General features: G+C 42.3%; 2 long non-coding RNA genes across 2 annotated transcripts; one reads left to right on the top strand and one right to left on the bottom strand.

Moving 5' to 3' along the window:
- Window positions 1-1031: 1031 nt before the first annotated feature.
- LOC141413950 (uncharacterized) lies at window positions 1032-4225 on the top strand. The gene is made up of 2 exons (XR_012439007.1): window positions 1032-1329; window positions 1450-4225. It is a non-coding gene; the product is annotated as an uncharacterized lncRNA (long non-coding RNA).
- Window positions 4226-8925: 4700 nt separating this feature from the next.
- On the bottom strand, window positions 8926-55303 carry LOC141413951 (uncharacterized). The gene is made up of 3 exons (XR_012439008.1): window positions 55171-55303; window positions 41269-41379; window positions 8926-9582 (listed from the first exon to the last, which is right to left on the bottom strand). It is a non-coding gene; the product is annotated as an uncharacterized lncRNA (long non-coding RNA).
- Between the last annotated feature and the right edge of the window lie 5645 nt (window positions 55304-60948).

Here is a 60948-nt window from a genome sequence, read left to right as displayed (position 1 = left end):
GAGGTTCTGCAGGTCAGATTCTCTACTGCCTGCCTTCCCTGAGAATAGAGGACTCTGCTTTCACTGCCTAGCAGGAGTTTTCCTAGAGAACGAACCCTAGGCAGGCCAGGCTCTTTGGCAAAATGTACTACATCTAAGGTTCTAAGGTGATTTCCACGCCCCTTCCTCACCTGGGCTACGCTGGGGAGGGAGAACTCAGGAGAGGGGAAGATGGAGGAGTGGCGGGAAAACTGAAGTGGAGCAGGATGGGGAGGGTAAAACAACCAGTGTCTTATAGACCAACCTCATGGTTTGCTGGTTCCTTCCGCAATTCCTTTTGTCTCTTTCCAGCTTCCTCTCACACAGTGTAGAGGCCCTCCCCTTAAGGAATGGAAGGGAAGCAGCTTGCAAAGCCTCTTGGGTTATTAAAAAAAAAAAAAAAAAACACTTGCTCCTCAGGAGAAAAGCAGCAAAGTCTTTCAGTGCTAAAAGGCAGGATAAGCCACCAGCCAGGCCTGGGCTCTGACCCCCAGGCATCTTTCTATAGTGCCGCCTGGATGGGCTGGCCGACTTCTGCTGTATCCCTGAAGTGCATTGTGACATCGAGTAGAGCTAGGATCCCAGGTCACTGCTAAAAGTTCAAAAGGACATCGATTCCTACTTCTTACATACTTGTGCAAGAACACTCTTGCTTAAGAGCGCACACACACACACACAACACCTTCCTGAGCCAAGATGAGATTGCTGGTTCCCCTTCCCCACTTCCCTTCTTTGGGAGGTCAGCTCCTAGGTGCAAGGCTCAGATAACCTGCAGGTCTCTCCCTCTCAGGAATGACAAAAACCTCGCCTCCCTTTTGCCTCCTCTTCTGGTGTTCACAGAACAATAAGAAAGCAAGGTTTGTGTGCCAAACGGCCTCCCCATTCATGGCCCCCAGAGGTGCAAGCAGGTTCTGGGAGGTGGAGCCAGCAGCCAAGCCCTCACTCCATTGGTTGGGCTGGGCAGGTAACTAGAAGCTTTGCTGAGAGGTGCATAAATAAAGAGTGAAACTAGTACCACCTCCTTGCAATGGGCTGAGTCCCCCTTCACCTTTGCCTTGGAAAAACCAGTTTCTCTCTCTTTCATTGTCTGTGGCCAGCCTCTATTCTAAAAACTCAACTGAATCCCTGACTGCACTCCAAACTCTCTCCTTTCCAGCTACCTTTTATAGTCCCCTCTCCTCCAATCTCACTTTCCTCTTCTTTCTATTCTCTTTTCTTAAAGGGAGAAATGCACTATTCAGGATCGATCCTACCTTTCCCCAGGAACTATTTCTGTTCTGCACAGGTCTGCTGAACTGGGCACTCTGTACAGTAAGTGTTACTGGTTTCTTCTTCCTTTGGGGACAAAAGCCTCTTCCATCACTTGAAATTCATTTTCTTCCTCTCAGCCGCATGACTCGCCAACCATCTTTTTCTTCTGCGTTATTTTAGGACAAAAACTGATTTATTATTTTGCATCAAATGCAAAGCTGGGCCCTGATGTCTGAAGGTACACGCTCTCATACTTACAGGTGAGTCTGAAATCTCTGGATTTGGGGGCTTTGGAAAACCAAAGCTGAGTGGCTAGAGCATGAGGTTCATAGGGCCGGAAGAGAAGAGCGGAAAAGCTGTGTTCACTGGAAGTCAATCATTGACTTCCTCCAAGGCTTAAACAGCTGAACCTGCTGCATTTTAACCAAATCCCTGGGCACTTCTGTGTTTTCGTGAGGATTTCTAGGATCCCAGGCAGAAAATCTTGGTAATAATGAAACTCGTGGAGTATGGTGGTACTGGGCAGCCAAGTACCGAGGTCACAGTTGTGTCTGTCCAGTTTCCTGAATATTTACTCAAAGAGAGGAACAGGGTGGCTGGCTTTTCTGTCCTGGAATGCAGGGTGCAGCCCTCATGGAAAATTCAAGACCTGCTTCCCTTCTGTGGTTCTCATGTCCAAGGTGATTTTTGGAAGACATTTGGGACACAGTCCTGAGGACAATGAGGGGACAGGAGAGCAGTCACTAGCTGAAACTTACCCTATAACCCAACACGTGCATAAGGCATCATTTGTTCTCCAGCCCAACCTGACTCTGAGAGTGGTCAAGTCAGGTGACTATGTTGGCAAAGAGATATTGGGCAGGGGAATCTTGAATTCTAGTTCTGGGGTCCAGAGTGGATCAAGCCTCCTGATACAGGTGCCAGGTCATCTTTTCTTGCCTCTGCCTTGTAGCAGCTGCAGGTCTGTAGAGCAAGAGGTACAAGATAAGCAGTGGGCCCACCTTTTCTGAGTTAATATCGATAGTATCTGTCATTTGCATGGCCGTTCACAGTTAACAAAGCCTTTTTCTGAAGTACACCCTGGAGGGTTAGGACCCACGTGAGGGCAACACTTTCTGCACACTCCAAATTGAGGAATTGGAGAATCTGGTGCACTGTAAATGTTGGGATGGTAAGAGTGGGGATAATGAGGGTCTGAACAGAGAATAATTGACCCCTTTGCTTTCAGAGTTGAGTTGAAATCCAAACAGAAGGCAAAGAATTCTTCCATCCCAGAGTTCTGGAATGGAACAGTCTGGTGTCTTTCTTCCCTTTGCCTGGGAAATGGGTCAATGGCAATGTGAGGGCTTGTGTAGTCTATATAATTTACAAGCGACATACTTCCTTCCCGCTTTTGGGAATTGTGAACATTCCATAGAATGCTGAGCGGGAAAGGATAAACTGAACTTCTCTCAGCAAGCCCTGTGTCCACCAAGAGGAAGATGCTTTACAATTACAACTAAAGACCCCAAGCTTTTGTTCCAGAGTCTTCCTCAGAAAGGTGCAATGCCCAGGAGGGTGGATGTGGAAGGAGGAGCCAGGCTGTTAGATACACCTCCCAACATCAGGTCAGGACAAGCCCCAGGAAGAAAGTATTCCAAACAACAAGGTGCATCTGCCCACACCCACCCAGTCTGCATGTCAGCGCTGAGAGCAGCCTTTTATGGGGCCTAAGCTGAACCGCAGACGTGTCTCAACACAACAGGGAAGAAGCCAGAACACCAAGCAATTGCTTAGTGGTCTTTTCTTTTGAAAGAGGACAGAAAACTTGCAGATAGCTTGCATCCTCCCTGTTTAACTCGACTTCTGAAAGTCAAGTTTAATTCTTCCTCCCTCATGCCCTATTCCCAGCCTCATGGATAAGTAGCTCACCATTTTTAGACAGATCTGGAAAAGGATATAGGGCTGTGGGAGCCTGGCCTTCCTAGATAAGTCTTTGGGGGTGAGACCAAGGAGTTTAACCCTCCTTGGTCTACTTAGCTTCCAGGACTGAGCCTGACTCAAGCCAGGAGTTCTGCACCTTTTGCAGTTCCTTGCCTACCTCTTCCTGATTTCACAAGCAAATGGGCCTGCAAACTGCTGTGCCTGCCTTTCACACTGTGCCTTTGGAGGGGAATGCCCATGCGCCTGCATTCCCTCACTTTGGTAAGCAAGCCCAGTGTAGCTGGATTTTTCTAAAGCAGTTGCAGAACTAGACAGCCCCAACCACTCAGGTCTGACGCACACAGTGGGAAAGGACCGCCAGCATCCCAACTAGGTAAACACAGAGGAGACTCCACAAGGACCTGTCTGGGATGGCTACTGTCTGGGATGGACCTGTCTTGAACAGCAAACAACCTGGAATCCTCAGCCCCTGAGCCTTCTGTACCAGCACTATATCATTTCTTCCTGTGCAAGGTGAGCCAGCTCTCCATAGCCTTCCTGGAGAATGTGAGCTTGGGGTGGGTATGAATAGTCAAGATCTTAGCATCTCCCAAGGCTGTGAATCATGGATCCTGAAAACCTTCAGCCAAGCAACAAGTCTGTGTGCAGAGACCAGGACGGCTTGCAGCCCACCCTCTGAGAGAAAGACCCCACAACAATCCGTGTGTTCTCCCGTCCTTCATTCCACCGGAGTCTGTCTCGTGCCAACCAGATTCCAGTGGAGTGAAGCTCAGGAGGCATGGAGCTGCCACCAATGCCACCACAGCAACAGCAGCACGGTCACGCTGACTGGAAAACAGAAACACCCTGTGAGAAGTGTGGTCACTGAAGGAGATATCCGGAATGCATGTCCTGCTGCACAGAGATGGTGATGGGCAGATCAGAAAAAGCAATGCAGATGGGAACTGCTTAATATTTTCTAAAATTGATGCCGTAGAAATGTGTACTTTCTGTAACTTGCAAAAATTAAAAGTTGCCAGTCTGCTGAAAAGCCTCCCTTGGCGTTTGTGCTTTATGCTGTCAGATGCCATCTTCCCTGCTCCTGAGCCACCTCCCTTTGGGGTTTAAATCAGAGATCAGAGCTTGGAAAGTCCACATTGGCTCCCTCCTTCCATGGGGTCCCCAGGCAGGTGGCTGGGACTCTTTTTTACAATCAGCAAAGACCCTGCGGCCCTCAGGCTCCCCAGGGTCAGCAAGACCTGCAGAATGGGGATAAAAAACTCTATTAAGATTTTTTAAAAACCCATTTATATTGTAATAAAATAAATGTAAATAAGATTTAAGTGAATGCAGATTACAGATCTTTCCAATGCTGTATAAGATATATCTCATAGCATGGGTGTAAATTCTGCAAAGGTTAATGCAGTTAAACATATTTGACACATAAAAATGTCATATCCAACGTGAATCATTCACCAATTGTAATTGCCTTTATATGAGTGTCTGGTCCCCAAGACATATGCTTAAAACACCAGGCTCCACAGAAGTCTGGGAGGAAATAAACAAATAATACTTCTCAGCTGTCAGGGTCTATGATTTAGCACTGATTTCATTGGCTTTACACGCCTGTGGGATTGGTTTTTTGGTTTTTTTAAAACTCTACATCTCTTTTTAGGGGAGGAGAAGGTATGGGACAATAGAGGGTCCCCAAGTCCAAAGGAAGTCAGTCCAGTTATAAAGGGGCTACCCTATTGCAACCTTTATTTGATTGCCCCTTCCTCTGGTAAAGGGGTCTTCTTCAGAGAGCCAGTCTGGCTAAAAAAGCAGACACTGAACAAAGCCTTGCCTGACAGTCTTCAGAAAAACCGGTTTTCACCTCCAGAATGTGCCCCAGGCAGCTAAGCCCAGCAGATCCTCTGGCCCAGTGGCTTTTTGCAGGAGCCCTGAATAAAGGCCACTCTAGCTTTGCAGATGGGTTCCTGTCACTTTGGTATCTAAGCCCTTGTTCCAGTGTTCATTCCTGATCCTCCCTCCTGCTATGTCCTCCCCTGCCCCCCACACACCATCTCTGAGGAGGAATGGGCCTCTCCACCTCAGCCCAGCCCTTCCTTCCCTGATAATCCCTCCCAGGAAATGAAGAGCTCCCAGACTGAGGCAGGAACCAAAAAGAGTAAGAATTTCTCCAAAATGTCTTCCTGTTTCAAGTTAATCTGAATTTAAAACCCAGTGCTTGTCACTCTTGCCCCCATAAAGGGATGAGGAGATCAAGCCAGAGACATTTTTTTGAAAACCCGTTTACTCATAAAAATTATGTAGTGAATCTTGATTGGCAGATTGTGGAGGTTGCAGTATTGAGCTAGTTAACCAGCAAATACCTCCTGTTCAAGGTTCAGAAAGAAGCCTCAGGGTCACCCCAGGCAGACATGATGTGACATTTCTATTTGTGGCTTCGTTTGAGCCCTATGACCTGGAATCTTTCTGAAGAAGGAAGTGTGCTTGTGTATTTCTGCACCACCTGGTTCACGAGGGAGCAGGAAAATGGCCAATAACAGTGACCAGAAGGTAGACTGTCAAACACCAGCTAGGTCATGATGCTGTGATTAGGAAGGGCTGTACCACCATACTCCAAAGCACTGTCTTCTCAGCAAAGACCTAGAGCTCTGTGTTTCTGGCACTGAGATCTGAGCAGCTCATGTCCTCCCACCATGGCACACAGATTGTTGATCCCTTCTTGTGGGAGCACAAACCCTGTGCCTGGTCCAGAGCAGGCTGCCAGGGAAGCCCGTGTGTGCTGAGAGCTGGAGCAACTGCCCATCCATCTTCCCATCCAACCCCCACTCTTTTATGTCTCGTGTCCTCATTGCAAAGCATGGCTTGCCAAAAACACAACAAGAGAAAATGGTTTAATCAAAATTCCCTTGCAACAGCAACAACAAAAAATAATATTACCCTGCTTTCTGTATTCACAATCTTTTATTGACGAGAAAAGCAAATAGCATTGAGTCAACTCTGAATAGACAAATATATACAACCACTGGTAATTTAATATTTTGTGCTAATGGTATACACTGTAGATACAACCCAAGAGGAGTAAATTACAATCCTATCAATAATACATCGCATCCAGGCTCCAGTTTCCCAGTACACAAGGAAATGTGTATTGGCAAAAACTCTCAGAATATTAAAAGCTGTGCATATAATGAGGTAGTGGATACAGAAGCTAGGAACTCCCACAGCACTGTGGTCTTTGTTATCAAGGTCTTTTGTGGGGGCAATAGTCCATGTTGCTGCCTTGCAAATGGTGCTAACTGAAAACATCTCACTCATATTCTCAGCAGATCTCTGGGTGAAGAATAACCCTGCAATCAGGACACAAGTTTACAGAATGCACTGTATCCATTTGGATACCTCAGGCTATGGTAAATGTCCAGAGCCTGCTGGAGTGACCTACAATGCTGGACAAGATACTCCAGAGAGCCCCAGGGCAGATGGCAATAGCTGAGAGAAAGACTGTATGCCTTCCTGATCCTAAGCCTTCCTGATGTGTGAGTGTGTGTGTGACCTTCCAAAAGAAAGAAAGAAGGAAGGGAGGAAGGAAGGTGAACTTGACGACTGAATAGGAGCTCATCACCTTCAAAGAATGGGAGATTCACTTTGGAATTTAAAGTGTTTTTTTGTCAGTGCATTCAAATTCTCTTTCTCCTTCCTCCAGGAGAGGCAAATGACCATCTTGTTTGAGAATGGAGTAGAAGCATTTCTGCAACAGTAATATTAATAACATGGACAAATCAGGTTAACGTTCATAGGAGGGCTAGTTAGTGCCACCGTCACACACTGGTTTTTGACCTCCCCTGATTTGGGGATTATTGAGGGCAGGAGAGGCAGGGACTTCCTTGTCTCCTTTTAATCAGACCCTGGAAAAAGGAGTGCCTAAGGCAGCCAAGGGCTGCAGACAGCAACCTGAGCCTCAGGCTTGGAGAGTTCTTCAGTAGAAACAGAAGCATCCTAAACTGCAGAGAGTGACCTGGCTTTCTGGAGAGCGACACCTATGCATCAAAGAAAAGCAATACGAAAAATTTCTTTTGTCTGGAGACAAGAAGCAGTATCCGGAAGTCTTGACAGACTTTCCTCTTTGCACCCCTTTTCCTCTCTGCACCCCTTTTCCTCTCTGCAATCCCTCCACCTCTCACAAATCCTCTTTCCCCTTTGAAGGGGTAAAAGCTATTTTTCATCGCTACCTGTCAGATAGTAGGGGAGGGTGGGACACCTGGTGGAAAGTAGGGGAATTACACACACATTCAATACCCCCCTACACACACTACCCGCTAAGCATCACTATCCAGAACAGAGAACTGTACATACTCTGAGATGTGAATAACAAGGCAAGCCTCCCCCTTGGGGAGGTGATATTAAAGAGGACTTTTGGGTGGACGCTGACTGCTGTGTTGGCTGTGCTCAATTATATTTGAGAAGAGATTGGAAGCTAAGTATAAATATAGCAAACCCATAGACAAATTCTATGACTTGCAATACAACTTCCTCATTTTTTAAATTTTACTTAGAGTCATATTGAAACATGACCCCATCCAGAGGACTCACCAAACCCAACAGCTGGGAGAAGTCCCCATTGAAAGATAATCCATAAGAGAAAAACTCTCACCAAAGGCAATTGAACATTAACTGCTCAAGGCTAATCCTGAGAATTTCCTTGTTTGCACCAAGTGTTTGCCAGCAGCAGCCTGAAGTTTCTGAGTCAGCTTGTGAGTGGTTAAGAGGGGTCAAATTAGATCTGATGCCAATTTGATCTGGCCATGGGACTTTGGGTCAGCCACTTAACCTCTCCAAGACCCAATTTCCTTATCTGTCAAGTAGAAATAATAATGGCACGTGCTTACTAAATGCCAGACACTGTGTGCTTTGTATATATTAAATCATTTAATGTTTCTAACAATTGTAAGGTGTGATGGATATTTTTGGTTATATGAATGAGAAAGGGAAAGGGACTAGCCCAACATCACACAGCTTGTAAGTGGCAGAGCTGAGATCCACACCTATGCTTTCTCTAGCTCGGGAATTCACACTTTAAGAGTATTTCTCTATCCTGTCACTTAACATTGATGTGAAGATTAGACAAGGCATTATAGTATCCCCCAAAGGTAATATGCTGAAAGCTTAGTCTCCAGCCTGTGGGACTACTAGGAGAGGAACCTTTAGAAGGTGGAGCCTAATGGAAAGAAGTTAGGTCACTGGGGCAGTATGTCCTTGATGGGATGTTGGTACCCTAGTCCTTCATGTTTCTCTCTCTCTTTGCTTTCCAGTTACCATTAGGTGAGCAGCTTGCTCCACCACACATTCCTATCACCATTCTCTGCCTCACCACAGACCCAAAAACAATGGGAGCCAAATAGCATGGACTGAAGCCTCTGAAACCATGAGGCAAAATAAGTCTTCCCTCCTTTTAAGATGATTTTCCCAGGTATTTTGTCACAGAGACGAAAGCTGACACATAAAATAATGCATGCAAAGGAATTAGCAAGTGCCCAGGGAGTCTACACACTCAAGAATATTATTTATTATTGTCATCTTAGTATCAAGAAAAAGCATCTTTGAGGAGCTTGTCTAGTGTCCCCACCTGGAGCATTTAACCAGAAGCACACCTTTGGAAAGCCAGCATCAAGTTCACTGTGCAATTTAGTCACAACTACAATCAGCCTTAGCTTTTAGCGCAATTATCTCCTCCTCCAATCACCTTCGTTTTAGGTGAGTTTTCTTTTCTTTTTTTTTTTTTTGACTTTACATTCAATATATATGTCATCTTGTAGGACCCTGGAGGGTTTTTCTTTTTCTCGAAATAGGCATGGCACAAATCAGAAATAAGTAACAATCTTTCCAGACTAAGTATTAGTTCAAATTTTACTCTATTTCTCCCCCAGGGAAAAGTAAAAAGTACTGGTGAAAAAGAAACTTTTGGTGAGGAGCTAGTTAAAAAATATTAGTTTTGAGCACACAAGAAAAGTTGAATGATTAGGAAATAATAAAGCAAGAAATGAGAAACAGATGACCAAGGAGGAGGTGTAGTGACATTGCTGTGGCACGTCTGACATTGCATCAGCACTGAGCTCAAAGTTGGGGGAACACCTTTGTGTTGAAGCCATATTCTGTAGGTCCCATTAAAGAGATTTCCAGAGAAGGGTGGCTCTGACCAAAGGAGTGTCATGTGCAGCCTGGATCCTCTTCCCCAAGACCTTTCAGAGATGTGAGTAGAGCTGTATGTCACTCAGACTGCTTGCACACCTGGCTTCACATCACCACTCCCTCATACAGGCCTCCAGCTGATTTTAAAGTATGAGGGTTGAGGCTGCAGTACACTGAACACTCTCCTGGCAGTTGCCAGCACCAGGAAGTTCTCACCTAAAAAGGGGCAAAGAGCAGAGTGAAGGAGAAAATAAAAACGTTTCCAGAACAAATTCCTTTTCTTATTATCTTCCCCTTTGACCACCTGCCACTGATCAAGAAAGAATGTCTTGAACGAAGAAAGTGCCTCATTTTATAACAAAACCATATCAATTATATTTCCTTACTGTACCATTATGCCACATTGCATTATAATCCAACTGTTAATGGCCTCCCCTCAAAAACCCACAACACTCCCCTTTGCCCTCTAGAAGGCCTAGCTTAAAGCCCAGTTGCTTTATCTAATACACTTAGATCCAGGCTCCTTCCTTTCTGAGTCAAACCCTGGCCAGAATGGCAACAACTTCTCTATGCCTCATACAAGGGGACTCTATTAACTATGTCTTGCCTTTTGCCACTCTAATGCTAATTTTGAACACCAAGATGCATTAGTTAACTGACAATGCTTTAGCTTTAATGTACTTTCAAGTTACCTGAAAATCTTGTAAAACTAGAGTCTGACTCAGTAGCTGCAGGGCAGGACCTGAAAGTCTGTGTTTTTAAGCATCTCCCAGTGATGTCTCTAAGGTGTTTGGACTAAACTTTGAGCAGCAAAGAATTAGAGCAATCAAGATGCAAAGGCCAGCCTCTCCCCCACACTTCTTAGCATAATGGAAGGCCACAGTATTCGACCCCAAATAGGCCAATTTGGCATAGTAATTATTTTAAATTGAAGACAACTGAGAAACAGCAGATGCAGGAAAAGCTTCCCCCCCCCCTCTCTTTATTTGCCCAAAACCAGGGCCTAAATTTCTCTTCCTAGATGTAATAGACATTTCCATTTCTGAAGGCATTCTCCACTTCTCCTACACCAGAAAGAAAACCATTCCAGAAATAACATTTACCAGCTGAGATGACTCATCTGTATGGGAAACCTCACTGATCAACCTTTATAAAACAATTCCTTCCTGGTCACCTCCCCCTAGACCTCCTTTCCTTTGCCTAGCCTCTTCTCCATACTTCATCACTCTGTGTAAGATTGTATATAAGCCCCAAATTCAAATCTGTGGTTTGAGTCACATTTCTTTGGAAACTTCTGTGCATACCTATTTGTTTAAGTCTGTTTTTTTTTCTCCTGCTAATTTGCCCTTCATCACTTTGATGTTTCAGTCCCACCCACTGAACTTGAGAGGTTAGATGAAGAAAGTTTGCTTTTTATTTGCTTGTTTTGTTTTGTTTTCTATTGCTACCACACAGAGAAAATGAAAGACAGCAGGGCAGCTGAGCTCAGGCAAGACTGTGAAGTTAGAGCCATGAGACTACAAGGCCCCAAAGAACCAGGGCTCCACAAAGTAGAGTTCTCAAACCAAATGGTCAGGCAGGCATCTGTGGATTCAGAATCAAGCAGCAGAATCATCCATGAGTCCCAATTGTTGTTGGAAGTATAGGTATGAAAGGAAAGACACCCTGTGACCAAAAGTCAGAATAAAGTAGTGACTTAACAGACTAAGCACATACAAGATAGACGTTCAGGAAGATGCATTTCCCAGAATCAAGGGAGGCAATGAGTCAGAAAGCCAAGCACGCTGGTGGAGCAGGAAAGGCATCTGTGACAAGAAACAGCAATAGGAGGTTTAGACTCAATCTTGCTAGAGGCAAAGTGCCTGCCTCAGTCAAGACTCCCTCAGTTCTTCCCACCAGGGCATGGGTGACTCAAAGCCTACAGATAAGGGGAGGGAGGTAACTGCATCTGGATGGACTGGAAGGACCATCCTGTCACAGGGCAGCAAATGACAGCAGATTCTGACACAGTGCCATTAGTGTATTCCTGACCCACACTCTTTTTGTCAAAAGATGCTTCCTGAAAGTGAGACTTTATTAAGAAGACATGCACCTAACTCTGATTCACACAGGCAACATAGCTGCATGCCAAACAGGAGGTTAGAAAATACCTGTTTTATGCCATCCTTTTATGTCTCCAAGCAAAACACCCTATTTTGCATTCACATTCTGTGTTCCAGATTAACTGTCAGGTCCCTCTGCCAGATTTTTATGGATAATTAGAAGGTTGCAAGAAGCAGATGTTATGAAACTATCTGTGACTAGTTCTTAATGGTGGATGACAAGAACTCAGCACCATTTCTTAATTACATGAGACATAGTGAGAGGGGTAAAAAAAATAGAAGGAGGGCTTGTCAAAGCCTGACAAGGTATCAAATGGTTAATCACCCACATTGAACCCGAACATTTCTTTACTATGTAATTCAAAATACAGATCCCACCTCCCTTTAATGGAATAATTTTATAAGTTGCATGTTCTCTTGAATTGCTTTATTTCAGGTTTTAATAATTGAAATATGAGCTCTTGTATAAAATAGGTGGCTTTTCCTTCTAAAAGCTCCCCCAACAAGACAATTTGCATCTTATTAAATGTAAGAACAGTTTTGCTCCATCAGAATCTACTCCGTCATACAAAAGAAAGAACCAGTGCCTTGGAAAAATGAATTTTTATGCCATGAAGATGATGACCACAACCAGTTCTTGTTGAGATCTTGCTCTGTGCCAGGCAACACATTGGCTCTTCACAATTCATCCAATGCATGATCATATGTAGCACATATGCAGGGGGGCATTTCTACTAATCTCATCCTACAGGAGAGGAAGCTAGTTAGAATAACAAGGACAACAAACAAAAAAGCTCTACTACTACTGACAGTTATTTGTACTTTGCATCTATCATCTCATTAAGCAGGGCTGTTATAATTATTTTTATTTCCACTTAACAAAAGAGGAAACTCAGATACCAAGAGATTAAAGAATTCACCTAAGCGGTTTTAGTTTGTAAAGTCAGAATTCCAAATCTGGACTGACTCATTTTATTTATTTATTTATTTATTTATTTATTTATCTTTTATTATCATATTATTGTACTGGGGATACACTGTGACATTTACAAAAGCACTTACAATATATCTTAGTTAAATTCACCCCCTCCATCACTCCCCTTTATTCCCCCCCCATTCTTAGAATAGTTTCAACAGGTCTCATTTTTCCATTTTCATGCATGTGTACATAATATATCCACCATATTTCACCTTCCTACACCCTTTACTTACATCTTTCCCCTCCCACTGGTACCAACCCCAAGACAGGATCTGTTTTACCTTCCTGTCCTCTTTAGGTATCTATATGGAAAGGTATCTACATGGAAAGTTTTATTGTGACATTTCCACATGTATATGTATTATAACCCAAACTGGCTCATTCCTCCATTTTTCTCCTTTCTACCTTAATCCTCTTCTTATGGTGATTTCAACAGGTTTAAAACTTCTATATTCATTCTTATATAGAAAGCACAGCAACCATATTCACCTTCTTCACTTCCTTCTTTTACCTTTCCCCTCCCATTAGTGCCTTCCCCTTAGCCTGACCTGTTTTTGATTCTTGTCCTTCATCATTTGGGTGTCTGTTTGTTATTCAGTGGGATTTTTGCCTTGGTATTATACCTGTACATGCATTGTGCTTAAGTCAGTGTAATCCCCTTCTACTGTACTTTCTAACCCTTTTCCCCCATCCTGTGCTGTTTAACAGTTTTAGACTGACTCATTTTAAATAGAGTTTAACTTCTGAGCTATCTATACTACCTGTTTATCTGGACAACAGTTATGGGCTGAATTATGTTCCCCCAAATTTGACATGTTGATGTCTTATACTCCTAATAGCTCAGAATGTGACTATATTTGGAGATCAGACCTTTAGAGAGATAATTAAACTTTAATGAGGTCATATGGGTGGGTCCTAATCCACCCAGGATTAGTAATCTTATTAAAAAAAAAAGATTAGAACACAGACACATACAGAGAGAAGACCATGTGAAGGCAGAGAGAAGACAGTCATCTAAAGCTGAGAAGAGAGGCCTCAGAAGAAACCAAAGCCAGCAACACCTGACCTCAGACTTCTAGGCTCCAGGACTGTGAAAAAAGAAATTTCTGTCTCAGTTCCATGAGCTAGAAGATGTCTAAGGCACTCCCCAGGTGCAGCACTCCACATGTCTGTTTTTCTAACATTCTTTACCCCACTAGACATTCCCAGTAGATGCCTCCTTCCCGTGGCCAATGGATTAGCAACACTCCTTGTGCTCAGTCCCTCCTAGTCTTCTCACTCCTGCTTTTATCCTTCCTCAAGAAACATGGGAAGCCCAGGTCAGAAATGGGAGAGAGGCAGATGTGAGGGGTGAGGATCAGATGATGTAAACTCAGTGGGAAGTTATGGGGTGAAACTGTTTCTCTCACCCCTAAAACACATTCCCAGCTGTTCAACAATTATTTCTAAACTTACTTATATTTACAGGTATGTAGTGATATATAAATTTATACTCATTACTGCTTATAAATTACTACACACAAGATTGGATGATGAGATATCATGCTGGATATAAAAGCCCTACTCTCTTTACAGGGGAAACAGTAATCAAATAGTCATGCTATTTATTGAATTTGTAATTTGAAACAAAAATAAATGCTTGAAGTGGAGAAACAGAGTTCCCTGGACCTTCTATAGACTCTTTTTTTTTTTATCCAAACAAACAAACAAATCCTGCAAATAATTTGGGAAGAGAGAACATACTGACTTGGTCACACCATGCTGTGAATGACTAAATCAGCTTTTTCCCAGAGCTAAGTTTTATGAAGAGAGTGAAATAGCGAGGTAATGGGGTGCTGGAGGTAGGAAAGACTATAGAGAATAGATGGTAAAAACTAAAGACAAATGTTTGCTGCTTCTCAATTTTGCCTAAGGCCAAGCCCAGCTATTCCACATGTGTGTTGCAGTGAGTTTACCAAGTTCCTACTGAAGGGAGAGATTGTTCACTTACGCTCCTTCAAATATGTGCCCAGGAGTGGTATAGCATGATCACTTGGCAGTTCTATTTTTAGCTTTTTAAGGGACCTCCATACTGATCTCCATTGTGACTACACTAATTTACATTCTAACCAACAGTGTAATAAGGGCTTCTTCCCCCTCACCCCATCCTCACCAGCGTTTGTTGTTGTAAGTTTTCTTGATGATAGCCATTCTGACTGAGGTGAGAAGGAATCTCAATGATATTTTTATTTGTATTTCCTTTATGGTTAAGATGGTGAAAAATTTTTCATGTATTTATTAGCCATTTGTACTTCTGTTTAAAAACTTTCTGTTAAGCTAAATAAGCCAGACTGAAAAAGACAAATATTGCAGGTTTTCTCTCATATGAGAAATTTAGTCCATAAGAATGAATGACAAGAATGTAAAACAGATTCTATTTGGGGGTGGGTACTATCAAAGGGGGGCAGAAAGAAGGGGGTAGTCTGATTGAAATACTTTATGTACATATATGAATATAGAAAAATGAAACCCGTTAAAATTGTTTTAAGAAGAGAGGAAGGAGATGGAATGATTCAGGGGGTGAATTTGATAGGGATGCATTATATTCATGTGTGGAAATATCACAGTGAAACCCCTTTGGACAACCAATAGATGCTAATAAAAATTTAAAAAAATAAAAGAAAGAAAGATCATTACAGCAACAGTATCTATAGGAAGAAAGAGTCCCTCCTCTGCAAAGTCCTTCCTCTGCAATATCAGGAAGCTTTCTCTTAAATCCAATAAACAGGTGCACACCCAAGAATAATTAACAATGACAACAACTGTGCTCAGACTACCTATCCTGATTTTCCCAGCAGTAAAAACCAATTATATGTTTCATTCTGCAATAAACAGAGTTCAGAGCCTATGCTGAACCAGGAATGGCATTAGGTACTACAGCTAGAAAAAAAATGGCATGATTCCATCCCCATCACCTAGGAGTCACCTCATCACAGAGGGAGAGTGTCAGACTCACAAATAGTCTCTGCCTTGCAATGCAACAAACACAGGGACAGAGAATGCAGACTAGTAGAAGAAGGGGGCTTGGAACCCACAGTTAAAGATGGATCAGAGCCAAGAACTGTGTACTCAGGGAAATTTCCTGGGTGATGGCATTTTGGTCAAAGCCTGAAAACACAGGGTAAGACATACAACAAATTATAAGATTAAAGAACATGTTAACCTATTAACTAGTATAGGCAGCAAGGAATGTGGATTGGTGGAGTGGGGGTATTCCAATTATGGTGGAATTTGCAAAATAGATATTGAATAGAGTTTCTCAGCAAGCCATGAGTCTTAGATATCATTTAAGGTTTGCTCATGCGCTCAATGCCTGCAGAAGAAAGAGGGGGGGGGGGGGGAAACAGACTTGGGCAGAAAGAGAAACTGAAATATGATGCAGTCCTAATGAAAGCCTCAACACGCCCACAGAATGTTCTGGAGTTCAGATGTCCTTCAGAGTTATGCTGAATTGGGGGTGAATAAGCTGAGCCTTATTCACCTCAGTATGGTAAATCATCATATGTAGGCTGCCCCCAGAAGAGGACATTACCTTGGCCAAGGAAGTGTTCCCAAGCTGAAACCATCCCCCCAAAGAACAAACAGCTGAAGGTCACCTTTTGGCAGTGTTCTCCACAATAGCTGCAGGGAACTAGTCCTCCATTCCTGAGAGGGTTTCCGGATGTAGCATCACAGCATACTCCACCCCTCACCTCTCAGACTACTTGGATTCACTTCTTCACCCAAGATCTAGGAACAGCTCCTCCAGGATCCTAGTGAGCCCTTCTGTTTTTTGGAGAGAGAGGACTTGAAAGAAGAAGGTTCATGGAATGAATGAACTGCATTACCACCGTTGTAGCTGTCTTTGTTCTTTTATTATTATTATTATTACTATATTATTTTTGTACTGGGAGTACATTGTGATATTTACAAAAGTGCTTACAATAATATTTTAGCTAAATTCACCCCCTCCATCATTCTCCTTTATCCCCCTGCCCCATTCTTAGAATAGTTTCAACAAGTCTCATTGTTCCATTTTCATACATAAGCACAGAACATTTCTACCATATTCACCTTCCTGTAGCCAGCCTTAGAAGGACAACTGTTAACATTAGCTCCCTCCTATGTTACTCACTATAGATCCCTCAACCTCAGCTACTAACTGTACTGCTCTTGACATCTTTCTTCCTTGATGACATGAGCCAGGCCATTATTCCTGAGGTCACCGTACCATCCTTGGGTCAGAGTTACCAAACCTGTCCACTTCCTACTAAAACCAGTCAAGAGAGCAAAGTATCAAGAGGAGCACATGTAGACCACCTAAATGTCAAACGTAGTCCTCACTCCCACAGAGTAGCAGCAGTTCTCCCTCCTTCTGCTGACCAGGGTAAATTACCCCAAGTAAAACAGCAACTACTCTTTTTTGCCTGCTGATTTATAGGCACAAGGAACCTGAAGTACCAAAGTAGAATAGTTTACAATCAACGGGACTCCCGCTGTGTCCCATGGCAGCAGTGTTTCCCCTTTGGAAACTAAAGCTTCTACAGAGCCCAGAGTTGTGGGAGTGAGAAACATATGTTCCTCAAGTGGTTCAGGAAAAGCAGGGCTCTGGTTTCCACCATTTGGTTCCTATGCTTTTGAATTCTACTTACTAGACGGGTAACATTGTATAAAATTTTTATTTAAAGTATACACTGTTTCCTGAGCAATAGCGCCTCCTCTCTTGAGAGGGTACTACTGCTGGTTGTACCTTGAGTAGATCATTTCACTCTAACAGGTCAATAACTTCTAAGTGGTTTAATATGTGACATGACCAGTAGATCCCTTGGTCAGGGGCTCACTAGCTCACCCCTTTCGCTGTAAATTTTTTCCTTGACTAGATGCCATGTTATATAGGATCCTGCACCAGTGGATTAGATATTCTGCAAGCTCCTAATAGTGATTCTGGCTGCAATCCTGTTGGAAAGAAAGGCAAATCCATATCTGGAATATGAGTCTATTTCTGTTAAAGTGCTTCCTCCTCCAAAGTGGAAGAGATCCTACGTATTCAACTTGCCACCAAGGAGCCAGTTGGTCTCCTTGAGGAATGATGTTGAATTGTGAGCCTAATATTATTCTCTATTGCTAGCAGGTTGCTCATTTGACAGTGGTACTAGATAAACCAGTCTTGGGAATTTGTACTTTGTGCCTGTACGTATCCTTCATCACTATCAGCATGGTGGCATTCATTGATTCATTGTACCAACACAAAGGCAGCCAATAACAGATCCTAAACAAGTTTTCTGTAATCTCTATTCCATGGTAGAATATGCTCTGATAGGATAAACATGACATAGACACCTCACGCTGTAGGCCCCCTTTCTTATGTCCATCCTCATATCACTGGCCCATACCTCTTTGCCTTCAATCTTCCAATCTTTCTCTATTCTAGCTGCTCATTAGCCAACTGACCCATCCTCATAGGCCATGAATTAATATATATCCAAACATTGGACCATTTTATTTTTTTAAACACATAAAGTAAAAATAGAATTCCTTAGCTTTTTCCACTATGAAGATTTCCCCTCATCACTATCTTGTAAGCTCACCCCTGAGTGAAGCTACAGTTCAGCTGTGAAAAATGCCAAGCCACCCAGCCCTGAACTGAAACAGGGCTATTTCTTCCTTCATTAGCAGGTCACAGGGATACTACGTGCAGCACATTTGTGAGCTGAGGAAAAGCTCTGATGCAACCATGGCCAAGGTTAGGAGGTCTAGAATACTTGATTGTACCCTCTGGTCCTGCTTGTGCCTGACTCTAGATGTATCACCTCCATCATAGGAAAGCTGACCTTATGACTTAGTGAATCAGATAAAACCTATCTCCTGACGGACATTTCCAGGTGCATGGTTACATAATGGCTGATGGTTAGCAGTCCATTCCTACCGAGAAGTAGTAACTCATAAGCTATTTCAAAAGGTATGTAATTCTCTGCTACAGGTGCCTTGACCTTCTCCCGGAATCCCAGTCTATGTGTGATTCTCTCACTGCACTTTCTAAAAACTTTACAGTTTTTTTTTTCCCAACAGTGGCACTTCTAATCTCATTAGGTCACCTGGTTATGTAGCCCAAGCAGCCTCAATCACTGAAAGCCCTTCTTTATGCTCAACCCTGCTCAAACCCACAGCCTTTTATGGCACCTGTCATTTGGGCTGTATGGTCTCCCATAATGTGGAAGACTGTCTCCAGAATCTATACAAGGCACTGCTTTCTTCTTTATGGTAGGAGATGCAAGATACAATAAACTGCCTTTTACTTTGGAAAAGGTATCCCAGCATGCTTTAATCATGAATCCCTAAAATTTTTACTAATGAAAAGGCCCCAAAATCTTTGTAGGACTTCTCTCCCATCTGGAATCCATATGGCTTACCAAAACCTCCAATCTACATATCCAGTCTGATTAACAGGATGGCATCAATATAAGGGATCAGTAAATATTCTGTGGGATATCCAAATGACCCAGGTCTCTCTGAACAATATTATGACAGGAGATGGAAGGGTATGAGGACAAAACTAAAAATATATACCAATGTTCAATCCAAGTTAATACGAATTGTTTCTGATTGTCCTTTTTGGCAAAGATGGAAAAGAATGCACTTGCCAGTCAATTCCTGCACATAAGGTACCTGAGGATAAGTCAATGTACTGTAGCAAATGGTAGCTGCAATCATATCTTCTACTTGGTCGAATTTTTGAGGATGCATTGTCATCCTTCAGGACCTGTCTATTTCTACAAATGCTGGATTGATTAAGTAAATGGATAAAGATCATCTTGTCCTCTAGTTCTTCAAGGCCACTGGCTTAATTTTCTGCCATTCTCAATGGAAGGTGATAATGACTGTGAATTCCTCTCTTGGCTTGGAGTGGGAATGGTGCCAGAGTTGAGGCTTTCTTGTGGCCTTCCCACTCTAATAACTCTCACCTTTAGGCAAAAGGCCTAAGGGAGGGGTCTGCCAACCGTCAAATGCCTCTATTCCAGTTATACATGTGGGGACCAGGGAAACCGCCATTGGTTGGGTCTTCAGATCTACTGGACCCACTATGAGCCAGATCCAAGCCAAACCTCCATTTATTACCTAGTCTCCATATGCCCCCACTATATCAGCATGGCCACAATAGCTCTTCCATTTTCCAGGTATCAGTGTCTACTCAGTTCTTCTGCCCTAGAATCCTTAAAATGTTTGAGTATTCCCTTTTCCCAGTGGAATAAATGGATGTACTCCCTGTGGACAAAGACTGGTAGACTCAATACAGCACACACTCACTATGGTATTTAGAGTCCTTTCTCCTGGGAACCCAGCCTTTCTTTCAGTCAGTGGGTTCCAGATCTGAAAACTGGCTCAAACTTGAAAACTGAGCAAGGAATCAAGACATTTTCTTAGAGTAACTGTTATCAGCCTTCTAATCATCCATCCTTAATATTTTTTTTGTACAGATTAAACATTACTCTTGTTGGCTGCCCATGTATTTTGCCCTTAGGGGTTCTGTGTTCTATTAACATCTCCATAACTCTTTGAAGGTCAGGTGTCCCTGGGTTCTATTATAATTCTATTGCTAGTTATGATAATTTCACCCACCTAGCTTCTGGCATTTAAGTACTGCCACCTAGGCACTAGTGTACCACCATGGCCATTGCTTTTAGTGGGTCTATGTCTACTATCAGCCCTGGCCTACAAAGAAGAACCAGTACTGACCTCCTCAGTGCCTCTCTCAACAGTGTACTCATTATTTCCTCTAGAACCTTCTATGGAACATAGCTAGGCATGTAATACATTTTCCAGCATTACAAATTTTATTCATTTTCACTTGCTCACTTCTCAGAGCCTTTTAATTCTTTCTTCTACCATCCTCATGCAATTGTATCATTTCTTCCTAGTTTAGTATCCTCTTCCCCCAAAGCAATTCCCTTTTCCAACTTGCTTAACTATTTATGTTTATTCATTAAATACTTAATATTTGCCAGGCAATGTGCTAGGTGCTGGAGGTTAAAAAAAAAAGAAAAAGAAAGCAAGAAAGAGAAGAAGGATAAGAAGGAAGGAAGGAAGGAAACAATCCAGTCTCTACTGTCAAAGTTGAAAATGTGTGTGCTTAATCTAGATAAAATAATTGAAAATGAAAGCAGAGGTCTTAGGTCACATTTTATGCTCTGTGTGTGCCACTGGACATAGCATGTGGGAAGAATAAATGTGAAATAAAATGAAGGAATGCAAAATTTCACTAGCCTCCTAAAGCAACAGCAGTACATCCATAAGGCAACTTTACCTCCCCCTCCCCCCCGCCCGAGCTGCTTTCTGCATTTTCTGGCTTACCATTGTCTCTCTTCTTGAAGGAACTCTGCTCTCACAATGTATCCCCGTGGACAATTTGCCATGGCACCAAAAGGGTGACAGGGTAGGTCTCCCAGATTCTTTGCAAATACCATTCCCTTTTTCTGGGTTATTCAAGGGTAATAATTGTCTTTTCCTTTTTAAGTTCCCAACACTCTCTGTAACAACATCACTATCAGCTTTGAGAGACAGAGCAGCTAAAAACCACCACTCACAGCAAATGGTCACTGATGAGTCAGACACCCTTAAAAGCTGTAATCAGAGGCCAGTGCAGTGCAGGTGCCTGATGCTCTGTGGTTAGGCAAACAGGAGTCACCTCCAGGAAGGATAATGATTATCCCCATCACATGAATGCCTAGCACCACCCCCACCAAGCACCTGGCTTCTTCTCGTTAATTTACCTGTGACATGTTGCCACACTTAATTGCATTTGACAATTAGTAACATTTCAACACCTCTTTTAATGGAACAATTAAGAGAGTGCTTGTCTTGGTTGCAAGAAAATATATGAGCTGATTTTTTCAGAGGAAAAGAAAAAAGACCAAACGTAAACCCCCGGTGGTAATTCCATTGTAGACAGCTTGGAGGTAAGCCCTTTCCCTTTTGCATTTTGCAAGAATTATGTGTAAGCACGCCTTTATGTGTTTGTTTGTTTGTTGCTTAGTTTCCCTGAATGAGCATTTCTCACCAGACAGTGCCGGCTGTCCATGTAGCCACGTGGTATTAATTACAAGAAAGAATGGATGCTAAGCAGTTGCTGTTACTCATTTCTCACTCGTGTTGTTGCATTGATTGCTTGGGAAAGCAGATGCCCCAAAGGCACTTCTTCACAATCAATGTGAGCCCTGGGGACAGCTGCAAAGGAGTCTTGGAGCCTTTCTCCTGGCTTCATTGCTCACTCCAAGTAACAGACTCGTGGGGGAAGGGTGGACATATTATTCCCATGGGGCCCCTGAAAAAGACCTTAAATAACTTATTTTTATTATCCACCCCCCATTAGCAACTGAGAAAAATTATGCTGTTCTATTATTACAAAACTTACCTTACAGCAATAGCTTACAAGTCTTTGGACTCACAAATAATTCAATATTGCCATTGTAGATAAGACTGCACAGGGTGGGTGTTTGCAAGGACATATTTTATTCTGTGAAGAGCACAGAATAAAATATGTCATTGCAAAGGGTTGATGTATTTCATTTTCCAAGACCATCATTTGGCAGACCAGAGGGGATAGGTAAATGGCGTAGTCTCTGTATTAGAAAAAGTCCCCAGGTCTATAATCTCAACTACACAGGTGACATAGGTAGGAGAATCATGGTTAAAGACCAACCCCAGGCAAAAATGCAAAACCCCATCCAAAAAATAACTAAAGGAAAAGAAGGATAAAAAAGAGAAAGTCCCAAGAATATGGTCCTCTGGTACAGGTTTCTGTCATTGAGCAGCCCACCAAACTCAAGGCAGACTCCACAACCCTCACATTCTGTCCAGCCACCTTCATACCCCTCTGCTGTTCTGGGGCTAAATTAGCAGGAGAACTCTCCCACACACACACATAAAGTGACCTCATCTCTCTTTGTGCCAAACCTATCCATTCTTCATGATACAGCTCAAGTATGAAGCTGTATCATCCCTCCATCACTCTCTAACCCCTCACTGAATGCGTCTTGCATCACTTATCATAATTACTTTGTTTCACAGGCATCTGGACCTTTTACTTGTACCTGAGTAGATTGTAAACTCTGAGACCAGGACCCTGGGTCATTCTTCTTAAAGAATCCATACACTCCAGTACACTATATGCTAATTTGTACTAACAATAATAACGATAACCGTTGGAAGTCTTTCAGTAAGCATTTGTCAAATTAAATTGTATTGAGTTTTCTGATTTGAGTCTGACTTTAAAAATGATATTGGCTTGATTGAGAATTGCTTTTATCACACTCCATCCCCATAACTGTTCCACCCCAGAGAGGCTGGGAAAGGCAGTGAAAGCAGTTCTGCTCCTCCTGCTTGTGTTTTAAAGTCCCTCAGTCAGCTGAGGTTGGTGCATCATCTACTCCAGGGTGGCTGGGCATTTGTAACCTGAGCCCTGTCACAGTGTCCCCCAAGAGAGAGATACAATCAGAAGAACAATAATGACTTTCTGTGAGCTGGGATGAACGGCCTCATCTTCAGGTCACCAGGGCAGCCATCTTCTGAAATCCACCACAGATTTACCACAATCCTCTCTCTTCCTTTCCACATGACACTTTAACCTCTTCTCTTGCCTCACACATGGCAGCAGGTAACAACCTAATGGGACTATCTGAGGATCTAAATAGAATTCTGCTAGCTGAGAAACAAAGGGGGTTTCTGGTCCCTAAAGACAGGTTAGTCCCCCCTTGCACTGAGCATCCCCAACGCTCTCCTATTCCCAACATCCTCACACGTGCACACACACTGACAGGGTTGACTGCACACAGTAATGCCACATCCTGCTAATTGTATTACCCTTGCTGGTTATTATTAAGGTCTTGCTTTCAGGACATAGAGAAAACCAACCACATAATGATCAAGGAGACAAATGGAGCATATCACCACAGCGACTGTGCGATGATAATGAGTTACATAAATCAAAAGTTTGGTAATTTACCTATCAGATTGAGCAGTGAATAGGGATTTTCAGTTACTGTGATTGTTTGGTGATAGATTTTTTTAATAACTCTTGTTCATAGATGTTCTGGGGCTAGAGGTTTGTTCCCCAAAGAGAGGCAGCAAAGAACATGGTGTGGCATGTCAAGAGACCCTTGAGCTAATTTTAACTCTGTCTCCTTGGGCAAGAAAGCCAGCTCCCTTCTCTGGGCTTCAGATTCTTCTGTAAAATAGAAGGTTCTTTGCACTGTTTCTCTCTGAGATTCTGTGTTACCCATACTCCTTAGACAAAATGAAATAGGGTTCCTCCTGCCTTCTGCTCTGTAGAGAGAAGTGAACTACAGGCTTAATGAGAATTACCAGGCCCCTGCCCACCCTGGAGGTTCCTGTGTCCTCTTGCCCCTCACTGAATAAAGAAGCATCAGTGTTTCTCATTCTGGGCACCCTGCTTCACCCCCAGACCCTAAGATAAATTGAGGAGCAATATAAACCCCTTATTTCTTTTAATATTCATTTAAATGGTTTATCTACGCATGTAACTAGCTGATGTTTTACACGGTAATTTCCCTGGAGTTACAGCATAAGCTAATTGTGTTGTTAAACCCTTTTATTTTGTTGGTGGTTTGTGGGCTAATACTTCTGAATTTGCTGGAATAAGTTATTATCATTTGGACCCATGGGTCAATAGTTCATTTTATTCTAATTTCCCAACTGAGTAAACCTTATGAAGCAGGATGCTCCTGGAGTCATACTCAGGCACAGGTAGTAGAAGACCCAGTGAGATTGTTAGCTACAAAAGGGGAGATTGGGCATAGGTATTCTTTGAAGGATAATGACTAGGAGTCAGTGTCTGTGTGTGTACATGCATGTGTGCGTCCAAGGGGAGGCATATATATATACACGTGCATGTATCTATGTACATTTGCATATGTGTGTGTGTATGTAAAATGCAGTGTTCATATCTCCTGGTTTCAGACCTTGGGTCAAGTGATGGTTACACTTAAGATAAGGAGGTCATCCTTATGATGCCAAAACTTCATCCTATCCCCAAACCACTGGAGTCTGCCTCCCTCTCCAAGTAGGGAGCCCTTGGCTTCAACCACAGGGAGAAAATAATAATAATCTCTGCATACAAAGAGAATCAGCAAGCATGAAGCAAGTTGGCATTGGCTCCCTTAGAAATGCGCAGATAAACAAACAAATGGGAGCTTGGAAGGAGGAGATGGTTTATGAATAAAACAATGTTTTATTAAGTTGCTATTAAATTTCAATTGAACAGTGCTTGGGATACATAGGCACAGACATATTCCTGAAACTAATTGGTTTTCCACATCTGCCTTGCTTCCTAATTGGACTAATTACTGCACTGTAGGATCATGTTCGTAGTACTACAGAAAGTAAGAAACCTTGATTTACAGCGAGAGGAGCAGCAATTAGAGGGAATTAATTCATAAAGCAACATCTAAATAAATCATATTATGAGAAGACAGCAATGTAATTATTGTGACTGGTGGGTCCCTGGTGGGGGAACATCAAACTTAAACCTCAAACCGAGCTGTTGAATTCTCCCTGGATCAGTGTAACATCTCCTGTTTCATCAAGCATGTACTACCTATTCTTTAAGGCCTAATTGAGGCACTGTGTCAAAAACAATATGGACCAACACTTCTTTCTGGCAGTGAAGGAAAAAAACCAGCAAGTTCTCTCTACCTCATATTTGTCCTGTGTCAGAATTAAATATGAGTTAAGCATAACGTGGGAAATGTGTTGTGGCTGCAGTTTCAAAATGGGAGCCTTTGCAAACTTAAGTGTCATTATGAACCTTCTCTTGATATCCAGTGGAACTTTGGGGGTTGTAGCTAAGAGCGCTTATTAGTAAGAATAGTGTGTTAAACTCCAGTGTTTCAATAATTCATCTCCCCTTGCTCTGCAGTAACAAACTAAGGTCCTGGTGGCCCCACAATATTCCCTTTTGACATTGGATGCCTGTAATCCCAGTACTTGGGAGGGTGAGGCAGGAAGATCACAAGTTCAAGGGCAGCCTACACTACAAAGTGAGACAGTAGAAAAGAAGTAGAAGAAATGTGTTGTTTTGTTTTTGTTTGTTTCATTTTCTTTCTTGATCTTTCTAGTCACTCACATTATACCTGAGAAGAACCCATTGTGAACAGCCTCCCAAGTAAAATCCTCTGAGCCTCAGTTTCCTCATCTGCTGTGGCCTAATGTTTGTGTCTCCACCCACAAAAAAAAATTATATGCTGAAACCCAACCCCCAATGGTGATGGGATTAGGAGGTGGTACCTTAGGGAGGTGATTAGGCCATGAAAGCAGAGCCCTCATGACTGAGATTAGTGCCCTCATAAAAGAGGCCCTAGAGAGAAAGTTAGCCTCTTCTACCATAAGGTACCAGAAAACAGACCCTCACCAGACCTGAGTGTGCTGGCACCTTAATAATGGACTTCCAGCCTCAGAACAGTAAGGAATAAATTTCTGTTTTTTTATAAGCCACTCAGTCTATGTCATTTTGTTTTGTTTTAGTGTTAACTTTCTTTTGTTTTTTAATTGTTGTTGTTGTGCTGGCAGTACATCATGACATTTACAAAAGTTCTTACAATATATAAAATAAATCATAGCTGTATTCATCCCCTCCATCATCCTCCTTTATCCCCCCTCCTCCATTCATGGAACAGTTTCAACAGGTCTCATTTTTCCAAGTCTATGTCATTTTGTTGCAGCAGCTCCAATGGAGTCAGACAGGAATGTTCTAACTGCCTCTTCTAACTTTGACATTCTAGAAGTTTATAAGCCAGAGTGTTATACTTAGTTAATAAACTTACAATGAGGAATTAGGCACTGTCTCTCCTGTTAAATGTTTGCCTTGCAAGTCTCATGTCCCAACTTTACCTGAGAGTGCTTCTGGACCATGATTTCCTTCTTACCAAAGTGCCACCATACAATTTGCTCTCAAAGGAGTTTCCACATTTTCACATCAAGGCACATGTAGAAAATAGTAAATTTATTTTACAAAACACTGGAATATTAGAATGGACTATTTATAGCCGAAAAACACTCAAATTTTTTAATCCAGGTTCTAGGCATCCCAGGCCGCCTAATTTTCCTGTTACACAAATGTCACTCCACTAAACACTTGTTCAATGAGTTACCCTGAGAAAGGGAATTTACCTCCTTCTGAGGTGGCCCCACTCAGTTTTCAAGCAGCCCCATATCTCCTGGCTTCAGCTTCTGATTTTGTGGTGCTAGGGACAGAACCCAGGGCTTTGTGCATGCTAAGCAAGCGCTCTACCACTGAGCCACACCTTAATGCTGGTTCCAGAACCTGGATCTACGCTAGTTGATTCGTCTGTGTCACTTGGAAATGATTCATTTTTCCCAAACTGGTAGGAATCCAATGCTGCCTAGGCAGCTTGAGCTACCCTCAACTGTTAGGACTCTGTCTTGAAACAGCTTCTCAGTGTGGGTTGTCTGGGGAGGCTTGCTTTGTGGTTAGTGATTCAAACACCGCTCCAAAGAAGATTCTTCAAATGCAAAGCAATATCTATTCTGATCTTATGAACATTAATTCCACCTAGATTTATAAAAACAATTGTCAATAGAGAACAGCTTTGTTTTTAAATAAATGCTGATTTCATTTCTATTTACCTCTGGGCACTTCCTTAGGATGCAGATATGTACGAACAAATTTCCTTGTAATGTAGACTAATATTTTATGCCACATTCTAATATCCATTTGGATGAGATGAGATTGTGTAGGTCATTAACTAATATAAATGAAAGTTGAATAAATGTGAACATGCCTACATGAAATTCAATGGCCTCGAACAATACAAAAAAAAAAAGAAAGAAAGAAAAAGATTTGAGCTTGTCTTGATGAAGCTAAGAGCTCCAGTGAAAGCAACTCAGACTCATTAGAAAAATGTAGGTGATGATAGTGTTTATCCCAAAAGATTGTGGTGCTAGAATTAAAAGAGTATGGTGATGCATGCCTGGAATGCCAATTCCAGGAGGTTAAGGCAGAAGGATTTGAGACCAGCCTGGAATACAAAGTGAAATCCTCTCTCAAACCACCCCCACAATCACCACCAAAAGAAAGGAAGAAAAGAAAGAAGAGAGGGAGAGAGTGAGGAAGGGAGGGTAAAAAGGAGGAATGGAGGGAAGGAAGGAAGGAAGGGAGGGAGGGAGGGAGGGAGGGAGGGAGGGAGGAAGGAGATGCTGGGCACAAAAGTTGTTTAGCAACAGACATGATTCCTTGTGCTGTCAGGTGTTTGAGATAATCCACTTTCCTTATAGGAACAGGGACCTGGACAATAAATCCCCTTCCCACCCTTGTCCATTTTCCTTTGATGTTCTATTGCCACATCACACTAAGCTTTGTTAAATCACCTTTGCATGGTGGGGAAAGACTAACGTAATAAGAAGTTGAAAGACATATCTGTCTACTACTCCATGAATTCCTCCATCCAAAAGCAAAGCTTCACAGATAGTGACCTGCTCTTATCAAAATTTACATCCTATTGGAGAATTTGGAATGATAAGGGATCATTTCGGAGCATACAGGGATCCCTCCTGATTTGTGATGCTTATGCCTTGGTAAGGAGACCTTGCCTTTGGTTCTCCAGCTAGGGTCAAAAATGGTAGAGAGATAGTGTCATCCTGAGAGATGCAAACAAAGAAGGTCAGAGATTAGTTCAATGTTATTTATTTGCCCATTCACTCCTCCCACCCTCAGGAAAGTTCTTGTCTTCTTCATCTGATAAACATAGGGCCAAACTACATGGAGTGACAAGGAGATAGCACACAACCTGTGTCTTTCCCTCTAGAGCATGCTCAGGTGTACCCAGAACCTGGAATTCCATCCACATCAGTTCCAAACCTGCTTCCATGGTATAAATGGTCATCTACCCTAGTCCTTTATACTAAGAATAAACTTTGCTGTTGGTGTAGTCCCCAAGGCCCAGGAGTGGCCAAGGCTTGGCTGCTTGTTTGGGGTACAGATAAATCTTACACATGCATTCTCAGAATTCTCACTGGTGTGTGCAAAGTCTTTTGTGCTGTGGGATGGAGCTGGGGATGAGAAAAGAAGGGATATGGATAATGAGTTGGGGGGCAGGAGGGAGCTCTCCCATATTACAGTATTCCATCATGTAATTCTGAGGAATCCAAATATTTTAAATTTGAATCTAGGCTTCCAGGTTGATACAAAAATATATTTGTTAAGACAGGAGGCCAGAATATATTCTGTTCAGCAAGTTTTTTTTAACTTGATTTATAACTTATAAATATTTAGACAGTCCATGTTTGGATCTATATTCATATTCTTGCCCTAGGGTCTGCCAATGTTGAAATTGATAGATTAATCAAGAAAGAGTCAAAAGGCAGGGAGATCAGATGAAGAGCTTTTGCAAGCATTGAGGTGACCAATGGGAAAGCAGATTAGTAACTGGGATCTTTAAAAAGAGAAACTGACATGAGAAACATTTCAGCAGTAGAGGACACAGGTTCACATCCAGTGGGATGAGAGGTTTGAGAAGGGTCTCAGTGACATCTCAGACTTCTCTAATTGGTTCCATGGATATAGAAAGATATGATGTAAAAAGAAATGGTTTGGAGGGAAGGAATATAGTAAGTTTTGTTCCGTGCATGCTGCATTTGAGGTACCAGCAGGCTATACACATGGTAAGAACTGTGGCTTGAGATAGGGATTTGGAAAATGGTATTACATGGAGTTGATGTAATCATCAGGGTGGTAGAAGAGAGCTTGATAGCACAGCAGAGGGAAAAGAGCCAATATGCTTTATCCATCAGAATAAGCAGAAGTAACAAATAGCCTAGACATCTCAGGCGCTTATAACATCACAGGTCTATTTCTCACTCAGAAGTGCATTATGGGTCAGCTGTGTGGCTCTGTCTAATGGTCTCTCCCCAGTTTCCAAGTAGATGGAAGAATAAGGCTGCTATAAACAAAAGTAAATATAGCATGGCTGCTATGGTCTGAATATTAGTATCCTCCCCAATTCACTACCCCCTATTCAATGTTATAACTGTAAGTCCCAACATCATGATGCTAGGAGGTGAGCCATTTGGGAGGTGATTAGGTCAAGAGGATGGAGCTGTTATGAATAGGATTAGTTCCCTTATAAAGGGTCCCCAGAGAGATCCCTCACCCCTTCACCATGTGAGGACGTAGCAAGAGGTGCTGTCTGTGCAGAATGGGCCTCACCACACACAAAATCAGCCTGCACCTTGATCTTGGACTTCCCAGGCTCCAGAACAGCAAACGATACATTTCTGTCATTTGTAAGCCACCTAGTTTAAGTTACTTTTGCTATAGTAACCCAGATAGATGAGACGATAGTCATCTATACATTCACTCTTAAAACTCTTTCCTGAAAGTGGCAGATGCTCCTACTGTTCACACTCCACTAGACAAAGCAATTCACATGGTCAGAACTGCCATGGGCGGGGGAAGGAAGTACAGTCTTTCCCAGGAAAAAGCAGTGATTCTTTTTGAGCACTTCAGAAAAATAAGACTTTTCATTCTCCTCATTCCTCATTTCCCTATTGGTTACTACAACTGTCTAGTCTGGGAATGGGCTTGAGGCTGTTTTAAAAATAATTAATAGCAGTTAACCATGTTATTTTGGGAGGAAAAAGGGATTCAGGTGCCAATGCTCCAAGTAGGAAAAAAAGTTTGTATAAATAGAGGTGATCGAGTAATTGTTTCAGTCAGGAAGCCTTGACTTATTATCTACTAACTTCCAAGTACTAGAAAAAAATCTTTCCATAAACCCAGGAAATAACATGGAGGAAGACAAAATTGTCCACTACATTCTTACATTCAGCAGCTGGGCATACAGAACAAACAAAGGGAAGTTTAATAGAAGAAAATCATACAGGTTTTATTTTAAATTAAGTATTACATGGCAGAGGAAGGCTTCAGATAAGAGAAATCTCCCCAAAGAAATAGGTAGATTTAGTGTCTTTTACACCATTTAAACAAAAGACAACAACTTTGTAAAGAAGTGGCAAAGGAAAACACAAAAGAAAAGTGTTTCTGTATTTTTTTAGGGTAGTAGTTATGAAAAGGTAAACATATGGGCAACATACAGATAAAGGCTATTTGGTGAGGTTTTTATGTAAATTATTTTCAGTACCATTTCATCTCTAGTGATAAGGTTGTTGTCCCTAGTATGGGAAGTGAGTGGGAGCCACTTTTATCAGAGGCTTGTGTTCCTCTTTCAGGTAGATAGGGGGAAATCAGACAGCTTCTCTGTGTCTGCTTATCTTTCAGCTCAGAATAATTGCTTATACTAGAGTTGCATATTTTGGCATAGAATACTGTGATCTCCTCCATGATCTAATACAGATAGTGGTTTAAAGCATAAGGGAAAACAAATTTTTATCAAGCAATTTCTAATTTTTTTATATCCATTAACCACTCTTTCCCACTAACAGAGAAGCAGATGTTATCCTAGTCTATTCAAGCTGCTATAGCAAAATACCATAGACTAGATGGCTTATAAACAACAGAAATTTAATTCTCAGAGCTCTGGAAGCTAAGCAGTCCAAAGTCAAGGTGTTGGCAGTTTTGGCAACTGGTAAGAGTTGTCTGGCTCACAGACTACACTTTCTTTGCTGTGTCCTCACAAGGTAGAGGAGTTAGGAGTCTCTCTTAGGCCTCTTTTAAAAGGGCACTAATTTCATTCACAAGGACTCCACCCCCACAGCCTAATCTCCTCCCCAAAGGCTCCACCATCTACCACTTGGGGGTTTGAATATGTGAATTTTAGAAAGACACAAACATTCAGACCATAGCATTCTAACCCTAGTTGCTACCCAGTTCAAGTCATTCTTGCATGAAAAATACATTCATTTCATCTCAGTAGGTCTCAGAGTCTTAAACTTATTTTAACATCAACTCAAAAGTCTATAGTCCAAAGTCTCATTTAAATATCAACTAAATCAAGGGTTGGAGACATAGCTCCAGTGGTAGAGCATTTGACTAGTAAGCACAAAGCCCTGAGTTCAAATCCCAGTATCACAAAGGGGGGGGCAAATAATAATAAAAAATTAAGGAAACATAGGACTCCAATTTTAAGATATACACAAATATCCCCTAATCAGATATGACTTCAGCTGATGGTACAATTTGTTCTAAAGCATATTCTCCTCCAGTCACCAGTCTGTGAAATCAAACAAGTTATACGCTTCTATATTATAACAGTAGGACAGACACAGGACAAACATCCCTACTCCTAAAAGGAAAAAGAAGAAAGAAAAAAGGAGTGACAGTTATTGAGAAAGTCCAACAGGGAAAAGAACTTTAAATCTTAAGTCTGCAGAAGAATCCTTATTGACTTACTGCTCTGACCTCTAGGCACACTAGGGTAGAATTTCCACATTGTGGAGCTACTGGGTTTATTGAAGGCATGACCTAAGTGATAGAGCACCTGCTTAGTAAGCATGAGGCCCTGAGTTCATATCCCAGTACCTAGTACCACAAAAAAGAAAAAAATATTACTGGAGCAATGGTCTGGCCATTGTGTCTTTGCTGTATTCACCCCACATTACAGCTCTCAAGGGTTGGAATCATGTGCCTGCAGCATTCACAGGCCAGATGAGAATGCCTGTAGTTCTGTCAGACCAGGGTCATGGGGCTGGCACAATCTCCACAGATCCACCAAGTATTGCCTTAGGAGGTGCTTGGTGCAGTAGCCCAATCCCACAGTCATTCTCTGTGTAGACATGTTGGCTTTCTGGGGCATGCCTTGGAATGTGGATGGAGATACCTATGGTGGCACACACCATACCAAGTCCCCAAAGATGGTAATTGAGTGCAAGGAGCAGAGTCCCTGATGTGAGACAGTGCTAGTCAGTGGGTGACTCTTCCTTTCAACTTTTTCTGTCCCACAGGCCATTGCACTCTGGACTTGGGATGAGAAGGACAGCCTCATGAGCTCTGAAGTACCTTTGAGCTTATCCTCTCATTGTCTTGAAAAATGGGTTCTCACCTCAGTTTAGATGGCTCAATAGTCCTTTCATTATCTTATTGAATAGGTCCTAGCTTTTCTTGATATGCTTGACCTATATTAATTTCCTTATCAAATTTTACCACACTTTTTGTATTATCTCCTGAAGAAGTTTTCTCATTTTTTCCGATATAGACAGCTTGAGAATTTTCAAGATTTTAAGGTCTGCTTCCCTTTTGATTAACAATTCTGCCTTTAAGTCACTTCTCTCTTCTCACATTTTATAAATAGTCAAAAGTAACCAGGCTATTCCTTCAACACTTTGATTAGAAATGGCTTAAGCTAAATACCAATTTAATTGCCCACAAATTCTATCTTCCATGAAACATTAGGAAATAAACACAATTAACCCAAATTCATGCCACTTTATAACACAGATCACCTTTCCTCTAGTTTTCAATAACATGTTCATAGCCATAAGATAGGCTTTTTTTGTAAGATGCAGTCAGAACTCTTCTAGCTTGTACCTACTACTAAGTTCCAAAGCTGCTTCCATATTTTAGATAATCATTACAGTAGCACTCCCTCTTCTCGATATGAATTTTCTGTTTGGCCTGCTATAACAAAATATCATAAACCTGGTAGCTTATAAACAACAGAAATGTATTTATCACAGTTCTGGAGTCAGGGAAGTCCAAGATCAAGGTAGATTCCATGTATGCTAAGAGCTCACTTTCTACTTTACAATGTCTTATTGCATGGTAGAAGGAGCAAGAGGTATCTCTCAAGCCTCTTTCATAAGGGCATTTTAACCCCATGAGGGGCAGAGCCTCATGGCCTAATAACCTCTCAAAGGTTACAGTTTCTGTCATCATTTTGGGAGTTAGGGTTTTAGCATATGAATTTGTGGGAGAGGAGACACAAACATTCAGACCACAGCACTGCAGTTTTACAGATGGTGAGCATAAAGTTCAGAGGATTTTGTGATACTTCCTAAGGTCACACAATTGGCTAGAGCCAGAGCCTGGATTCCAATCCATTCCTAGTTCTGATCTTCTATCAAATCATCTTCCCTTAGGATTCAGTTAACTGCTTAAAGTGTGGAAAAACTGAGGTACAGAGAGTATGGAACAAATGCCAGAAAAGAGCAAGCTAGTTAATTGGATGGATCAATTAACTAGATAACTTTGCTGTTTAAAATAACAAAGTTCCGGTTGACACCCAGAGGAAGTGATGCCCTCTAACTCAAATGATACAAGACTAAGCATTGAATAGAGCAGCTGGACCCAGGCTTTGTGATGTATGGCATGAGGGACAGTCAGGAATTATCTTGGAGAAATTGTATCAGCCTTTGAGGTTCAACCAAACAGCCATCTTCTCTCCACATCTTTCCTCATATCCCCATTAGGTTCTGTCATGGGTTGCGATGTCACAGGGGAATCCACTGATGCACTAGTGGGTTCTTGCTCTCAGAACACTCTCAAGAATAAGAGGCTGGAGCACCAGAGTTACAGGCAGGAAAGAAACTTTATTGATAGAGAAAGGCTGAACAGAGAGACTCACAGCAGGGTCTGGAACCCAGTGCCCCCAAGTATTGGAAAGGAAGGAGGCTTCCTCCCTAACCTAAAGAACAGTCCATTCTTGGCATGCGTGGGCCTCCTGTTCCTCCTGGTCCTCTGGCCAAGCTGGCTCCTTGGCTTCTCCCAGGTCCCAGGGGCTTCAGCATTCCTAAGATGTCATGGGGATGATTTATATTATGGAACTGCTACAAGTCCCCTCTATGGGTTGGATCCCTAACTACCATTAGGGAGATGGGATGTCAAGATCCAGTCTTTAGCTACTTCCAGATGAAAGGGGGCAAAGAGGGTCCCCAACAGGAGGCAGGGGTCTAAGCCTGAGGGGGTGTGCAAATGTCCACAGTAGTAAGAGTGGGTGCAGAGTAATATTTGGAGTTTGATGGAGTCTAGGTGACAAGAAATGAAACTCAAGAGAAGGTTAAGGAGGCATAGACCAAAGCACAGGACAGCTCCGATAACAGCAATGGGTCCCAGGAGAGGGAAAAGCCATGAGAACCAGCTGCCAAGCCAATTGTTACGTTTCCACTCATCCCAAGTTTGTATGGGGACATGAATGATTTTTCTGATGTTAGCGGCAATGTCTGTTACTGCTTGTCCATTGTCATCAATTTGATGCAACAGTGTGAATGGAAATACACCCCTTTCCTCAGCTAGAAGCTAGTCTATGGCCAGGCAATTTTGACATATAGCAGCACACATTTGGATCTGTTGTCTGGCCAGTAATTCTAAGGCAGAAGCAGTCTGCTTGGTGATAATTTTTACCACTGCTTGTCACCTAATGATTCAATTGAGCATGTAAATGGGAGTCCAGTAACCCCAACTCCCATCTTGTGCCCAGAGATCCTTGGGACAAACACAGCAGTTGGTGAGATTAGTAATTTTGGCCAGGTAGTTGATGGTGGGGGCCCATGGATAGTGGTAAAGGACCTGTCCCATTAGAACGGGGAGAAAAAGAAATACAAATCTTATAACGTAAGGCGGATTATGGGTGGGAGAGAACACAGATACAGGAATCCAAAAATTAGAGCCCCACAGAATAGGCAGGTCTACTCCTGGGGAGAAGTCACCCATAGGCCTATGTTTAGAACAATGGTTAGAGTGAGATAGAGTGTGATGAAGAGGTATGAGAGGAGATCTGACAAAAGTTACTTTCCTGCTAGAGTCTTCTTAAAGAGAAATTTAAGATCTGAGATGGGCTTGTATGAGTAGTGAGTCTCCTCAGGAGCAGGTTTAATGGTGGCTATGTCGGTAGGGGAAATCCAGCACTTGACTCTGGAGATGTGGATCCAAGATTCCAGTCCAGCCACTTGGACTCCTGCTAGGGTGGGAAGAAGCACACAATATGGCCCTCCCATAGAAGCTCCAAAGGCTCTCTGAATATGTAAGGAATTTTAACAAGCACCAAATCACCAGGACAAAAGGGTGGAGGAGAAGAAGAAGGAGTGTGAGAGATGCCTTGGTGTAACTCAGTTAGGATTTGTTGGAGTTTAGCTTGCTGGGGGATATGGGAGGTAAGTCTGGCTGTTTCACCGTCCAGAATGAGGTCATTAGTGAGAAATGGAAGGCCATAAAGAAACTCAAAAGCAGTGATACCCAGCTTGTTTCCGAGCCAGAGAAGGGCCAAGGGGAGACGTGTTTCCTGGGCCAGTTTGGCTAGGTGGCACTTGAATAACCCATTGGCCTGTTTCACCTTCCCCAAGGACTGGGGCCTCGAGGCACAGTGGATCCATCCTGGGAACCACTTGGGTCCCAGTGGGGACTCCAGGGTCCTCGGCTTCCACTTCTGGGGTGCAGCCTTAACAGAGGACTTTTGTAGGTGATAACCATTGCCAGCCTGAGTGGCTTGATCAAGGACTCTTTGCCACTCCAGGGAAGTGAGGGTTTGATCTGGGAGCAGCATGACATCTTTCCAAGCCAGTTCAAAAGTTTGTATAACAGTAATACAGGCTTGAATGTACCAGTCTGGGTCATCACTAAAGCTGCCCAAGTCCCATTTAATTTCCTTAAGGTTGCTTGATCTGAAGGGGACATGGATTCTTTCTGTATGGCTGCCCCTCCCCCCAGGAACCAGCAGAGAGGACGAAGTGGCTTTCTTAAGGGCAACTAGGGGTGTCTTAGAGGTATCCCCTTCTTTAGGTAAGTTTTTATAAACTGTGGTCAGGGTTTGAGCACCTTCCTTACACTGTTTCACCCATTGGGGATGTTCTTTAAGGAAAAAGAACAGCTGCATGTAGGGGATTTCTGTCCATTTGCCCTTCCTCTTGCAAAACAAGTCTAACTGGAGGATAGTGTTGTAGTTAAAAATCCCATCTTTAGGTCATTTTTCCTGATTTCCAAGAGGATATTGGGGCCCAGACCTGAGTGGAAAAGAAAATCAAAGCCTTTTTGTGAAGGTTGTCAGAATCTATGTCCTTCCAACGTTTTAGAAGGCAGGCAAGGGAAGACCCCACCAGAACTCAAGAGGAGGAAGTTCCCATCTGGGAAAACAATATGTGTTCTACAATGGAGGAGGCGTTCCTATTTATCAGCATCCTGATAAGGAACTCTCCCCAGGGAGAGCATCCTCTTCTCTCCATTTTGTCCCTTCTGCCATCTGTGACCAAAACAAAGGGAGAAGCTGAAAAGGCCTTCTGCGTTGCAGTCACCCCACCGGCATGGCCCCAACCACGTGTGACCCTGCCAGCCTTAAAGCCCAAGTACTTGTAATGTCTCCAGTTAGTGAAGCCGTCCAGTTCAAAGAGAACTCACTGGAGGAGGGACTCATTGAGAGACATAAGGGCACAGAAGGCCAGGGGGCTTTTGGGTGAGACTGGGGTCAGCAGTGTCTTCTGGAGAAGACTGCGAGAAAAGGGTGTGTTTTAGGAAAATATGATCTCCTGTGCTCTCTGGGGACAGCCATGGGAGAAAACCCAAGTGACATGTGCCATAACAACAGTGCAAGTACATTCCCTGGGGCAGTCCTAAAGGAAAAAGATGTGGCAGTGGGGGTGTAAGGGAGGACCGTGCTTGGTCAGGTGTTGTAAAACCCACTAAAACTGGCATTCAGTCAGGGGGGCATATGTCATCCAAGGAAAAGCGGGGAACGAAAAGGGCAGAGAACCTCCTGAGGGCAAAGATGCTTTATTATCTCCCTACTAAATGAAGGCATGGAGTCCTCCCATATGTCCCTGAGGAAGGTCACCCAGTGTTGTCAGGGACAAAAGGGCCACTGGGTTGTAGTGCAGAAATGAGAGAAGGAGAAAAAGACTGGCAGCTGGAGGGATTCAAACTCACCCACATGGCAGTAGGGCAGTCCCATATGAACCCTGGGACAGGCTCAACACATTGCGTTCTGAGGAGGGATGCGCTAGATTCTGCCAGAAGCTTTAGTGGGCTGAAGAAATTCCCCCTCCACTTTCAAAAGAAACCTTTCTACCGACAGAAGGAGAAGGCAGCCAGAAAGTTCTGCTTTGGGCTACTCCACAGCAAGGGGGCTCTCCAGTAGACAGAATACATAGGAGTGCCAGACAATCATGGTCTCTTCCCAGCAGACTGTCTCTGATTAGGCACAGCCAATACTGACCTTTCACCCTGGAGAGAAGAGGGTCCCATCTGGATTACCAAGATGTCACTGGGGAATCGACTGATGCACTAATGGGTTCTTGCTCTCAGAACACTCTCAAGAACAAGAGGCTGGAGCACTGGAGTTACAGGCAGGAAAGAAACTTTGTTGATGGGGAAAGGCTGAGCAGAGAGACTCACAGCAGGGTCTGGAATCCGGGCGCCCCTAGTGTTAGAATATATATGTGTATGTATATGGCTTTCCCTAACCTAAAGAACAGTTTGTAGTGGAATCCTAAAGTCTGTTCTTGGCACACATGGGCTTCCTGTACTTCCTGGTCCTCTGGCAGAGCTGGTTCCTCTACTTCTCCTTCTCCACAGGTCACAGGGACTTCAGCATTCCTAAGATGTCATGGGGCTGATTTACGTTATAGGACTGCTACAGTTCAGATGCTAGGTCATACAGGACTTTGCAGCTCTCTTAACACACCCTTTCTTCCTTCTGTTATATGTGTTACAGCTTTGTGTTCTGTAGAGCTTGTGAACTTCCTACCTGGGATAGTGCCTTACTCATCTGTTCCGCATGTTTTGCACTGGATAGCAACTCTCAGTGTCTGTCCAGTTGAGAATTGTTCCTCAAACAAGTCCCCTGACAGGCAAAGAGAGCTGCCCCTGACTAGAGAAAACTTTAATGGCTATATTTTGAATTGGGGTTAAGAGGGCTCCTCCTGGGAGGGGTATAATTGGAGAGAAGGAAAGATTATTTCCAGAACATTAGGGGTTGTAGTTATTTGAAGAATCAAAGACAGTCTTCTGTGTCAACTCAAGGATGTTTCTTTGCATTTAAAAGAAATGCTATTTACTTACAAATTATAGTGGTTTTGATGCAAATGAATCACTCTAGGACATTTTCCTCTTCCCCAGAGTAACTAAGAATTGGTGGGAAAATTGACCAAGGATGCAGAATGCTGACCCTGACCTGGGATCTATTAAAATAAAGTTCCTGTTTAATTATTCCTATTTCTGATGTAAGAGGCAATTAGAACTCAGCAAAGTGGCAGGAGGAGGCTAGCCCAGGATTTTGCTTTGATTTATGTGGATTTGTAGTCTGGGTGTAGCAGGCAGAGCACACTTGGCCTGGTCAGTATGGAGAAATTTCTGAGAGCAGACACAGCATCTGTGGCCAGACCCAACCGAGAATCATAGGAGAATTGGGGGAAATTACTGAGTCCCTTTGCCCTTAATTTCTCAGCTAAATAGGGAGACTCATCTCTGCCTTCTTTATGGTAAGACTGTTAGTGAATATTAATCTAGTAGCTGCTATGTGACAATGTACAATGTGTAAAGTGCTTTTGCATCTGTCATCTCATTTGATCTCCATAAGACTGTACAGTAGGAATTATTATCATCTGCATTTCCAAGAGGAAAAGTGAGGTTCGTAGAGGTAAAATTGCCCAAGTCACACAAACTTTTAGTGATGGTAGCATGCTACTTCTAGCTCAAAATCCCATTAGGCCTTTCTTCCCTCCTAGACAGCACAAAGATGAGAAAATAAAACATACCTGATAATAACAAGCCAGGCATGGCTTAAAGAGCTACCTTTGTGCTGATGCATTTAATCTTCTCAACAACACAATGAGGTAGATGTGATTACTGTCCAATGAGGAAATCGAGTCTCAAAGGACTCAAGATCACCCAGCTAATGAGCAGTAGAATAGAGATCTGACTTTAGGAATATTAGTTCTAGAATATGAGTTCCTAAACTCTGGCAGTTATTTTACCTGTTTCTTATGGTAGCACAATAGAATAAATGGGGCTTGCTATTTCTTATATTGTACTACTTAAAGGATGGAAGGCTATCCCTCTTATTCCCACACCTAGAGAATCTTTCCTACTAACCACCACACTACCAGAAATTCCACCACTGAAGATCAAGATCCTGCATGCCATTTGACCTTGGTTGAGCAAAACATCAGAACTGTAGAGACCTGCAATGTTTCATGCAGTTTGAGAACCAAACTTAACTCTTGCTCTCTTAGTCCCTTTAATAGCCATTTACTTTTGACCTCTGAATCTGACCTAACATTCTCATGACTAATGGGTAACCCTTAAGCTTAGTAGACCTCTAGCCTCCACCAACCCTAAAGCTAAGAATGCTATTAAATGATATCTGAAACCAGTGGAAAAGATTTCCATAGGTGGCCCATCTACCTGATTCCCCACCAATGTATATAAATGTATAAATTTATGACCTTCTTTGTTCTGCAGCTGTGAATTCATGTAACTTCTTCCATGGGACAACATGTCACTCAGGGTATGATGAATTTGTGTTCCCAGGCCATGGTCACTCAGATTTCACTCAGAATAAACTCTTTTCTTATTTCCTTAAAGCAAGGTTATTTTATATTGACAAAGAGCTGGAGAAAGTTATCAGTTGCCTTTGCTTTAATGCTCTCTCCCTGGTCACTTCTCCCATCATCCTCAGGTACCTACCTGCCTGTAGAATAAGGTCTAAACTTGACACACGCACACCCCAGTTCCCCTTATATCAGCTTCGGCCCTTCCCTGCTTCTCTCCCTGATTCCCAGGCCCTTCAAACCTGTGGGAGTTCCTCATAGGAGACATATTCTTTTGCTTATCTGTGCGTATTTAGATTTAGATTTTTCTTCTTCACCCCCTGTTGGACACCTGTTTATTAAAAGTTTCTTGCTGCTCTCCCAGGTCACTTTTGGAGCCCTTCATCAAGTGCTTCTCCCCGGGCAACCTAGGCATTTTCTTTTTTATGAGGAGAAATTGCTTGAGCAAGTAAACTGGGAAACACAATGTAAAAGAAAGGCTGTTTTTGTTCAGCTCTATTATCTACCTCAGTGCCTAGTATTTAGATAGTTGATAAAGTTTCCCAATATTGTTCATCAACACTCTATTATAAACCAGATTGCCAACTTCTATCTTTCATAAAAGAAATAATTTTATAGTTTTTTTCTGACTATTAAAATAACACATTCTCACTGTAAACATGTTCCATTGTAACAAGAGACTGTAAAAAAGAAAATAAACACCACTGATAATATTACCCACAGAGCTATCTTCTCTTCTAGCTAATTTCTACAATAGAATCTGGCTGAGGAAGGATGGTACCTAAGATATGTTCATTTCAGTGAGGTCAGGAGGGAAGGAAAGACCTAAACCATTCTGCCCTACCCCTAAAGGACCCTGGGAGTTTAACACTTACTGTACAAGTTCTATATAAGCAAGGAAAAGTATGAGGTCACTGGTTGATGAAAACAGAAGCACCTGGAGAAATAGGACAGCTACAATAAGAGAAGGAAGGAACAGGCTCCCTTACTTTCTTCCAGAGTAAGACCCACGGAGAAAATTCATAAGAAGTCTGCCTTTGACTCAATTTCAACAAGGTCCTAGTCATGAGATAGATCTACAAAAAGAATATATTGCCTCCAGAGATAGTAAACTGCTTACCCCTAGAGGCATTTTAATAGTTGCTGAGAAATATTCATTTACTTAGTCAACATTTACTGAGCACCTGCTATCTGCCAAATGCTATCTGCCAATTCTATGTGCTGGAGAACCAAAGTCACATGAGGTCCAGTGGATCTTTTCCTCAAGTGGTCATCCATTCTAAGCAAGGAGTTATTACAACAAATGGAAGAATGACCAGATGACTAACCACAGTATGGTCTTACTTGTGACGTAACTGATTCCAGTTTGAATGTGGGTAAAAGCGAGAGGCTGAGAAAGCTCTCCAGGACACCAACTTCTATCCTCTTCATCTGGGAGGTCTTCTTGCTTCTCCTCTATGGGAGAAGATAAAAAGTGGCTGTATTTCCCGTTAGGTTTAATAAAACCTATTTGCTAACAGCTGTGAGTTTTATATTAGTCGGATTTCTGTCACTGAAACAAAAAGCCCTGAGAAAATAAACTTATAGGGGTGGGGAAAGTTTTGTTGTGGCTCACTGTTTCAGAGGTTCCGGTCTATAGTCACTTGATTTGTTGTTTGGGGGAATGCAGTGAGGCAGAACATCATGGTGTGGAATGTGTGGTAGAGCAAAAGCTGCTCTTTTCATGGCAGCTCAAAAATAGAGAAACAGAACTGCTGGGCCCCCATAGCCCCTTCAAGGACACAGCCCAAATGAGCTAATTTTTTCCCACTTGGCACCACCTCCTGAAGGTTCCACCCATCTCCCAATAGAGTCACAGGCTGGCAACCAAGCCATTAGCATATGGACTTCCAGAGGACATTTAGATGCAAACCATTACAGGTTTGTACAGCTTTTTTATTTTTCAGTGCTGAGGACTGAACCCATGGCTTCACAAATGCTTCACCACTGAGCTTCACTCCTGACTTTTTATTTAAGTTAAATCATGGGGCAATCTCAGCTCATGACCAAAGGATTCTTTATTTCATAAAATAATTTGCTATTGGGTTCTTCAAAGTTGTAAGTTTCATCTGTACATTTACAATTGGATTTGATCACACCAGAAATTTTTTTTTTAAAAAATTCTATCAACTATGAGGAGGTCACATATTTGAGAAATCATGACTCATACCCCGGGACTTTTGTTTGATCAGTTTAACTCCTTCAAATCATGCCCCCCCCCCCCCCGGTCCCCCCCGTCCCCGCCGATGAACTACCAAGCACTTTGTCTGTGTAAATGACCTGATCCAGTCCACTTTCTAGGAACACAAGTGGTATCCCACAGTGGTCCTCTGTTCCCAACGCCTGGCATCCCTGGTAGCTGCTACACTTTCACCTCCACTCCAGGCTAAATACAATTCCTGGTACCATATCCCTTTCCTTTTTCCTTCTTTCTCAGCCTCTCCTATAATCCAGCATATCTCCACATTGCCTTCTACCCCCAATTATTATTTATTCTCTTTCATAAAATCCCTGAATGCAATGTTAATACCATCCTGAATTATTTTACCACTATCCTGGCACATGCACATGTACACACACACACACATACATACACAAGAAGGAATTTTCCTTTTGCTTTAGAATAAGGAGAACTTGGTCTTCAGAAGCATAATGGCTAGCAGGAAAAATGTTTGTATTTCATTTTAAGAAAGGTCACCTTCCTGTCCATAAGAGAAATTGACTTCTCCTAATGCAGCAAAGAAAAAGCCAAAAAGTAAGTTGAATTGTTGACATTAAAAAAAAAAAACCCAGGTTGGACATAAATATTCAGCTGCATGTTCATGGAGTCTCTAGCCAAAGCAGCTTAATGACTGCTAGCTCAGAGAAGGGCTGGGCATGCTCCAAGGCTAGCCAAGAAAGCAGTAGAAGCCACCAGGGAAATAATAAAAGATATCATCAGAGCTGGTGCCTGAGGTGGACCCACTTAACTGTCAACCTCAGGACATCTCCCCAACCTCCACTGCTTTTCTCTGGTTTCCTGGACTGATTGGCCTGGTGGGATTCTACTGGAAGCCTAGACAGGCAGCTGTGTAAGCTGTCTGGGTGATCTTCAAGACACCTCTTTGAAGAGACTGCTTAAGGCAGAGGGGAGAGGAGTGAGAGGCGTGTGGAAAGTCTTTTTTAAAGCTGAGATTTGAATTCCCATCAGTAGGAAAGCTACATAGAAATGTGACATTACTCTCTGTAAAAAAAAAAAAAAAGTTGAGCTGAAATCCAAGGCTGCTACAAGGCTGTGTTGATTCCAAATGATCATAATTCTAAGTCCTATAAAAGCACTAATAGGTTTACAACTCTTAATCAGTTACTCTGGGATTATGCTGGTCCAATCATTTCAGCCCTCACAGTTCACAGGCTGTTTTCCCTCTCCCTGGAGACGGGTGGAAGCAAGAAGACAAGATACAGCACCATCACCATTTTCCTATCCTCTTAGCCATCATCCTTATTCTTACTCATAGATAGTGACTACAGGAGATTGAAAGCAACCAGACAGGCTGATTTGGCTAGGAATTGGTTTGTTGTCAGCTATTGCTGTTGAACTGTGTGGCCGTGAGCAAGTCACCTACTCTTGTTGGACCTTGGTTCCTTCATTCCTAAAATGACATCCTACCTATGTCAGTGATTGAACAATCAAATGAAACAGATTCTTTGTCTTTTAATGTCATTCTTAGAAGTCTCAGGCTAGAGAGAGCCATGAGGAACTATCAGATTAAGCTAGCTCCTCTTCTCTGTTTTTCGGACCCATCTCCAAGCAGGTGAAGACACCGTGCTTTGAAGTGTACCCATATCCTGCTTCTTAAAATGCCAGAGGGTGTTTTACCATAGAAAATGTCCATAGGGCTCAAATGAGTAGCCCTAAGCAGTCACAGGCCCTGGACCATTTTCTATCTCTCTTCAGCATTCATCCACAAAAGGGAAGAGAGGAGTGCTTAGCACAGCATGCTCAAATACACTTGCCTGCCATCCAATGCCCCATCCTCTGGGATGGTGTGGACAAATCTGACATGTCCCCCTCGCAGTGTTCAGAGGCTAGTTCAGATGCTGTTGTCACCATGTAAATGTGGTGGGTCCATTTGCCCTTCAGACAAGTACCCCTTGCAGGGCAAAGCCCGTGGTGAGATCATTATTTGAATGAACCTTCGGCTGCCAGTGAGAGCTCCCATGCTCTCAAGCAAGGACCCCCTGGCGCTGGAGATTTAGTAGCCCATCAGGAACCAGGGCTTCCAATTTATGATTCAGAGAAAAGAAACCCTATTAATCTGGCACCTTTTATTCCACTGTAAATTCCAGCTGTATTTAACTCAGCTTCCATCAAGGTTCCACCAACCCTCCACCTGCCAACAGCAGACTCATAATATAAAGCTTGCCAATTCGAGGAAAAATTAAGATCCTGCTTAGTATTCAAAGGGTGGTCCCTTTCATTGGCTTCTTTTTTGAAGTGCCCCCACCCCATGCCCAGTTAGGCAGGAGCAGAGCCTCTGTGCCTTTGCTCAGGGAAGCCTTTCTGAACATGTGGCTGGAAAAAAGAAGCCTGGTTTCCTTCTTCCCAGTGGAGAGCAAACTGGGATAGAAATTTCTGTGAGATAACCTGGTGACAGTCCCTATTTCTCATGAAGCCCAGGGAAAGAAAATGACTCTCTAAGGCCATGGGACTCACAAGTGGCAGAGTCAGGCCCAGGAAAAGATGAAGGAAGGCAAATGTATGTGTGCCTGCGTATATGTATGTGTTTAGCAAGCTTCTCCTATGTCCAAGGTACTTTTACATACTCCTTCCTGTTAAATACTCACTATCCTGCAAAGTCTGTCTTATTATCTCCACTTAACAAAGGAAGAATCAGATACACAGTTAGTAAGAAGAAATTAGCCTGGGATTAGAGTCTGTAGCTATAGTGACAATTGTTTGGTCAGCAAGTATTTGCAGAGGGCCTGCCATGTGCCAGGCACTGTGCTGAAAGCATGGACTATAGACATGAATTAGAGATCTCCATCTTCTATTCTAAAGGAAAGAGACAGAAATAAAGAAATAAATAAGAAAATGTAGGAATGGTGAGCACTGTATAGAAAACAAATGAAGGATCTTGTGATAGAAAAAGGCAAACACAGACTGAGGAGTCAGGGAAGGCTTCTCCAAGGTGGTAGTGGATAAGGAGAGACCTGATAGAATGTAAAAACTTACCCAGACAAACAGAAACAAAAGAGAGTAGAAGCAAAGGAATGGTCATTGTAAAAGGCCTCAGGTGGATGGCCATGGCCACAGCTAGCTATGTCTGAGAAACAGGAAGTCCAGTGGGTTTTTTTAAATTATTATTGTTGTTGTTGTTGTTGTTGTTGTGCTGGGGGTACATTGTGATATTTACAAAAGTTCTTATAATGTATCATAGTTGAATTCACCCCCTCCATAATTCTCCTTTATCCCTTCTCATCCCATTCCTGGAATAGTTTCAGCAGGTCTCATTTTTCCATTTTCATACATGTGTACATAATATTTCTACTATTTTTACCCTCCTACACCTTTTCCTTATATCCTCCCCGCTCTCATACGTACCAGCCCCCAGACAGGGCCTATTTTGCTTTCTTGTTCTCCACTTTGTGGAAAATAAATAACATTTTTGTTTGTTTATGATAGCTATACAGGGTGTTTCATTGTGACATTTCCATGTATATATGTGTTATATAGGATGAATTGGTTCATCCTATTTTTCTCCTTTCTATCTTAGTCCCCTTCTTATGGTGTTTTCAACAGGCTTAAGAATTCTATATTCATTCTTGTATAGGAAATACATCAACCATGTTCACCTTCTTAACTTCCTTCTTTTACCTTTCAGAAAGTTTGGTGTTGCAGGAAGAGTTGGAGGTATGTGAGGTCAGGACAGGGCAGGAGGCAAGGGCAAAAAGTTTAGCTTGTATTCCAAGCATAAAGAGAAACCTCAGAAACATTTTAAGTGGGAGATTGACATGAGATCTTTGATCAAAAAAGAGCCACTAGCTCATACAGCTTGGGTGGGAATGATGGATACAGTTGCTTCCTGTTTACTAGTTACGGAGAAATCCTCTCCAACAACCAAGTAGCCTGGATCCTCTATGGTGTTAGCTGGGCCCCTGCCATGGCTCCTGAAATTCTAGCCAACAAGCTTTTCTTCAGGCAAGGAAAAGAGTGAGCCCCCTAAAACTAAAACCATGAAGGAGTAAGACCCTAACAGCCTGTGTCAGCCCTGGCACCTCAGAAGCAATTAATCAGATACGTAATTCCCAGCTTGTGGACTTGGATAATGAGACCCAAGGCAGAGATATACTGATGAGGAAAAGACCAGGGGAGGATAGGCCCAGATCATAGGCTAAGTCAAGAGTTCACCAAAATACAATAATCTGAAGAGAATGCCTGCCTGACTCCCAAACCTTACTTCAGTGTGTTTGAAACCATTGGGAAGTTGAATAAGTAACAAGCACCTCTTACTCAAATTGATGATGTAATTTCAAATTCTATAGCTAAGCCATGGAGAGTGATGGAAGGCACAGATCTCCTTATGTCTCATGGGGCATTGAGCCATCTTCACCTCCTCCTTCTTAGAAGGGATACCCTAGGCCCCAGGACCATCTACAGTAGAGCTGTGAGGAGCACCCCTGACTCTCTGGAAGAGTCCCTGGATGTGCATTTGCAAGCAAGGCAGCACTCTGGTGTCCAATGATCTCTACAAACTGCTGAAAGCCTACCAGGTCTCTTGCTTTTGGCTAGGAGTGTGCTTGGGGTATTTTTCAGGTCAACCACTGCTCCTAACAGTTCACAGCTATACCCATCTCAAAGCAAGAATCATTGGTCGTCCTCAAAAGCCCTACCAGAAGATAAGAAAGACAGGGCCTCTCTTCCTTTTGGAGATAAGGAAATAGAGACAGAGGTTTCATGACTTGAGAAAGGTCATATATGAGTAAGGTGTAGAGCTTGGACTTGAATCAGGTTCTCTGAGTTCAAACCCTGCACCATTTCAAACAATAGATATTAGTTGTCCCCCAAATGAGTAGCAAGGCCTCCTCTTTTCAGGCTGTTGAGACCCTGGTAGCAGAAAGCTGTTTAGGACACACCAGGCAGAACCAGAAATCCTATGTTCTAAGGTGCACTTAATTGATCTGATTTATCTCAACATGGATAAGGAACTACAGAGATCCTAACAGTACAAAGAGTCCTGGTTTATTGTTCTCTCCCTGAGGCAGGCTTTAAAAAGTTATAAAAGACTGATTTTTCTTGTCTCTTGATGCCTGCCTTGCAGATTAATCAGTTTCCCTAGCACTCAGACTCCCTCTTCAGCAGTGCATGGAAGGGAGGGACTAAAGCCTTTCTCAGCACAGGGAGGAGGCAAGAAGAAAGTAGATGAGGATTTGGGGTAGAATTTCTGTTTGTTCTTGAGCCAAGTATGCTTGTCCTACCGTAGGCCCTTCAGGGAAGGGAGTAGAATTAGCTTTAAGGGGCTTCAAAGAAAAAAAATCACAACTGATTTGGCAAGTCTGAATTCCACCCAAGTTGGGGTAAGGCATGGAGTGGGAGTGGGAAGTGATAGAGGTGTTTAACTCTTTCTGAAGGAGATATAACTGGCTTGCCTAACTCAATGAGCCTCAAACCCTAAAATCGATAAAAATCTCACCAAATTCCATTTGAAATGCAGATTCCCAGAGCATCCCTAAACACTCTGAATCAGGAGGCTTGAGGTAAGGCTGAGAGTCTGCCATTTATTAAGGACCCTTAGATCCTTCAAATAAGGTGGTCTACAAGATCTGCAAGATCATATCCTAAGAGACACTTGACTGCCAAGACCAGATCCATGACCAGGATTTCCAGATTCTCTTCCTCGTAAAACTTCACCTAGACAGAGTAAAGTTTAGAGCTCAAAATGTCCCATAATTTTCTTCACTATTTCCAGATTACAGTTGTTCTTCAGCAAGGTGATATGAAAGAAATTCCCTCTTACATGCCCCTGACTTCCATTTCCAGATCCTTTTCTGCCCCATGACACTATCCAGTACCACTCGTTTGGTGCACTCACAATATAGTTGCTCATGGATTACAGGTTATACAGAAAGGAAAATGAGGTCAAGGAGGGAGCAATGACCTAGAAAGGTGGAGAAAGGCTTTATAAGGAATTTATAGGAAAGGAAGGCAGAGAAGCAAAATGTTCCTTGTTGATGGCAAGATCCAGATGTCCCATTGAGAGAGACTGCAGTGAACTTCCATGGGGAAAGCAGTGACTGAGCTGTGAAGTTGAACACACATGGACTTAACAGTTGCCCAATGGCCAGAAATGGCTGGCTGAGAGAGACCATAAGCCAGAAGCTGTGTACTTGAATGCAGGGATGGCCTGGCCAGCACATCAGTAGATGATACCAAGCTGTGAGGGTCAAGGGCTGGTGAAGGACTGATGCTGAACCCTAATTGTGAAAAGCAGGAGTCATGTAAATCTACTCACCAGACTGTAGCTGGAGGACAAGTAGTGGTGGAAAGAGAAACAAGGAAAGTGAGGAAATTTCAAGAAGAACATTGCAAAGGAAGAGGTCCTAGCAAGTGGAAGCCAGGTATCAATTAACGCAGTAGCTTAGGAATCAGACAAGTCTGCATTCTAGCCTAGCTCTGCCAATTTCTAGTCATGCAACATGGGATGACTCACTTCATCTCCCTTTGACTCATTTTCCTTATCACCCTTTGCCTCTGTGTGTGCAATGCAGATAAAAGCAGTGACTACCTTATAAGGTTTGATAAATTAATGCAAGGGTTTGACACATTAATATATGTTGGATGATTAGCACAATTCCTGAGTACTAAGTACTTGATAAATGCTAGCTATTATTACTAATATTAACATTAAATAGTAATGCATGGATAGAACAATCTAGTAAAAGGTTAGATGTAAGGGAAATTTTCTTGGCAATTTTAACAGAGACTGGCTGAATGTCCAGTGTGAGTCAGCTTTCTGTCTATGACAAAATACCTGAGAAAATCAACTTAAAGGAGGAAAGATTTGTTTTGGCTCAAGGTTTAAGAGGTTTCAGTGTGTAGTCCCTTGGCTCTGTTGTTTCTGAGCCTGTGGTAAGACAGAACATCATGGCAGTGAGCACATGTAGAAGACAGCTGCTCACCTCATGACAGCCAAGAAGCAAGAGAGGAAAAGGAACAGGCTGGGAATGAAATACACCCTTCAAGGCCATGCCAACAATGACCTGCTTCCGCCAACTGGGCTCTGCCTCCTAAAGTTTCCACTGCTTTCCAGCAGCTCATCAATTAATAGTCCATTAATTAATTCATTAATTATCCCATTAATTTGTAAATGGATTAATCCATTCATGAGGTCAGAGCCTTCCTAATCAGGTCATCTCCCAAAGGCCCCCCTCTGAATACTGCTGCATTGGGGACCAAGTCTTCAACCCATGAGCTTTTGGAGGACATTTGATGGAATTCATACATTGTATGTGCATGTGCATGTGTGTATGTGTGGTGCTTAGGCTAGGGATTGAACTCAGGTCCGTGCACATGCTAGGCAATTGCTCTATCACTGAGCTATATCCCCAGCCCTGGAGAACATTTGAGATCCAAACCATAACACTATCCATTCCATTTCCTTTCTGTGTTTCTTGGTCTTCTTTGCAGTTTAGTTGACTCTTTTGTGAGGTAAGTCATTTCTGAGAGGTAATTTTGAATGTTTTCTGAGGAACCTATACCAGGCACAAGAAAGCAAACAGAGGAAGTATAAGGGCTGAACAAAGGCAAATAGAGAATCTAGCTCTCTTTGAATTGGAAACAAGTCCACCTTTCCCTCCTGACTCCTCCAGTGAGCAAGGCTCTGTGGGCCTTGGATAGGTAGGAGACAGCTCTTCTTCACCAGGTAGTAGAAAATGCACTGACCTGGAGCATCTGTGATAAGGGGTAATACAGCAACATGCCTATGACATGATATTGTCTTCATGGATAAAGATGCCCTTGCCAAGTGCAGTTCACAGCAAAGACAACCATATTCTCACCCAACCTCTTACATCACAACTAGACCCTATTTTCATGAAGGCTGCTTAGCAGCATGGGTGGAAACAGGGTAAATCCATGTCACTTATTTAGGGGAATCAAATCCACAGCCTTGACCTCACTGGAGTATATTGTAATCAGCTGAACACAATCCCATCATCTTGACAGAATATATAAATGGAGACCCTCCAATGGTGAAACTCTTTTATTCTTGTTTTTATTTATTAGCATATAATAGCTGTATGGTATACATAGCTATGGTATATATTGAATACATTCAATATATATCTTAACTGGATTCACTCCCTTCACTATTCTCTCTCATGTTCTCTCCACCTTTTTAGAACAATTTCATTGTTCAATTTTCATACGTGTACACAAAGTACATCCACCATATTTTCTCTGCTTCACCCTCTCCATACCAGCTACCCACCCTCAGACAAGACCTATTTTTATCTTCCTGTCCTTCATTTTTTGAAGTGTATATTGATTGTTCAAGTGGTTTCACCTTAGTATTTCACAAATGTATATATCATACTTTAATCAGATTAACCCTCTCTATTACTTACTCTTTCTCTGTCACCCTGCTCCCCTATTATTCAACAGTTTACCAATAGTGAAACTCTTTATTCATGCAATATTCATGACACGTTAGATCCTAAGGGTTTGATGGCAAACAACTCAGACAAGGTCCCAATCTTCCTGGAAGATCATCCTTAAAACAAGCTACAGCAAAGGAGGAAGTGTTAGATAGAGGTGGTCAAGATGTAATTGCCATATCCTTTTCATCAATGCCCTGTGGTTTGAATTACCCTGGACCTGCCAGTGTATGAAGGAGTCTCAGTTTTATCATCTTTACAGTGGAAATTGTACCTCTCTGTAAGAATCTATTCAAATAATACCTGTTAACATTTTGAAAAAAAAATGTATATTATTGCCCAAATGTGGCAAAGTATTGGTAAGCAATTCCCAATGCATCTTCCTTCTGAAAGTTCCAGCATGCTGAATGGTGAGAGGGCTTCCAGGTGGCTTTGGGTTTTGCCAAAGTAAACAAAGCTAAAAGTCCATTTCTTGCTGAGCCTCAGTCAGATAAGAATCACCAGCCAGAGACATTTCTCTAAGATTCATTCTGAATCCCAGCTGGTCACCCTTCTAGATGTGACCACAACCCTTTAAAATAATGCCCACCTTTCTCCTTGCTTTCCTGTCCTTTATCAATATGGTAGGCAGGGCATCCTGCGATCTTCTCTCCTGCATTACTCAAAAATGCTTTCTGAGTACCCACAACACTTGTATCCTCTGGATGCTTGTTAGATGCAGAAGCAGGAACCCCAACCTGTACATCTGGAATCTGAATTTAAATGCTAACACCTTTCCTCAATGACATAATGTGCATTCAAATGATGTAATATTCACTGGCCTAGAATATAAGCCAATTTCTACCCAATTGCATATGTGCTGTCACTGTGCTAAGCACAGGAGTCATAAAGTTGAGCCTCTGGAACAGCAGAAAAAAGGTCATTCTGAAATCCTATTGGAACAAGGCAGGTTACAGGCTAATAAGAAGCAGTAGTGACTACCCACAGACAAGTTGACACAGTAGTAGGTGAGAACTGCTCTGATATGGATGGCGAAGGGTTGTGGGAACATGGCAAGAGTTAAATTGTCATGAGCAACTGAGTAAGATTCCACAAGAGTCACTGCCTGGGTTTAACATTGAAGGATGAGTAACAGTAGGATGGGTGGAGTAGCAACAGCTTAGAATTCCTGGCCAAGGGATGGGAATGATGGACGTGAAAGCAAGAGGAAGCCTGTTCTACTCTTGGCTGGAGGCCCACGCACTGCCCTCACCATGGGAAAGCTCTGCTCCACTGGGCACTCAGCCAACAATCACCGTGGGACCTTGGGCAAGCCACTGCTCCTATCTGGGCCTCATCTTTATCTAAAACTTATGACTCGGATCAGAACTTGGAGATTTTCAAAATGTAAAGAGTTCCTTCAGTCTTTAGCAATGGACAAAGGGAAAGAGAAAGAAACTGGACTCTGGGCCCTGCATTAGCACATCTGACAAGTGTATGTTTTTCATGTTAGCCATTTTGTTAGCTTTAAAGGAGGAAAGGAAGTGTGGAATGGAGGGAATTCCACATATTCATGTTGAAATTCAGAATGACCCCCTCCCCCAGTCATAGCTGTGAAGACACTCAGGACATACAGCATTACTACACCAACCATTTTGAGCTGAAAGCCCTTGAAAAACAGCAAATGCAAGAACAGGCTTTCTCTGAACTCCACTTTCCTGCCTAAAGACATTTCCTCCAAAAGGAACCACCATTAGTCTCATCCCTGGGAGTTTCATTGACCAGGGAAGACAGACTCATTACAGAACACGAGAAGTCAACAGCACACACAGACAAACCTTGTCACAGCCATATGTCCGTTCCATGTGTTCTTCTAAGGGTCTATTCATTCTTCCTAAAAATCATGCTCTGTCCCGTAGGTGCCCTGTGTTCCCACTCCTTCACCTATTTAGAACGTCTGTAGCTATCAAATGTCATCACGTTTTTGGATATTCACTTTTTTCCCTATGATGCCTCACAGGCATGATATTTAAAATAGTAAGCATATGCCCCTGTTTGTCTGTCAATCCACCGACTGTCCACTTACTTCATAGATCCGGCTACGGAACCTGGAAATCTGTCTCCCCCTATAGCTCACAAGGGTAGGAGTAAGCTGAAGGAGTGATTTCTAAAGTCTCAGACCAGTGCTAACATGGAGTGCTTACCCCATTTTTCAATAATGACTCTCCAGTTGAACAACTCTTCACTCAGTTTAGACTTCCACCTGATGGCCAGAGTCATTCTCTAACGATAACTCCTAGAGCTATAATTTTCATATTTTTCCTTTACCATAATTTTATCCTCAAAAAATTGTATGAAGAAGAAATTGGGGGCAGATTGAACCTTCATTATTTGTTGACATCTTATTTTCTATGGAATCCTCCTGCTGCTATCACCTCCACTCCCAGCCCTTCTATAGATCCTTGGGATTGACTATAAAAAGAATGACTCCCAGGCAGTGGCTCAAGCTGAGATAGGGCTGGGGTAAGTCCTGGAGCTGTGGGAGAAAAGCCCTTCTTTAAAGGAAGGTATATTGGGGACTGGAAGCAGTGGCTTGAAAGGAATTGGGAATGGAAAAGTGAAAAAGAGAGGACCAGATATAAGAAAGAAAACAAGCAAACAATGAAAAAAAGACAACAGAAGGAGAGTGCTTTCTGTTGGTGGTCTAAGCTAATTAAGTGGTCTGAAGGAATGCTGTAGGAAACCTTAGTATCTGCTGCATACATGGCCACCTTTTAAAGAGGTCTGGAGATGGGGGAGTGTAAGGAAAAGGGAAGGGAAGGAAAGGGAAAAGGGAAGACAAAAGAGAAAGGAAGAAAGGAAAGAGGGAGAGACAGAAAGAGAAAGAGAGAGAGAGAGGGCTGCTGCTTGCTATTATAGATTGAATTGTGCCCCCCACAAAAAAAAACATACACTGAAATCCTAACTCAGAAAACCTCATAACATGGCCTTATTTGGAAATAAGGTCGTTGCAGGAGTGATTAGTTATGAAGAGATCAAGTGGATGTCCTTAATCCAACATGACTGGTGTCCTGATAAGAAAGAAGAGTCCAGAAACAGAGAGACTTAGGAACAAGGCCATTCTGTCCGCAGAGGCAGAGGTTGAAGTGCTGTATCTGCAAGCTGAGGGACTTCAAGAAAAAATTCCATCCAGAAAATCAGGGGAAGCATAGTGGGCCCTGCTGACACCTTGATTTTGGATTCTAGGCTCCAGAACTGTGAGCAAATAAACTTCTGTTGTTTTAAATCACTCAGTTTGGGGTGCTTTGTCATGAAAGCCGTAAGGAATCAAGGTTCTTGCATGGCACTAGCAGTAGGTTTTGCTAGAGAAATTGTCCCTGTTACACAGCAGATCAGTTGAACCTGGGCGTAGACCCAGAGAGATAGACCCGGAAAGCTGACTCCCCTCAGCTAGCCTGGCTCTCTCTGTCCAGTTGGGGGATTCCCACATTGTGGTGACAAAGCAAGCCAATCACATCCTCTCTCTGGAGTCACATTAATGCAGATAAGAAAGAGAGGCAGACAGAAAGACAGAGAACAAGTACTGACTAGAGCCTAGTCAACTTCAGTCACTGTTTGCCATACAGAATTGAGTCCTAATCAAGTCTGGGGCCAGAAAGAGGAGGCATCCACTACAGAAAAGAGTTTTCAAAAACAGCAGAGAGATATAAGCAGGAACTCTCCCAGAAGAGTGTGTGCATAGGCAAGCCCTGCAAAATAGACCTGCTGCAGGGCTGAAACATCACCTTTGTCATGACCAAAATATCTATGCTTACAGGTAAAGAGAAAAAAAAAAGAAAAGAAAAGCAGCTGTGGGAAGCGCAGAGAAAGGAGGGAGGGACTACAGAAGGCACAACTGTCCCAACTTGCCCAGCACCAAGGGCAGCCTGGGATACAAGGTTTAAACTGGGACAGCCTTGAGCAAACCAGGATGAGTTAGTCACCCAATAAGAAAGCAAAAAAGAAAAGTGAAGAAGAGAGGTTTGCATGGTGAGAGAAGTTGTTAGTCAACCCTAGCATGTGTTTGCCAAAGGATCTAGAGCAATCTAGAGCAATCTAGAACATGGTCTTCTCCTCATGTGCCTGTCCATGGATTCAGAGGAACTTGGGCTCAGAATTCACTCAGAACCTCCACTCTGACCATGAACCCTAGGTTCAGGAATGGCAGGTGATGTAGAACCCTCTTCTGCAGTCTGGAAGGCTTTGCCTGTTCAGTCTAGCAATCCTCACCCCTTTCCACAACGAACCAATGAACTTGAAGATGTACTTTCTTGTCCAATGGGGCTGGGCAGTCATAGTCTTCAGCCCACAGGAGCCCTGTAAGGAAGTGAGCAGGACACTCTGTCTGCAAAGAAGCTTTCCATTCTCTCCTTGTCTGTCGCCCTGCCACAAATCATACATGGGATATTCTCAAGGATGCATGGAAAATGACATTTATCAGCTTATTCCCACCAGGTAGGAAAGGCTTCCTGCTGGTGTTCCTATATCCTCTCAGGTGTACACCCATCATGGCCCTTTTCACAGGATATCAGGGTCATTGATTTTATTTCTTACCTCTGTTTGAAACTGACTTCCTTCATAGCAGAGTTCACATCTTGCTTGTCTTTGAAACCCTAGGACCCAGAAAAATGCTGGGCATGGAGGAGTTCCTCATGCAATGCCCAGCAAGCAAGCTGGTTAATTAACTAACGAGCTCATCAGTGTTGTTCAGCCTGATCTTTCACTTAGAGTCAGGTGTCTAACACTTGCTAAATCCTACAGCCCAGCACTTTCTAGACTGTAATGTGTCAGTCATTAAGTCACCTGCAGGCAGTGAGAGAGAGAATGAGGGGAGAACTTCAGAGCCTTGCAGCCTCAGAGGGTCACCTGAGGCAGCAGCTGTGTGGCCAGCTCTAAGGATGAGCCCAGGGGCTTATGTCAGGGCAGTGGTAAAGCTCAGGAAGGGGATGCAGACACCTAATGCACATGATGATCCAACTTCTTCCACTCTCACCTGGTTGCTGTAGTTCTAAAAGAAGGAAAAATGAACTGAGGTAGGGAAAAGACCAACCGCTTAGCTCCAATCAAAAGTGCCATAAAAGACGAGCGGGATGACGCAATCACTTGGCTTGAGCACCCATGGTATTAATCCTATATTGTAAAGAAGGGCTCTGGATGATGACATGGTGGTCCCAAGCCTGATCTCTGTTCCTCCACGGTGTGTCTTCAGTAAGGTGTATAAACTCCCTGAGCCTCCATTAGCACATATCAAAGCTTGGCTAATCAGCCCCAGGTCCAGCGGATGGGCACACGGAACAACACATCAGACATTATGAACTCTTGTAAGGAGGCACCCTGGAGAAATTCAAAGAAGAGAATTTTCTCTGCCTTAAAAGATTCCCAGAGCTCCAAGGACAGTTATTTTTAAAAATCCTATTGGTGAATTTAAAGTTTATGAACCTGAAAGCTAATGTATCTTCCTCTATAAAGAGCTAGGCACTACTGAATTTTGGGTCGCACAGAAAGTCAAACACTCACCTGGGAAGTATGTTAGTAAGTAAGGCTTACCTTTTGTAATTAGCAAGCATCTCACTTTTAGTTCAACCCTGTCTGAAATTCTTTTGTTCTGAAATTAATACAAAAAAAAAAAAAATAGAAAGGCCTAATGTTTCACTGACCCCCTGTGGGCATAAGAAAAAGTACATTTATTTTACAGTTACGGGTTTCCAGCAGTGGACTAGGGAAGAAGTTCTTAAATTTTAACTGCCTGGTGGAAAATTCATGTGAAATAAGATTTCCACATGATATTCCATCATTGGTCTCAGGACCCAAAGGCCCTGGTGGGAAGTTCCTCTTGACAAGCCACTGGAACTTCAGTCCATTTTATGGAGTCATAGGATTGTGGAGCAGACAGAGTACAGCAGGCATCTTCTCAGGAACCCAGTAAAAGACTCCTGAGTTCCACTCTCACACTGAGATTCTGGTTGGGTGGGGCAGGTGAGGATCTGGAAATCTGCATTATTTTACCAAGCAAATAAGAAAAAAAAAAAAAGCACCTGATTCTGATGCAAATAGCTCTATAGATCCACCTCAGAAAATATCGACTTGGCCCAATCCCACATTTTATTAATGAGGAAATTAAGACACAGAAAGATAAAAAATTTGGCCCAAACTCACACAACTAATCAGAACAGATCTGTAACCTGACACTAGTCTCTGATGCAGTCTTAGTCTGTCATTTGTAATCAAAACATTCACCATTTTAAAAAAATTTTATTTTATTCATATGTGCACACAATGTTTGGACCATTTCTGCCCCCTTCCCCTACCCCCTCCCTCAACCCCCCTGCCCCCTCCCTCTCCCATCCACCCCCTCAATACCCAGCAGAAACTATTTTGCCCTTATCTCTAATTTTGTTGAAGAGAGAGTATAAGCAATGATAGGAAGGACCAAGGGTTTTTACCAGTTGAGATAAGGGTAGCTGTACAGGGAGTTGACTCACATTAATTTCCTGTGTATGTGTGTTACCTTCTAAGTCAATTCTTCTTGAACTAACCTTTTCTCTAGTTCCTGGTCCCCCTCTCCTATTGGCCTCAGTTGCCCAAAAGTATCTGCTTTAGTTTCTCTGCATTGAGGGCAACAAATGCCATCTAGTTTCTTAGGTGTCGTACCTATCCCCATACCTCCCTTGTGTGCTCTCGCCTTATCATGTGATCAAAGTCCAATCCCCTTGTTGTGTTTGCCCTTGATCTAATGTCCACATATGAGAGAGAACATACAACTTTTGGTCTTTTGGGCCAGGCTAGCCTCACTCAGAATGATGTTCCTCAACTCCATTCATTTACCAGGGAATGATAACATTTCGTTCTTCTTCATGGCTGCATAAAATTCCATTGTGTATAGATACCACATTTTCTTAATCCATTCGTCAGTGGTGGGGCATCTTGGCTGTTTCCATAACTTGGCTATTGTGAATAGTGCCGCAATGAACATGGATGTGCAGGTGCCTCTGGAGTAACCTGTGTCACAGTCTTTTGGGTATATCCCCAAAAGTGGTATTGCTGGATCATATGGTAGGTCAATGTTTAGCTTTTTAAGTAGCCTCCAAATTTTTTTCCAGAGTGGTTGTACTAGTTTACATTCCCACCAACAGTGTAAGAGGATTCCTTTTTCCCCGAATCCTCGCCAACACCTGTTGTTGGTGGTGTTGCTAATGATGGCTATTCTAACAGGGGTGAGGTGGAATCTTAGTGTGGATTTAATTTGCATTTCCTTTATTGCTAGAGATGGTGAGCATTTTTTCATGTGTGTTTTTGGTCATTTGAATTTCTTCTTTTGAGAAAGTTCTGTTTTGTTCGCTTGCCCATTATGTTATTGGTTCATTAATTTTGGGAGAATTTAGTTTTTTAAGTTCCCTATATATTCTGGTTATCAGTCCTTTGTCTGATGTGTAGCTGGCCAATATTTTCTCCCACTCTGAGGGTGGTCTCTTCAGTTTAGAGACCATTTCTTTTGTTGAGCAGAAGCTTTTTAGTTTTATGAGGTCCCATTTATCTATGCTATCTCTTAGTTGCTGTGCTGCTGGGGTTCCATTGAGAAGTTCTTGCCTACACCTATTAATTCCAGAGTATTTCCTACTCTTTCCTGTACCAACTTTAGAGTTTGTGGTCTGATATTAAGATCCTTGATCCATTTTGAGTTAATATTGGAATAGGGTGATATACATGGATCTAGTTTCAGTTTTTTGCAGACTGCTAACCAGTTTTCCCAGCAGTTTTTGTTGAAGAGGCTGCTGTTTCCCCATCGTATATTTTTACCACCTTTGTCAAAGACAAGTTGGTTATAGTTGTGTGGCTTCATATCTGGGTCCTCTATTCTGTTCCACTGGTCTTCATGTCTGTTTTTGTGCCAGTACCATGCTGTTTTTATTGTTATTGCTTTGTAATATAGTTTGAAGTCAGGTATTGTGATACCTCCAGCATTGTTCTATTGACTGAGTATTGCCTTGGCTATTCGTGGCCTCTTGTGCTTCCATATAAATTTAACGGTAGATTTTTCAATCTCTTTAATGAATACCATTGGAATTTTGATGGGAATTGCATTAAACATGTAGATTACTTTTGGGAGTATCGACATTTTTACTATGTCGATTCTACCAATCCATGAGCATGGGAGATCTCTCCACTTCTATAGTGTTCCTCAATCTCTTTCTTCAGAAGTATATAGTTTTCCTTGTAGAGGTCTTTCACATCCTTTGTTAGGTTTACACCCAGGTATTTGATTTTTTTTGAGGCTATTGTAAATGGAATTGTTTTCATATATTCTTTCTCAGTTTGCTCATTATTAGTGTACAGAAATGCTAATGATTTTTCTATGTTGATTTTATATTCTGCTACCTTGCTATAGCTATTGATGGTGTCTAGCAGCTTTTGAGTAGAGTTTTTTGGGTCTTTAAGGTATAGGATCGTATAGTATGCAAATAGGGATATTTTGACAGTTTCTTTACCTATTTGTATTCCTTTTATTCCTTCTTCTTGCCTAATTGCTCTGGCTAGGAATTCCAGTACCATGTTGAATAGGAGTGGAGATAGTGGGCATCCTTGTCTGGTTCCTGATTTTAGAGGGAATGGTTTCAGTTTTTCTCCATTAAGTATAATGCTGGCTGTAGGTTTGTCATATGTAGCTTTCATAATGTTGAGGTACTTTCCTTCTATTCCTAGTTTTCTTAGAGCTTTTATCATGAAATGATGTTGGATCTTATCAAAGGCTGTTTCTGCATCTATTGAGATGATCAAGTGGTTTTTGTCTTTGCTTCTGTAAATGTGGTTTATTACATTTATTGATTTTCAAATGTTGAACCACCCCTGCATCCCTGGGATGAAGCCTACTTGGTCGTGGTGAATAATCTTTTTGATGTGTTGTTGAATTCAGTTTGCCATTATTTTCTTGAGGATTTTTGCGTCAATGGTCATTAAGGAGATTGGCCTACAGTTCTCCTTTTTGGAGGTGTCTTTGCCTGGTTTTGGGATAAGTGTAATACTGGCTTCATAAAATGTGTTTGGCAGTTTTCCTTCCCTTTCTATTTTGTGGAACAGTTTAAGGAGGGTTGGTATCAGTTCTTCATTAAAGGTCTGATAGAATTCAGCAGAGAATCCATCAGGTCCTGGATTTTTCTTTTTGGGGAGACTCTTGATTGCTGCTTCAATTTCATTTTGTGTTATAGGTCTATTCAGGTGATTAATATCCTCTTGGTTCAGTTTTGGATGATCATATGTATCTAGAAATCTGTCCATTTCTTTAAGATTTTCAAATTTATTTGAATATAGGTTCTCGAAGTAGTCTCTGATGATTTCCTGGACTTCCATTGTGTTTGTTGTTATCTCTCCTTTTGTATTCCTGATTCTACTAATTTGGGTTTTTTCTCTCCTCATTTTAGTCAGGTTTGCCAGGGGTCTGTTGATCTTGTTTATTTTTTCAAAGAACCAACTTTTTGTTTCATTAATTCTTTGTATGGTTTTTTTGGTTTCTATTTCATTGATTTCAGCTCTTATTTTTATTATTTCTCTCCTTCTATTTGTTTTGGGATTTGCTTGTTCTTGTTTTTCTAGGAGTTTGAGATGTATCATTAGGTCATTAATTTGGGATCTTTCAGTCTTTTTAATATATGCACTCATGGCTATAAACTTTCCTCTCAGGACTGCCTTTGCTGTGTCCCATAGGTTCCGGTAGGTTGTGTTCTCTTTTTCATTGTCTTCCAGGAACTTTTTAATTTCCTCTTTTTTTACATCAGTGACCCATTGCTCATTAAGCAATGAGTTATTCAGTTTCCAGCTGTTTGCATGTTTTTTGTCTTTACTTTTGTTGTTGAGTTCTAGTTTTATTACACTGTGATCAGATAGAATGCATGGTATAATTCCTATTTTCTTATATTTGCTGAGGTTTGCTTTGTGCCCTAGGATATGATCTATTTTGGAAAAGGTTCCATGGGCTGCTGAGAAGAATGTATATTGTGTAGAAGTTGGATGAAATGTTCTGTAGACATCAAGTACGTCCATTTGATCTATTGTGTATTTTAGATCTTGGATTTCTTTATTGGTTTTTTGTTTGGATGACCTATCTATTGATGATAATGGGGTGTTAAAGTCTCTCACAACCACTGTGTTGGAGTTAATATACGCTTTTAGGTCTTTCAGGGTATGTTTGATGAAATTGGGTGCGTTGACATTGGGTGCATATAGGTTGGTAGTTGTTATTTCCTTTTGGTCTGTTTCCCCTTTTATTAGTATGGAATTTCCTTCTTTATCTCATTTGATCAATGTAGGTTTGAAGTCTACTTTGCCAGAGATAAGTAT

The sequence above is a fragment of the Castor canadensis genome, chromosome 11, assembly GCF_047511655.1.
Source record: "Castor canadensis chromosome 11, mCasCan1.hap1v2, whole genome shotgun sequence".
Lineage (NCBI taxonomy): Eukaryota > Metazoa > Chordata > Mammalia > Rodentia > Castoridae > Castor > Castor canadensis.
Note: the sequence above shows the minus strand (reverse complement) of the source record. Positions and strands in the feature narration are given on the sequence as shown.